Raw genomic sequence first — 72089 nt, 5'->3', positions numbered from 1 at the left:
GAAAAAAAAAAAAGAAAAACTGTGTGTGAGCAACTAAAAAATAACACACACTGTTTGCAATAGATGTCCGAAAATAATTGACATGATCATTATTTTGATGTCTGCGCAGACAACGTTCACTATTCAATACATTGTGTGAATTGGACGTCTGTCATTCTATAGACTTCAATGCATTGCATTAAAATCTATGAAATTGCAGCAAAGACAGATGTCTTTTTAAATTGAAAAGCAGGTGCCTTTTCTCTTTTTCTGAAGTTGTGTGAACATAGCCATATAGTAATTATAGAGGTTATCCAATTTAGGCTATGTTCACACTGCGTATGAGTCCAGCCGTAGTTCGTACGCCGCCGTACATGTGCGGCTGAAACTAAGGGCGTGGGAAAAATCAACATGCGGCCGGATGCGTACGAACCGCGAACATACGCCCGTAGTACAGTTATGCTTCCCTAGCTTGTTTCGAAGTGATCTTACTTCGTACGGGACCGCACTGAAATCCACGGCCGTGAGTTTCAACATTTCCGTCCTCAAACAATGGTCTTGTTCATTTTTCACGGCGCCGTATATGATCCGGCCGTAAGCTCATACGTAGTGTGCATTGTGTGGCCATATATCGTATACTTTCAAGCGAACGCATCAACCTCAAAACTACGTGTGTATATTTGCGGTTCGCACTACGGCCGGAAACATACACAGTGTGAACATAGCCTAAAAGTGTATCAGATATGCTGTATTTTTTTGTTTGAATACAAAGCGATCACTTAATGGGGTTGACTTCTGCTTGCCTTTTGTGACCCATTTTCATATGTAATGTTGAGCCCACTGAAGGATTCTTAGGTGTTCTGCTGAGACAATCTAATATTGCTTACATTTTTCATGTTGACTAATACACAGCATGCATAACTTTTTTTTAAAGCTGTACATCTGAAATATCTAAATGTTAAAAAAAAAAAAATAATAATAATAATAGTAATGTAAAATTGGTGTTTAATTTACAGAAAGTTAAACATTTTAATGTGTGACACATTTTATTGGCTTGTGGGGCTCAGTTTTCTTTCCCTAAACCTGTGCTCTACATACAGTATTGTCCTCTCTCTCTCTCTCTCTCTCTCTCTCACAACAAGCAAAGGTGAACATGCTGACAAAGATAAAGTGAGCATTTTACAGTTCCAGCAGTGCCTGCTGTTTGATTGTCCACACTACTAGAATAGACTGGAGTCTTATATTTTCTTCCAGTAGCCAAACATTAGGACAAAGGCTGCTGACACCTTGTCACTTAATTTGTAACTCTAGCACTGCCTATTAAAGGCTTCTCCTTCAGCTTGTCTCACGCCTTGTCACATGCTTAAAAGTATGTAAAGACACAAGAAGCAGCTGTCTTGAACTGATTTTTCTTTTTACCTCTAGCTGTGATTTGTATTTCTTGTCTTACAGTGATGGCTGCAAACTAGAGAAGCCACTGACATGCTTTTGATTGTGTCAGCAAGTGATAGAGCTTCTAATTTATTTAGAGCAGCCTACACATGAACCTATATACTTTATTCTAGCAAATAACTTTAAAATCACTATTAACAGTGTGGTGTGGTCCCACCACTAGTGTATTTGTCTCCCCTGTGCACCTCTCAAACAGCTCCTTTCTTTAGGTTAAGTAGTGATGAAGGGAACTTTAAAGTTACACCACTAGGAGTTAGTATTTCTAATATGTCTATGTATTCCTATGTATTGCACAGCTGAAGTCAGTATTGGGTTAAGGTTTTATGTGTGCCATGTGCTGTTGTTGACCAATAGGCGGGGCTCTCTACTTCTAACCGATCTCTTTTCTTCTTTCTTACGCACACACTCATCCTCACCACACACAGGAAAGTTCTCTTTAGGCCTCTGTAGGAGGAGACACTGGTGGAGGAAGTGCAGAGTGAGTTCTTACCAGATACTCAAAAAGAAAGGAAGCAAAAACTTAATGTTCCTGCTGTAGTTAAACCAGGGCCTGGCTGCTGCCAGTCCCCTGACAGGGACAAAGTGCAGTCTAGTCTGAGACACAGTTGTGTACAGATGCAGATAAAGACAACCAGTTTTCCTAGTATTCCTACTATATATTCCATACTATGCAGTGCTAAGCACTTGAAGGGAGAAGAGTCCAGAAATACCCTAACCTATGCTGTGAACAGTATTGAGATAACACTTGGACTGTATGGGATTTTCCAACTTTGGCCATAGCACACTAGTATTAAATTCACTATTATTGTATGTCTAACCGAATCATGCATGGGTCCATATATTGCTTAATTATCTTTGGTTGTTCATGTGCAGGAGAATATAATATTTTTTTCAAGATTTCTTTTACTTATTTTAATGTTACATCACTTTATCTTACTATTTTGCTTTTCTTCACATATTATACTTTAGTTTTCTTTACTCCATGATTTGTACGTACATTTATCTCATGGTTTCTAAGATATGAGTCAGGGTCGCATCGAACTCCACTCTTATAAGCACAAAATTTTTGGGTGGTGCTATTAGTAACTTGAAGGAATGGTTGTCTTTAGACATATGCATATCCAGAGCCCTCCCTGCTCTGTTTTTGCATATTCATTCTTTCATGTTTCTACCATGTTTGTAATCACTTGTTTCTATATGTTGGACTAGTGATAGTGATAAGATCCCACTGTCCACTGATCCCACTGTCCAGGACTACATACATAACTGCTTGCTATCATGCTGCAGTGCATGTTACGTCATGTATCCAGGGCTAGATGCCATACCTCCAATTAGTATGTGTATGGGGGTTTCACACTATAGCGATAGGTCACACTTTACCATGTTGGTGCGATACTACAGTTATATAGTACACTTAATTATTTCATATGTGATGCTGTAGTGATGTGCTCAATCAAACTGTAATATGTTTGACACTGTGGCGATATGGCGCATTTAATTATTCTATGTGTGACACGATATTGATACAATGCATTCAATTAGGCTATGTGAGTGTGCATTCGATTGTGTGATACTACAGGTTACGCTGCACCTAATTATGCCATATACTATGGTAATACATCGCATGTAATTTATGCTAGATGGGATGCTACAGCAGTGTGCTGTACCTGATTGTGCTATGCGTGACACTACAGTGACACGCCGCACGTTAGTATGCCATTTTAGCAGTTATGCTACATATGACACTATAGTAATATGCTATATCCAATTACGCCATGTATGATATTATAATATCACAGTAATACGCCGTACCTATGTATGACACAGTAATAGTTGTTACTTTGTAGCCCACATAGTCTGATATACGATCTAGGGTCTTTACATAATGTTATATTGAATAAGATTAGCAGTCATTGTACTGTGGTCTGGGCGAGATCTTCCCATATGCATGTGTATCAATCGCCATGTTCTAGTAGCGCAATCACTTTTACCTCTAGTCACAATCTCCTCTAGTGCTTTGCGCATGCGCGGCCACTCTGAGATGGTGCCGCTATTTCAGATGCATACATCACCGCCATGTTGTTGTAGTCTAGCATATTTTTGCCTCCAGTGTTAGCCTCCTGACATTACTGCGCACGCTCAGCCTTCCTAAGATGGCGCCGGTTATTCTGAGACGCCGGATTCTCCTGCACATGGTATGATATTTCATCAAATTTGTAAATTGCTCCCACATGTGGTACAGATATATAAAGTATGCCCCTTACCTTACTGCCCACATCCCTGAGGAAGCCGCTAGACGTGACGTGGGGTGACTTCTTATCCCATCTGACCTCTATTTCACACCTTGTTGGACTGTATATGGTGACTTTTCTCCATTTTTTCTTTTTTGCATGTATATTATTTTTTGTAGTTGTATTCTGCTTTACTGGGTCTCTGTTTAGGTAGAGATGTTGGATTTTTGTATTGTACGTACAGTCCAGAGTCAGAGTGGTAGAGTAATCCCGGCAGGAACGCCAGCAGGACTTATGGTGACATTTTTAAGTGTAGAGCAGTATCTGGGGTTTTGTCTCTCTCATTGTACTACTCCTGTATATTCATATTTATACAATTTCTGTATCTATGTTAGTGTTATAATAAAGATTTTTTGTGATGTGCTACCACTTTTTGTGCATGTGCTTTTTTTCTTTGTGAGGATGATGCTGTGAACCAGTCTAAAAAGTGCAGGGCAGTATCCTAAGAACCAGAGGAACTAGCCTAGTGAGAAAAAGCTATCCAAAGAGGTCTACATATCCTATCTCTCAGTGCAGGTAACCGGGAAGGCTTGGAAGCTTAGCCACACCCAGATAACCAAGACTGGGGCTTGTATCACCCTATTAGGACGGGTCACTCGACACTGTAGGGCAGAAGGTGGTCAGGCATAGTCTAAACACAGGTACAAGTCAATGTCTCACCACAAGGTATTCTCTAAAGTTCCGGCAGAGTACATTGCTACACTTTGTTAGGGCTCCTCAACAAAATCTTCTCCTCTACTCAACTCTTCAAGCACTACTACAATTACCTCTCTTCTACTTTACTTCTCTCAGCATCTCCTTAAGCACAAACGAGTTTAAGCACTAAAGTCTGTATCAAAGATTAACTATTCTACAAACGTGTATTGTACTATTGAAGAACTTTATAGTAAAAGCTGGGACTCTGACATATTTTGTACGCACCAGCACCCACACACACCAACTATACACCTTGGGTTATTTATTCCCTTTCTGTGGGTGGCGGTACCGATAGTCCGCATGGGTCAGTTGCCACTCAGCACTACTGTGACAAGAGCCCAAGGGACCCACTACAACCCGGCAGGTCATCGACCATTTGGGGAACACTACAGATCGGCCACACTAAAAAGCAGATCACACCTGTGTGCCGGACAAGCACTGGCATCACGACAGGTACCATCACTGGCTGAGTAGTGCACAGCCGACCACCACAGGAGTGGCTTGATTAGTACCACAACAGAGGCAAACGGTCAATGTTGTCCGTGCTGTACGCTGCCTAGCCTCTCCTTATTTGGTGATATTTTTATTGTTTGTCTCGTCTTAGCACTCATCACTTAATTTAGCTATTTATTTGTGTTTGTATTGACACTTGCTTTGCAGTTATACATATATTTATTCACTAGGGTATTTGCACATTACTTGAGACATTACATTACATTATTACATTACATTTCCTCATGACAGAGCTGAGATGGTTAAGTGATGCATGGGAGTGTCCAGCGACATGTGAAAACCTTTGCTTAACCATTTTTGTACAACTTCAATTAGGAGGTTAATCTTGAACAAATTTCAAATATTATTCACTTAGATTTTTGCTTTTGACTTTTTTTTTCTAATTCATCATTCAGCAATATAATAATAACAAAGACATTAAGCCTCATAAAAGACATTTTGATAAAATGATGTACAACAGTTCTATTTCACTGCTTTGTGTTCTCTTGAGTGAAAATTATATTCTAATTTAAAATTCTAATTAGCAATTTCTGTTAAAAAAACACCACACTCCTTCACTTACTGTACATTACTGAATTATTAACTCTTCTGGAAAATCACACATGAGTATTTTTCCTAATTGATATTCCATTCAGTATAATGAATAATGGGCAAAGATAAATTAATCAAAACATTCTCATAATTAATAATAATGTGAAATATTAATGCGAATAGAATACATTTCCCTGCTACGGTTATGTATAGGAATGTGAGTGTATCGTGCAGCTTTTTGTCTATTATTATGTACATACCTTATGGGTTGTTTTTTATCTTTGTTTGTTTTTACATTTCTTGTTCATGTTTCTGTATTTTCACTGTGTTTCTACTTGTATTTGCATCAGTTCGAAGGATTGGAACAATTACTTGTCTCTTAATTTCCTGCAGATTATAACCATGTATGTAAACTTTAAATTTCTATATGGGGGCTCACTAGTCGGACAGAAACCAAGGTTTGTCCTTCTGGCCTCCCTAATTTTGAATACTTTCCTCTAATACCTGTGGGGTCAAAATGCTTACCACACCCCAAAATGAATTCTTTGAGGGGTGCACTTTCCAAAATGGGGTGACTTATGGCGAGATTTTACTCTGATGGCACTACAGGGGCACTGCAAACGCACCTGGCGCTCGGAATTTTCTGCAGCGAAATCTGCATTGAAAAAGCTAATTGGCACTCCTTCCCTTCTGAGCCCTCCTGTGTGCCCATACAGTGGTTTACGCCCACATATGGGGTACCATTGTACTCAGGAGAACCTGCGTTACAAATTTTGGGGTACTTTTTTCCTCTTGTTCCTCGTGAAATTGAGAAATTTCAAACTAAACGAACATATTATTGGAAGAATTCGAGTTTTTTATTTTTACTGTGTTCCTTTGAATACTTTCCTGTAATACCTGTGGGGTCAAAATGGTCACCACAAACCAAGATGAATTCTTTGACGGGTGCACTTTCCAAAATGGGGGAACTTATGGGGGGGGTTCTCTCTGCTGACACTACAGGGGCACTGCAAACGCACCTGGCGCTCAGAAACTTCTTTAGCAAAATCTGCATTGGAAAAGCTAATTGGCGCTCCCTTCCTTCTGAGCCCGGCTGTGTGCCCATACAGTGGTTTACGCCCATATATGGGGTACCGTTGTACTCAAGAGAACGTATATATTATTGGAAAATTTTAATTTTCCACTTTTTTACTGCCTAATTTTGAATACTTTCCTCCAGCCCCTGTAGGGTTAAAATGCTCATTATACCCCTAGATTAATTCTTTAAGGTGTGTAGTTTCCAAAATGGGGTCACTTTTGGGGGTTTTCAGGATACCAGACTTCTAAATCCATTAAAAAAAAGAACTGGTCCCTAAAAAAATCAGTTTTGGAAGCTTTTACGAAAATGTGATAATTTGCTGATAAATTTCTAAGCCCCATAACACCCTAAAAAAGTAAAATATGTTTACCAAATTATGCCAGAATAAAGAAGACATATTGGTAATGTGACTTAGTAACTAATTTATGTGCTACGACGTTCTTTTTTAGAAGCAGTTTAGAAGCAGTTCATAAAATGCAATTTTTTAAAATTTTTCATGATATTTTGATGTTTTTCACAAAAAACACACAAAGTAGTGACCAAATTTTGCCACTTACATAAAGTGCCATATGTGATGAAAAAATCTCAGAATCGCTAGCATATGTTAAAGCATCACTGAGCTATAAGAGCATAAAGTGAGACAGGTCAGATTTTGAAAAATTAGCCTGGTCATTAAGGCCGAAACTAGCTGCAGCACTAAGGGGTTAAAAGGCCATAGCACTTGCATTTTTTCACCTAGAAACCCACATGAGCCCTTATTTTTTGCGCTACTAACTGTACTTTGCAATCACAGGCTGAACTTTTTCATAAAGTACACTGCGAAACCAGAAAAAAATTCAAAGTGTGGTGAAATCGAAAAAAAAATGCATTTCTTTTATTAGTTTTTTTTTTCCCCCCGTTTTTACGCCGTTCGCTTTGGGGTAAAACTGATGTGTTCTTTCTATCGGTTCCTTGATTGCACATATGCAACTTTTTGATAGCTTTTTATTACAATTTTTCTGGATTTGATGCGACCAAAAATGCGCAATTTTGTACTTTGGAGTTTTTTGCGCTTGCGCCATTTACCGTGCGACATCAGGAATGTGCTTTATTAATAGTTTGGATGATTACGCAGGCAACGATACCAAACATGTTTATTTATTTATTTTAATTTATAACATGGGTAAAGGGGGTTAATTCAGACTTTTATTAGGGGAGGGGGCTTTTTATTAATAACAACACTTTTATTTTTACTTTTACACTTATACTAGAAGCCCCCCCTGGGGGACTTCTAGTATAAGTACTCTGATCTTTCATACAGATCTATGCTGCATAGATATGCAGCATAGATCGATGACATTGATTGCTTCCGTCTGCTGCAGCCGGAAGCAATCGAGTGGCGAGCCGGGATCAGCGCCTTTACGGCGCTGACCCTGGACAGGGTAAGATGTGTGGATCGTTCCTTTGGGACGCCGCGCGGCCCCGCTCTGAACACATGGAGGCGGCTAGGGGTTAAGCCTTTCCAGGATGGCCTTTAGGTCTACCATGCAAAAGGTGGTATACTAAAAAATTTTCACCAGGGGTTCTCTTTCCTCCAAAGGCATCATGTTTGCCATGAAAGATTTCCATCTATTTAGAAAGATTTGGTAGGCTTTTCTTTTATGCACAGCACATCGAGAGGTTCCCAGTGGAAAGGGTCTCCAAGAACTTTAGTAATTTCAGAAATTGTTGGTTTGGTGTTCTGAAGCCAGTGATTAAGGAGGCATTTAAGAGCTATTACTAAAGTTAGATGGACACCCTTGGAGTGAACAAGAGCCCCAGATGTTTCTGCAGCAATTTTCGGTATATAGTGAAGTAGACAACTGAGTGGCTCTAATGAGATATAATGCCCTCCTGTCAAGTGTATGAAAGTATGTATTTACTCCCACATTATTTGGACCTGAGGGCAAGACCAGGCACAATGGAATAGGTCTGCTCATGCTAAGTAACATTTTGGGCAGTATAAGATAATGGGCCAGGGGGCCCCGATAGGAGAGAGGTTGAATGCATAAATTGCCTTGTGTATTAGGCTGAAGTTGTATATTTGGAAAAACCACCTGGACCTGTCATAGACATGTTAATATTTTGTGGGGTAGATAACCTAGGGGTAAATAATCTTTTTTGAAGAAAGTTCTGTTATGAGCCCCGAAGAGAGATCATACTGAGCTCCCAGAGGATACCTGAAAGGGAAACTTGCTGGAGGGGAGGGCTATTAAAGTTTGTGATTTTTTTCAGCTTCTGGCTTCCCACCCTGCCAATCTCCCGTGACCAGAGACAGCATTGCACCTCCAGCCACAAGAGGCCAGCTCCCTGATGCACGAGTGACGTCAGACATGTGCGTTTCAGAGTTGGGAAAAAGGAACGCTAGGGGCCATGGAACAAAAAACTGTACAAACCCCTATGACTCATAGCTGCATCTCTGCCATAAGACAATGTCTTTATGGTCTGTAGGGTAATTGGAGTACAGTATAGTTCCTTCTCTTTAGCCAATCAATATATTTGGCTTGGCCAGAAATTTAGTTCTCTGGCTATCTCATAAATTATAAAATATTTGCAGCTTTTAGCAGCTTTCAGTCTCAGATGTCAAGCTTTGGAAAATATGTACCGTACATCTTAGAGGTGCCATCTGGCCATGTGGCTAGATACTGCCTGTCTGCTATCTTCTTGAATAATAGCTATGAATAATGCCACGAGCTAGATCATTGTGATAGATAGACACAGCTTTAGTGTTCTCTGTGATTTGTTAAGCTACGAAAACATTACTGGATTCTGGAGCATACTGGATGGGAAATACGGTTTTTGTATTAAAGCTAGCACCTTATCTGCAAGCTAAGGTCTCAGTATATTTCTTCTCTAGCTATGTCAGTGTAGAGATATATGTGCTGCTGTGGGAATATGATAATACATACATATATGCATATTTTTAGTTATATATGGAACCTAATATACTATTCCTATTTTGAATCTGAAATAATGTTGTGTAAGTTCTGCCTAAACTAATATATAACATCATAACATCGTTTTTTTATGTATAAAGAAATAAATAAGAAATATGCTGAGGTGAGACCATTATACTGGCATTAAATGTATTTTTATTTCTTCAAACTGCTTGAATCTTAAAAAAATGATATATATTTTTCTCTTTTTTTATGTAGAAAAAGGTTTGGTTGAATTTTTTTTTTTTTTTTTTATTCTTTACAGAAAAAAACAGAAGCTATTTAGCCTTACTTAGACACCAGTGTGTGAATATATCACCTAAAATCTAGATGGCAGTGTAGAGTCCTAGGGCCTTTTTACACGGCGCTCACCTGTCCGATAAACTGGCTCATGTAAAAGTGTCAGAGATCAGCCGAGGAGATGGAAAATGCTGGCTCGTCAGCTGATCGCATCTGTTCTGCAGCTCTAACATTTATCGTTGTCAGCCGCACATCTCTCTGTGTAAATTGAAAATGAATATTAATGGGTGCATTAACAATAAAGTGATCTCTCTCTCTTGATTTTGCCACATGTAAAGGCACTACAAATAAGCGCCAAACTCTCTGATCCCACTCATTTGCATCCACACATGGCCCCTTATTGGCCTGTGTAAAAGGACTCTTAAGGAGGTCAAAAACCTTCAATAACTGCTGGCCGAACAATCCCAGTCAGGGCAGAGCATAGGTAAGAACCTTGCATTGTTTTTAAAGTTTTTTTTTTTTCTAAAAAGGCTGCCCTGAGTTCCCCTTTAAGAGATTTTGTGAATCTTCACTCTTAAAGGGTTTTGCCCATTTTGTATTAATGAGAGATGATAGTAGTAATAGTAGTGATGATAATATGTGACTTACATGTACCTCACTATACAGAATTATTCATCTCCACCCACTCAATTCCCCATCCTTGCTTGCCATGCGTACGGCACCTTTGCTCATGGCTGCCTAAAGGGGGGGGCAAATTACCATACATCAGGCCATTGGCGGATTATAATGTGGGCGTTTGGGCGGCCGCCCGAGGCTCCGGGGGGCCCATGCCACGCTGCCCACATTATAATCCGCCACTACATTCTCTTGTGACCGCAAGCATTGTTTTGCTTGCGGTCACAAGAGTCCGGATGTCCCTGGCTGATGCGCGGCTGCCAGGGGTGTCCCGTCCTATCCCCGGCACCGTGCACATCAGAGAGCTTTCCGTGCGCCTGTGGCTGTGACTTCCGGCGCACGAGGAGCTCTCTGATGCGTGCGCTGCAGGGGATAGGACGGGACACCCCCGGCAGCCGCACATCAGCCGGGGACAGACCAGGAGGTGAGAGGCTCGACGGGGGAACGGATGGCAGGTGAGTTGTGTTGTGCTTTTTTTTTTTTTTGTGTGTGTGTGTGTTATCTGCTGTGCACAGGGGGGGGGGGGAGAGGGGGACCATCTATAAGGGGGGGGAGAGGGAAGAGGGGGACTATCTATAAAGGGGGGAGAGGGAAGAGGGGGACTATCTATGAGGGGGGAAGAAGGGGACCATCTATAAGGGGGGAGAGGGAAGAGAGGTAAGAGGGGGACTATCTATGAGGGGGCCAGCTATGAGGGGGGAAGAGGGGGACCATCTATAAGGGGGCGAGAGGGAAGAGGGGGAACATCTATGAGGGGGGAAGATGGAAGAGGGGGGCCAGCTATGAGGGGGGAAGAGGGGGACCATCTATAAGGGGGGAGAGGGGGACCATCTATAAGAGGGGCCATCTATAAGGGGAGAAGAGGGGGACCATTTATAAGGGGAGAAGAGGGGGACCATCTATAAGAGGGGGCCATCTATAAGGGGGGAAGAGGGGGCCAGCTATAGAGGGGGGCAGCTGACATCCTCTGTGCTGCTGTGACCTCCCATATAGATCAGCACCCTCCTCTCCTGACATCCTGTGTGCTGCTGGGACCCTGCAACCTCCCCTATAAGATCAGCACCCTCCTCTCCTGACATCCTCTGTGCTGCTGGGACCCTGCGACTTCCCCTATAAGATCAGCACCCTCCTCTCCTGACATCCTCTGTGCTGCTGTGACCCTGAAATTTCCCCTATAAGATCAGCACCCTCCTCTCCTGACATCCTCTTTTCTGCTGTGACCCTGTGACCTCCCTTATAAGATCAGCGCCCTCCTCTCCTGGCATCCTCTTTGCTGCTCGGACCTCTCCTATAGATTAGCACCCTCCTCTCCTGACATCCTCTGTGCTGCTGTGACCTCCCCTATAGATCAGCACCCTCCTTTCCTGACATCCTCTGTGCTGCTGTGACCTCCCCTATAAGATCAGCACCCTCCTCTCCTGACATCCTCTGTGTTGCTGGAACCTCTCCTATAGGATTAGCACCCTCCTCTCCTGAGATTCTCTGTGCCGCTGTGACCTCCCCTTTAAACTCAGCACCCTCCTCTCCTGACATCCTCTGTGCTGCTGGGACCCTGTGACCTCCCCTATAAGATCAGCACCCTCCTCTCCTGACATCCTCTGTGCTGCTCGGACCTCTCCTATAAATCAGTACCCTCCTCTCCTGACATCCTCTATGCTGCTGTGACCTCCCCTATAGATCAACGACCTCCTCTCCTGACATCCTCTGTGCTGCTCGGACCTCTCCTATAGATCAGTACCCTCCTCTCCTGACATCCTCTATGCTGCTGTGACCTCCCCTATAGAACAGCACCCTCCTCTCCTGACATCCTCTGTGCTGCTGGGACCTCTCCTATAGGATTAGCACCCTCCTCTCCTGACATCCTCTGTGCTGCTGGGACCTCTCCTATAGGATTAGCACCCTCCTCTCCTGAGATCCTCTGTGCTGCCGTGACCTCCCCTATAAGATCAGCACCCTCCTCTCCTGACATCCTTTGTGCTGCTGGAACCTCTCCTATAGGATTAGCACCCTCCTCTCCTGACATCCTCTGTGCTGCTGTGACCTCCCTTATATGATCAGCACCCTCCTCTCCTGACATCCTTTGTGCTGCTGGGACCTCTCCTATAGGATTAGCACCCTCCTTTCCTGACATCCTCTGTGCTGCTGTGACCTCCCCTATAGATCAGCACCCTCCTTTCCTGACATCCTTTGTGCCGCTGTGACCTCCCCTTTAAGCTCAGCACCCTCCTCTCCTGACATCCTCTGTGCTGCTGGGACCCTGTGACCTCCCCTATAAGATCAGCACCCTCCTCTCCTGACATCCTCTGTGCTGCTCGGACCTCTCCTATAGATCAGTACCCTCCTCTCCTGACATCCTCTATGCTGCTGTGACCTCCCCTATAGATCAATGACCTCCTCTCCTGACATCCTCTGTGCTGCTCGGACCTCTCCTATAGATCAGTACCCTCCTCTCCTGACATCCTCTATGCTGCTGTGACCTCCCCTATAGAACAGCACCCTCCTCTCCTGACATCCTCTGTTCTGCTGGGACCTCTCCTATAGGATTAGCACCCTCCTCTCCTGAGATCCTCTGTGCTGCCGTGACCTCCCCTATAAGATCAGCACCCTCCTCTCCTGACATCCTTTGTGCTGCTGGAACCTCTCCTATAGGATTAGCACCCTCCTCTCCTGACATCCTCTGTGCTGCTGTGACCTCCCCTATATGATCAGCACCCTCCTCTCCTGACATCCTTTGTGCTGCTGGGACCTCTCCTATAGGATTAGCACCCTCCTCTCTTGACATCCTCTGTGCTGCTGTGACCCTGTGACCTCCCGTATAAGATCAGCCCCCTCCTCTCCTGACAACCTCTGTGCAGCTGTGACCTGAGGGGGGGCAACAGCAGGAAACCAGGTGACAATATGTTTATTGGGGGCAACAGCGGGTGAACAAGTGGCAATATGTTTACTGGGGACAGCGTGGGGGGGGGCAGTAGCGGGTTATAATGTGGGCGGTTAGGGCGGATTCCTGACATCCTCTGTGCCGCTGTGACCTCCCCTTTAAGCTCAGCACCCTCCTCTCCTGACATCCTCTGTGCTGCTGGGACCCTGTGACCTCCCCTATAAGATCAGCACCCTCCTCTCCTGACATCCTCTGTGCTGCTCGGACCTCTCCTATAGATCAGTACCCTCCTCTCCTGACATCCTCTATGCTGCTGTGACCTCCCCTATAGATCAACGACCTCCTCTCCTGACATCCTCTGTGCTGCTCGGACCTCTCCTATAGATCAGTACCCTCCTCTCCTGACATCCTCTATGCTGCTGTGACCTCCACTATAGAACAGCACCCTCCTCTCCTGACATCCTCTGTGCTGCTGGGACCTCTCCTATAGGATTAGCACCCTCCTCTCCTGACATCCTCTGTGCTGCTGGGACCTCTCCTATAGGATTAGCACCCTCCTCTCCTGAGATCCTCTGTGCTGCCGTGACCTCCCCTATAAGATCAGCACCCTCCTCTCCTGACATCCTTTGTGCTGCTGGAACCTCTCCTATAGGATTAGCACCCTCCTCTCCTGACATCCTCTGTGCTGCTGTGACCTCCCCTATATGATCAGCACCCTCCTCTCCTGACATCCTTTGTGCTGCTGGGACCTCTCCTATAGGATTAGCACCCTCCTCTCTTGACATCCTCTGTGCTGCTGTGACCCCGTGACCTCCCGTATAAGATCAGCCCCCTCCTCTCCTGACAACCTCTGTGCAGCTGTGACCTGAGGGGGGGCAACAGCAGGAAACCAGGTGACAATATGTTTATTGGGGGCAACAGCGGGTGAACAAGTGGCAATATGTTTACTGGGGACAGCGTGGGGGGGGGGCAGTAGCGGGTTATAATGTGGGCGGTTAGGTCGGATTGACCGGGGGGGCCAGGTTGGGTGGAGCCCAGGGTCCAGGGTACATTTAATCCGCCACTACATCAGGCTACAGATGGACATAGACTGTTTGAACATTCTATTGATAGACAATATGTTTGGTAACGATGAAGTCATTTTTTAGGAAGATAATGCATCTTGTCATAGAGAAAAGAAAATTTAATTTTTGTGAAAATTATACTTTCCAGAAAGGCATATCTACTGGATGACAAACAGTGTGGATCTGAATCCAATTGTAACCAAGTTATAACCTGCGTGATATTTAATATTTTTTATCGTTAGAGATGCCGATGCCTCGAAGAACTCAAGCATCATAAAAGCCATAGGAGGTTGAACCAAATACTATTTAACCCTTTGAGGACCAGGCCCAAAATGACCCAGTGGACCGCGCAAATTTTGATCTTAGTGTTTCCGTTTTTCCCTCCTCCCCTTCTAAGAGCTCTAGCACTCTCAGTTTTCTATCTACAAGCCATGTAAGTGCTTGTTTGTTACAGGAATAGTTGTACTTTGTAATGGCGTCATTCATTTTACCATAACATGTACGATGGAATTCCAAATATATTATTTATGAAGATATAAATTGGTGAAATCGCAAAAAAGAATGCAATATGGTAACGTTTGGGGGGTTCCTGTGTCTACGTAATGCACTATATGGTAAAAGCGACATGATACCATTACTCTATAGGTCAGTCCGAACACAACCATATGCAGGTTTACGCAGATTCTCTAATGTTATATATATTTTTTAAATGAAATCCTTTTTTTTGGCAATTAATTATAAATAAAATGGGACTATTGTGACGCTTATAACGGTTTTATTTTTTCACCTACGGGGCTGTATGGGGTGTCATTTTTTCCGCCATGGTCTCTAGTTTTTATTCATACCATATTTGTGAAGATCGGACGTTTTGATCACTTTTTATAAATTTTTTTATATATATAATGTAACATAAAATCGGTAATCCGCGCACTTTTTTCCCTCTTTTCGTGTACGCCGTTTACCGTTCGCAATGACGCTTGTTATATTTTAATAGATCGGACAATTACGCACGCTACGGTATATTATATGTTTATTTGTTTATTTATTTTTATATGTTTTATTTATATAATGGGAAAGGGGGGTGATTTCAACTTTTATTGGGGGAGGGGTTTTGGGGTAGTGTGTTAGTGTTTTTAACTTTTTTTTTTTTACACATTTGAAGTCCCTTTGGGGTACTTTTACATTCACTACTTGGATTTTTACACTGATCATTGCTATGCCATAGGCATAGCATTGATCAGTGTTATCGGCGCTCTGCTCATTGAGCCTGCCTGTGCAGGCTCAGTGTAGCAGATCGCCGATCGGACCGCACGGAGGCAGGTGAGAGAGCTCCGGCGGCCCGTTTTACCGATCGGGACCCCCACAGTCACACTGCGGGGGTCCCGATCGGTAGGTGACAGGGGACTCCCCCTGTCACTTACACTTAAACGCCGCGGTCGCGCCGCGATCGCGGCGTTTAAGGAGTTGATGACACGCGGCAGCGCGATCGCTGCAGCGTGTCATTACCGGTGGGGTCCCGGCTGCTGATTGCGGCCAGCCCCCACCTGCAATGAAGCGCGCTCCGCTGCGGAGCGCGCTTCATAGCGGGAGAAACACCCAGGGCGTACAGTTACGCCCTAGGTCGTCTGGGGACAGACTTCCATGGCGTAACTATACGCCCTGGGTCGTCTAAGGGTTAAGATTTATTTTGTTGATGACTCCATAATTTGTTTCTCCACATTGATTCCATGCTTGTTTTTTTAATTGATCTGGAAAACATACATGACTGATTTAAATAATTTACTTTCATATGTGGCATGTTTCCCAAAAGCAGAATGTTCTGCCAGAGGTTAAAGGGGTTCTCTGGCAAAGCTACGGCACAGCACTGTGTCTGAAGATAAGGGCTGTAAAGCCTGGAACAAGGAACATCCTCTGCAACTGACGTCATGACACAGAATGGGGTTGCTGGAATACAGCCATCCTGTGATGTCACACTTCCAGTGGCAGAGATGCATTCAAAATAAGCTTGTTTGTTTGTTTGTTTGTTACACTATATACCGACATCAAATATGGCAAACTTTTGTCCGATGATAGTTGCTAAAGGAATCCATATCACACTGCTAGCATTTAAAAATTCTTGTTGCGGCACTGACTTACACATTCTATCCCAACACAATCTGAAATCAGATCAATTAAAGGATTTACTTTATATTGATAGATTGGATACCCTGCGTACTCCGGACAGATACAAAACTCATTTTTTCAAAGTATGGCGTAAGTTTATTAAAAAACAGCTGTCGCAACCAGAGAGAGATAATTTAATGACACAATTTCAAAACTGATTGGTATATTGGAGAGAATCTTAGAGAAACACTGGGGATTCTGGAAATTTCTTAGTGGGAGGAGGCGAATGGCTGGTACAATTGGGCTATCAGGCCTGATTTCATATGATACTTAGTTATTAGTTGTTTTTTAGGTTGTTAGATTTATTCAATATTTATTAAAAGACATGCCAAATCTTTGGCATCAATACATGTCAGGTACTTTTATTTTTAATTTTTCAGCCATGTATATCTTGGAACTTATTACATATTGTAAAATTTACCTGCTTTAGGAACCTTCCTTAGTTGATAGTTATTACTTTACTAAATTTGCAAGCGAATAGACATATATTTTTTTTAATCTTTACTTAACCCTTAGGGGACACAGACAGTTTTGGTGTTTATGACACGGCCACATTTTTCAAATATGACATGTGTCACTTTATATATTGATAACTCTGGAATGCTTTTACCGATCCTTGTGGTTCCAAGATTGTTTTTTCGTGACATGTTCCACTTTATGTTAGTGGTACATTTGGGCCGATACCTTTAACGTTTTTTGTGAGAAACTCAAAAATGTTGTGAAAATTGAAAAAAATTGCATTTCTCTAAATTTGAAAGTCTCTGCCAATAAGGAAGATAGTTCTACCACATAAATTATTGATTAACTCATATCTATAACATGTCTACATTATGTCGGCAGCATTTGGTAAACATGCTTTAATTTTTTTAGGATTTTAGAGGCCGTAATTTTTGAGTAGCAATTTTCTAAATTTTTGTGAAAATTTAAACTCGGAATTTTCTAGGGACCAGTTCAGTTTTGGAGCATACCCTAGAGGCCTGTATACTACAAACCTCCATAATTCACGCCATTTTGAACTCTTCTCCCTTTGAAGTATTCAAATTAACATTTAAAACTGTTTTTAACCCTTTAGGCATTTCACAGGAATAACTGCAAAGTAAGTGTGAAAAGTAAACATTTCCATTTTCTTTGCCGACATTCCAATTCAATTCTATTTCTTTCATACCGCACAGCTATAAAATGTGAAATGCAATAAAACATTTATTTCTCTGAATCTGCAGTTTTTACAAATACCCCATTTGTGGGCGTAAACTGTTGTGCGGTCGCACAACACGGCTCAGAAGAGTGGGAGCACCCTTTAAATTTTGGAGTGTGGATTTAGCTGGAATAAATGTAGGAGACCATGTTACAGTTACAGAGCCCCCCTAGTGCCGAGACAGACCCCCCCCCCACCCACACATTTTGAAAACTACACCCCTTAAGGAATGTAACAAGGGGTACAGTGGGCATTTGGACCCTGCAGGTTTTTCACAGTTGTTTGCAAAAGTGGGCCGTGAAAATGAAAAATCAAATTTTTCACACTTATACATTGGTGAAACCCCAAATTTTAAAAATTTCCAAAAGCTTGGAGGAGAAAGAGCCCCCCAATATTTGTAAAGCAATTTCTCCCGAGCATAGAAATACCCCATTAGTGGACGTGAAGTATTGTACGGGCGCACAACAGGGCTCAGAAGAGAAGGAGCACCTATGTCTGTGGGTGCACAGACGTTTACTGACACTAACGGACACTGACTGACACTGACGCTTACTAACGGACGCTGACACTGACGCTTACTAACGGACGCTGACACTGACGCTTACTAACGGACGCTGACACTGACTCTTACTAACGGACGCTGACACTGACACTTACTAACGGACGCTGACACTGACGCTTACTAACGGACGCTGACTGACGGACACTAAGACCTGCCTTATTACTGGGAGATCACGGGGAGGGGGTACTTTTTATTATATGTGTGTGTGTTTTACAGTATATGGATGCAGGCTCTGATCTGAGGGATCAGAGCCTGCATCCATGATCAGATACTGTGATTGACAGCTCTGATCACAGAGCTGTCAATCTCAGTATATAGCAGCATGTACCAGCGTCATTACACAGACGCTGGTACATGCTGCTGCAGCCAAGTGGGGTGGGGGGGTCACAGCAGAGATCGCTCCTTCCCTCTCCTCCGGGCAGCACTGGCTCCCCGGTCCCGCAACTCACTTTGAGCTCAGGGATCTGGGAAGCCAGTGCCGCCAGGAGGAGGGGGAAGGAGCGATCTCAGCTGTGACCCCCTCCGGTGAGTACCGGAACGGCGGCGATTGGGGGGGGTATCCTGGAGGCAGAGAGAGACCGGCATCAGGGGGGAGAGGATCATGCTGCAGCAGGAGGCGGTCACAGCAGGGATCGCTCATTCCCCCTCCTCCTCGCAGCACTGGCTCCCCGGTCCCGGAACTCATTCTGAGCTCTGCGATCCGGGGAGGAGGGGGAAGGAGCGATCTCTGCTGTGTGCTGTAGTGAGTACAGGCACAGCAGGAGCGACGGCAGCGGTGGCCTGGCAGCAGGGGGGGAACGAAAATCAAGAGGACACGGCGGCTGGGAAGGGGAAAGGAGGCACACGGCAGCTGGGGGAATGAAGATCGGGGAACAGTGGGGGGCAGGGACGGTGCGGCAGCAGCTTCCCCCGGATCCCGGAACTCGGCAGAGACCGGGACCGGAGGTTTACTGCTTGCTTCACCGGGATCAGTGGATCTTTACCGATCCACTGATGCCGGTGATTGGCTGTGCTGGACCCCTTCAGGGGGTTCAGCACCAGCTACACTAAACTGTCAGCTATCAGCTGACAGTTTAGTTTCGGCTCCCGGTCACTGTTTGTATAAACAGTGAGCACCGGGAGTCGGGAAGTTATTGTACGTCCTGGTGCAGAAAGTAACCTCCTGCCAGGACGTACAATAACGCCCTGGTGCGGCTAGGGGTTAAGCCCTAGACGACTTAGGACGTACCGGTACATCCTGGAAGTCTGTGCCCAGCCGGCACCTCACCGTTAATGACACGCTGCAGCGATCGCGCTGCAGCGCGCCAATAACTCCTTAAACGCTGCGAGTGTGGCACGGCTACGGCGTTTAGTGTAAGTGACAGGGGGAGTCCCCTGTCACTTACCGATCAGGACCCCCACAGTGTGACTGTGGGGGTCCCGATAGTTAAAACAGACCGCCGGAGGTCTCTCACCTGCCTCCATGCGGTCCGATCGGCGCTCTGGTCACTGAGCCTGCACAGGCAGGCTCAATCAGCAGAGCGCCGATAACACTGATCAATGCTATGCCTATGGCATAGCAATGATCAGTGTAAAAATCAAAGTAATGTATGTACAAGTCCCCCAAAGGGACTTAAAATGTGTAAAAAAAAAAAAAGTTAAAATCACTAACACACTACCCCAAAGCCCCTCCCCCAATAAAAGTTGAAATCACCCCCCTTTCCCATTATATAAATAAAACATATAAAAATAAATAAATAAACATATAATATACCGTAGCGTTACTAAAATATAACAAGCGTCATTGCGAACGGTGTACACGAAAAAAAGGAAAAATATGCGTGGATTACCGATTTTATGTTACATTATATATAAAAAAAATCTATAAAAAGTGATCAAAATGTCCAATCTTCACAAATACGGTATTAATAAAAACTAGAGATCATGGCCCCATAGGTGTAAAAATAAAAGCGCTATAAGCATCACAATAGGCCCATATTATTAATAATTAAAAAAGGATTTCATAAAAAAATATATATAACATTAGAAAATCTGTGTAAACCTGCATATGATTGTGTTCGGGCTGACCTATTGAATAATGGTATCATGTCATTTTTACCATATAGTGCATTACGTAGACACAGGAACCCCCCAAACATTACTATATTGCATTCTTTTTTACGATTTCACAAATTTATATCTTCATAAATAATAATTTTGGGGTTCCATCATACATGTTATGCCAGAATGAAAGACGCCATTACAAAGTACAACTATTCCTGTAAAAAACAAGCCCTTACATGGCCCTGTAGATAGAAAACTGAGAGTGCTAGAGCTCTTAGAAGGGGAGAAGGGAAAAATGAAAGCGCAAAGAACAAAATTTTGGACCTGGTCCTCAAAGGGTTAAGTAATGCCTGATAAATTATATTTATTTGATTATATATGGTGTATGCATGTAGTCACCAAATCCTGTCTATAAGATAGATTTCTTTCAATGTATATGTCTAGTAGGTCTTTGTTTTTTGTTTTCAGAGAATTTAGATGTCACATCTTCTTTGTGGACCAGCTAGATTTTGACAATGATTTACTACTAATGTTTTATTATTATATAGATAAAAATTCACATGCAAGAGTCAAATAAAAATGTATGTACAGGTTGTATAGAATTTATTTGTAACTTATTTTTCTGATGTACATGTGATGTTAACTAAAATTGTGCCTAATAAAATATTGTTAAAAAAAAAAAAAAAGCTTGGCCGGAGAACCTTTTAAAGGAAATAGTATTATTCAATCGAGAAAACACATTAAGGTTACAAACCCACTTGCCGGATCTGCAGCGAGTCTCCTTGCTGCGTTTTTGCAGGGAGACTCGCTGCAGATCCTGGCCCTATACTTTCAATAGCAGAGAAACTAGCAGCAGGGATGTACATCCCTGCTGCGATTTTGTCTGCAGCCCGCCCCATTAACCCCCCGGCCGCCGGACATTATACATTACCCGGTCCCCGTTCCTGCTTGCTTCGGGGCTCCCGGTGTCTTCACGGTCCGCCCGGCCAATCAGTGCGCTGCGGCGGGGCAGCGCACTGATTGGCCGGGCGGAACGTGCCGGGAGCCGCTGAAGCAAGCAGGAGCCGGGATCAGGTAATGTATATCCTGCCCGCCCCCCTGCAGCCCCGATCGCCCCCAGCCCCCGGCCGCACGATCACCCCCAGCCCCCCGATCGCCCCCCAGCCCCCGGCCGCACGATCGCCCCCCGATCGCCCCGCAGCCCCCGGCCGCACGATCGCCCCCAGCCCCGCAGCCCCCGGCCGCACGATCGCCCCCAGCCCCGCAGCCCCCGGCCGCACGATCGCCCCCAGCCCCGCAGCCCCCGGCCGCACGATCGCCCCCAGCCCCGCAGCCCCCGGCCGCACGATCGCCCCCAGCCCCGCAGCCCCCGGCCGCACGATCGCCCCCAGCCCCGCAGCCCCCGGCCGCACGCTCGCCTGCAGCCCCGCAGCCCCCGGCCGCACGATCGCCCGCAGCCCCGCAGCCCCCGGCCGCATGATCGCCCGCAGCCCCCAGCCCCGCAGCCCCCGGCTGCACGATCGCCCGCTGGGGGCGATCGTTCGGTCGGGGGCTGCAGGGCTGCAGGCGATCATGCGGCCGGGGGCTGCGGGGCTGGGGGCGATCATGCGGCCGGGGGCTGCGGGGCTGGGGGCGATCATGCGGCCGGGGGCTGGGGGCGATATACATTACCTGATCCCGGCTCCTGCTTGCTTCAGCGGCTCCCGGCACGTTCCGCCCGGCCAATCAGTGCGCTGCCCCGCCGGGAGCCCCGAAGCAAGCAGGAACGGGGACCGGGTAATGTATAATGTCCGGCGGCCGGGGGGTTAATGGGGCGGGCTGCAGACAATAGCAGTTTCTCTGCTATTGAAAGTATAGGGCCGGGATCTGCAGCGAGTCTCCCTGCAAAAACGCAGCAAGGAGACTCGCTGCAGATCCGGCAAGTGGGTTTGTAACCTTAATCAAGAATACACATGAACTTACATGAATAGACCGGCGCTAAGGGATGCCAGTTGAGCAGTCCTTTTTTTAACCGCAGCCCAGTTCCCAAGCCGTGGCTACATTTGTGACGTGGCTACATTGATTCTAATGGAGCCGCATCACAGAGGGGAGGGCAGATAGTCACACTGGACCTGCCTCCAATGCTTCATGCCCGGCCAGTGCTCGGTAATAGACCAGCACCGTGTGCGGGAACAAAGTAGTGGTCCAAAAAAAAAGGACCACGGCACCGGCATCCCCGTATGGGAACCGGTCTGTTCATGTAAAAGAAAGAAATCTATTGTCTATTTACACATTTTACAAATGTCACTGTAGATGTAGAATTTGAGTAAAGATAATTTTAACATGATTTCTTTCACTTGACCCATTCCAGGAGAGATGTTGCACTATTGTTAGTTTTTTTATATATTTATTGGCTGCTAAAACCTTCTTCTAAACCCAGTGAACAGAACAGAGCTAACCTTTAGCTTGTGGTATGAAAGCAAGTTATTATTATTATGGGAAAGGTTACAATGCAGCACGACTCCAACCTAAACAAATATACAATATAAAGCTTCTGTTCTGCTCTATTGAATAGGCCTAGAGGGATTGACTCCAGCTGCGAAGTAAGCTGCATTTCTTTATGTGCCACACAGGAGTTTAGATATTGAGAGAAGTTTAATTTCTGCCATTTTGCCATGAAATAGTAAGTTATCACTAATTTGCAATGTACTGTTTGTCTCCCAGTTAAAAGTTAATATCTGATTCCAGTAGAAATCTATTGGATGATTTTACATCTATTATAGCTTATTATGTATCGTCGTGTCAATTGCTTTATGTAATTTATCATTTTTTGATAAAGTCAATATTCTCATTCCTGAATGCATTGCCCATTTCAGCTTTCCTAGCTGGGGCTATTCAAAGACTCAGGGGTGTAAAAGCTTAAGATACTCCGGCTTGAGTATGTGAATATTTAAATCAATAAACTCATTTTGCATTCTAGCTACTAGAGACTAATCATTCTCTGTTTGGCAGATGTTATTTCATAATGGTTTACAACTAGACACTGGCAGTCAGCCATTCACTACAATAAACAATTTTAGGCATAAATAAAGAGACATAAATAAAATACACCTGCGGCATAGCTGGCACAAAATGGACCGTGATAAAATGCAATAATAGCTATGAATTAACGGTGGAATCCAGATGCTTAGCTAGTTTACTTTATGGACATAAATTATTTGTTCTCAATATTTTAGGGCAATTTATTGTTAGTTTAGCAATGTTAACACACCATAAACTCAGCATTGCCGAATACTTCTAATTATTCCACCAGCATGAATTTACATACAAATCCGACCATTATCACTGCAAGACTTAATAGCAACCCCTCATTAACCCCACATGGCAGTGGTAGGTAACCACTACAGGGGTTACCCCACTTACTAAAGTTGTTCTGATGTTTTAGTGATTACATAGTTATTTTTTACGTATACATTTTTTTGTTATTAAAATACTTATGCTTTCTTTGTCCCTATATTACTTATGAGCTGTGTGCTCTCCCTCAAATCACACCTTACCAAAACCAGAAAATACTGGTCCTTTATATACTAGGCCCAAAGCTATGCAGGGAGAAAACAAAAAATCTTATTAGCTAACAGTAAATTTTTTGTGTTCTTAGGGTTCTTTTACACAATATGTCACGCTTGCAGTGACCCAACAAGGCATGATCAATTGCACAGCTAGGCCACGTATTGTTTGTGCGGCCATTAACATGTATTGTAGACTTTCATTATATATTTGGGATTGTATGGTATATTGCAGATACCCAGATTTTAGAGTTAAATACTAAAACTTGCTTTTTTTTATGTTTCTATTTTTTTACTGTAATTTTTTTTCCACTTTTTGTATATTGTAATGTTGCCTAAGCTGTTTTTAACAGCATTTAGTGACACGCTTTATGGCAAGCCTCTCAGACATAGACATCAATTGACAGAATCTGTCCCCTTGAGATGAATGTGAAAAATAACAGCATACTCTGTAACTTTTGAGGAGTCATTCCACAAGGAGCTGCTATTGTCTCCTCTACTGATGTCACATGTTGCTGCAATGCTGTACACATCACTTTACAGCAGCCTCCTCTTTACACCACAGACAAAACCGGACATCTCAGCTTAGTATTAGACCCTGAAGTGAGAATGAAAACTGCAAGATTTCAGGATTATTTTATAACATAGATAGAAAAATAGAAAATGAGAAAAAAACACCAAGTATTCTTTAAAAATATATTTACCATGAAAACTTGATTTAAACAAATCATTTTCTGATGACACATCCTTTCAAAGTAACACGTTCACCCCCTAACGGCCTACTAAGCTAGTAGCACCACTGGATAAAGCCCAGGGAATGCTAGGCTCTATCTCCTTGACACTATTCATGGCCCCTATAAAGGCCTTTTTCTATGAAAATACAAAAAGCAAAAAAAAAAAAAAAAACCAGACACAAGCAACAAAGGTATGGACCCATTTGGAGCTTTTTAATCTTGCCTCTATTAGTGAATGGGAATTCTGCCTGAGGATGGGCAAGCAGTAACAACCGTGGGATATTCTACAGAACTCATTTTGCCTGTTATTTTTGCATACGGTCTCTTTACATGCATTATGGACCAGCTGTATACATAGTCTGGACATTAGGATGGAATAGAATCCCCTTTCTCTCCATAGACATTAAAAGGGAAAGTGTGTTTTTCCTGTGGACTATTTGGTTATAAAAGCTGAAAATGTCTTCCATTTACCATAGTAGTGCGGATAATGGATACTTCATGTTACCGTCTTATTCTCAAAAGGTCAATATATTTAGCTTTACCAATCTATATTACTAGACTACAGTATTGCAGGATTGACATGTGTTATTGGAGTAACTAATCTGACTATGTGTCAACTACTTCACTAGCTATACTTCCAACTATTATTATAACAGCTCTTAGCTATAAAGGGTTTCGTATGCAGTGCACATCTACCTATGTATCTTATCAGAGGTGACAAATATACAGTATGCAGTACAGTGCACATTGTAATTCTTGGTATTTTACATTTATATGTTTTGCGGACTAGGAGAGATATTTTATATGTAGTTTTATATGTAGTTTTCTTCAGTTAATATTTTATTTAGTGAATAACATCTGTCAGCCCTACACTTAGTGAATGGTACAGTGACAAGCTCATACTACTTGAATAGCATCATTAATCCAGTCATTGTGCCTCTGCATGAACAACACAGGCCTAATGTCATCTTAATCGACGGCAATGCTCCAGCTCATTGAGGTTTCATCATCATCATAAAACAGCTGTTGGAGACTGGCTACCTCAAATAGAGTGGCCCCATCCAGACCTGAATCACAAAAAAAAGCTCTAGGAACAGCTGAGTCACCATGTAAATGCTTGTAACTCTGTACCCCAGAATCTTTAAAGACCAGCGGGCTGCTCCTCGAATAAGAGCGATGCCATACCCTGCCGCCGCACTGGATTTAGGATGTTCCTGCAATCGATACCTCTGCCTCACTTTACATTAAGTGAACAACTATTATTTCCGAACGCTGTTCACTGAACAGCGTCTGGAATTAATTGGCAGGTACATTATTTTAACGTCCGTTCTAAAGAACGGGGGTTAACATAATATGTGAACAAAGAAGGCAGCATTGCATTGACTTCAATGAAATTCCACCCTGTAGTAAAGAACAATCAGCGTTCTGTTCTTTACTGCAAAATTACATTGTGTGAACATAGCCTTAGGTTGGAAAACCCTTTTTTAAATGCCCTACTTTCATGATATAATATCACTGTAGTATGAACTCTTATGACTTTCATAAGTTTCACCTGCAAACTAAATATCCCTACCGGCTATTGCTATAGGTATATACAAAGGTATCTGCATGGTTAATAACGTCCAAGTGATATTGGTTATTCATTTTATAGGCAGAAAGAAGTTCAGGGATCAAAGTTATCCCATGTGTGCATAGTACCAATCGATAGCAGGATGGTTGTGGTTTGTATATCCGGCACAATACTGTTAGGACTGTATTATGCGCATCACTATTACACGTAGCAATGTGCGGTCAGCAGTTGATGATTTTAGGTCGGGACCAAAAGACATAATCAGCAGATGATTGTTGTCTTTATTAAACGGCACAATCAGTTGCGTAATTTGGTGGGGACATAGGCAGGGGCCCCCCTGAAGATTTGGCCAGTTAATGCAGTCCGCAAAAGCTATTGCTTTTGCAGACAGACTTAAAGGGGAACTCCGGATAAGAAAAACTTGTTTTCTAGTACATATAAGTACATTAAAAGTTAAATATATTGTGGGTCTATACAATGTATTACCGTATCTGTGTGTTTCTGCCACACTGGTAGCTGATAGAAGTACAGGAAGTGAAAAAAATGGCCCCTATGCAAATCCTCCTGCTCCTTCAGGAGACCTTAGGAGACAAATCTTCCATGCCTCTGTCTCACATTGTGTGTGTTTGCTGAGATCAGACTGATGATGCAGACAGGGCATGATGTGCCAGGAGGCTTGGCTGGAGCCCCATTAACCATCTCTGACCAGCCAGAAGCAGGTGTTGCACTGATTTCTCTAATTGTGCAGAAATGTGCTGTGAAATTAGGGCTGTGTTCACACATGTTGGAGTGTCATTGCAGTACTGCAGCGTATTCACAAAAATGATGCAGTAACACAAGTAAATGATGCTAAATGGCAGAGAGGATCAGAGCCCTATTGTGGGGCTCAACTTCAAAGATAATAGATGCTTGATCATAATATGTGCATGGAAATGAAAAGAAAAAAAATTCTAAAAGTTCTTTATTCCAATATCAGTGTTACAGGGTGAGAATACAGCCTTCTGTGTGGTGTTACAGGTAGAGAATACAGTGTGCTCTTTCAGGTAGAGATTACAGCGTGCTGTGTGGTGTTACAGGTAGAAAATAGAGCGTGCTGTGTGGTGTTACAGGTAGAGAATACAGTGTGCTGTGTGGTGTTACAGGTAGAGAATACAGCGTGCTGTGTGTCTTACAGGTAGAGAATACAGTGTGCTGTGTGGTGTTACAGGTAGAGAATACTGCTTGCTGTGTGGTGTTACAGGTAGAGAATAGAGCGTGCTGTGTGTTACAGGTAGAGAATACAGTGTGCTGTGTGGTGTTACAGGTAGAGAATACAGCGTGCTGTGTGGTGTTACAGGTAGAGAATAGAGCGTGCTGTGTGGTGTTACAGGTAGAGAATACAGTGTGCTGTGTGGTGTTACAAGTAGAGAATACAGCATGCTGTGTGGCGTTACAGGTAGAGAATACAGCGTGCTGTGTGGTGTTACAGGTAGAGAATACAGTGTGCTGTGTGGTGTTACAGGTAGAGAATACAGCGTGCTGTGTGTCTTACAGGTAGAGAATACAGTGTGCTGTGTGGTCTTACAGGTAGAGAATACAGTGTGCTGTGTGGTCTTACAGGTAGAGAATACAGTGTGCTGTGTGGTGTTACAGGTAGAGAATACAGCGTGCTGTGTGGAGTTACAGGTAGAGAACACAGCGTGCTGTGTGGTGTTACAGGTAGAGAATACAGCGTGCTGTGTGGTGTTACAGGTAGAGAATACAGCGTGCTGTGTACAGGTAGAGAATACAGCGTGCTGTGTGGGTGGGACCACAATGAAATCATAAATTACTGCAATTAATTCAGTAACACAATGAAACTGCAGTGTGTGAACACAGCCTAGATGTTCTGCAACAGATTTGGCCGGGGAATGGGCAGGGTAGAGGACTGTGACGAACATCTGAGGGAAAGCATGGCATTCTGGAACCTGTAGTACTGTGTACAACTGATAAACCAGGAAGTGCAGAAACACAAAACAGAACCCCCCCCCCCCCCCAAAAAAAAAAAAAAAAAATGGATTAGATAGGTGAGTAATGCTTTGTGCTTAATTTTTTTAACCTCTACCTGGAGTTCCCCTATTGTCTATTGGCTGTAAGTGGCCCCTGGCCAGCAACCAGTGCTCCTGGGGGGCCCACACGGCTACCGAATGTTGTGTCTGATGCTGCATGGGCTTGTATGTGAGAACATACAGTTGAATGCAGCAGGGTGATTGAAAAAGCAAGGAGAGCATTGGCTCTTCACCCTGCCAATCACTGTTGTGGCTGTCGTTCCCTCCTTTAGAGCTGTGGAACATGAGTAACGTCACTTGTGCGCTCACAGAGCAGGGAGAGAGTTGACATGAAAAGAGTACAGTACTGCAACTGCACAGCAGGTATGTTTTTCCCTTAGTTATAGAGGAGGAGACCTATGTAGGTGGGTGGGGCTAACTCCTGGAAAGGATGTTATCTATGAGGGTTGGGATATGGGATGTGCTGGTTAACAAAGAAGGGGTACCTAATCTGGAGGTACAGTCTACTCACAGTGGTGGCGATGGAGGTGTCTAACCACCAGGAGGATTACCAGGGAGAATACTGCTAGGGAAGGGGATAGCCGCATGGGGAATACCTACTAGGGGCATTACCTACATGAGAAGGTGCTGGAGGGGATGCCTACATGAAGGATACTACATTTTGGGGGGGGGGGGGGGGGGGTTTGCCTGCACAGAGACATCTATAACAGAAAGATGCACAGAGGGGAGTCTACCTTCTGTATAAGGGCACAGAGGGCCCTAACTACTACATAGAAACAGAGGGAAATAACTATATTGGGGCATAGAAGGCCTAACTACTATATGGATGCACAGAGAATCTGAATTTCAACATGAAGGTACAAAGGGGCCCGACTACTATATGGGGGAATGCACAGGGAGGATCTATCTTCTATATGGAGAAACAAGGGGGGATAATCTACTATAGATGGTGGCCTTTTTACTATATGAGAGCATAGAGGGACTCTGAACTATATGAGGGCTAACATTGGGTCTAAATACTACATGGGGGCATAAATTGTCTGCTCTCATATACCCTGTACACCAGGATTATCAGGGCTGCTCTCATATACCCTGTACATTATGATTATTGGTTCTGATTTCTCCTACATTTTTAATGCATTGTCATGTAATTATTCCATTTAGTCATGTTGTAGTAGTCTGGCTTTTATAGGTTATTTAGTATAGTTGCCTTGAACTGCATGGGGATAATATTACCCAGCATTCGCACTATACATTTACATTTATTGGTACTGCAGGTATCCCCTTCGGGTGTAGCCTATTTGGTCATTGACCATCAGCTATCGTGTAATGCTGCCCAATAGATATAGAAGAATGGATGGATGACTAGATAGGCACGGTTTCTGGAAAAAGGCAGCTATGTTTTTGCAATGCTGGATAACCCCTTTAACCCCTTCCCGCATTAGGACGTACCGGCACGTCCAAATCTGCAGCCCGTTCCCGCAGATGGACGTGCCGGCACGTCCTCTGAATGACAGGGGCGCAGGAGCTGCGCTCCTGTCATTCCCGGCGGGGCCCGGCTGTCAGTGATAGCCGGGCACCCGCCGCAACTGCCGAGATCCGGGCCGAGCCCGGATCTCGGCAGTTAACCCTATAGGTGCTGCGATCTGTGCGATCGCAGTACCTGTAGTGCTACAGGAAGGGAGAATCCTCCCTTCCTCCTCCATCGGGGCTGTGCGGTGAGATCGCACAGTCCCGATGGAGCTGTGACGTCAGGAGGCTTCCCCGAAGCCTCCTGGTGTCACAGCTACGGAAGCTGGTCAGGCTCAGCCTAAGGCTGAGGCTGATCAGCTTTGCCTTTTACAGGCATAGTGCATTGCAGTGCTGATGAGCTCTGCAATGCACTGTGCCTGTAATCAGGCAATTTTACAGTAAAGTCCCTATGGTGGGACTAAAAACAGTGTTAAAAAAAACACACACACACACACACACAAAATACATTTATAATAAAATAAAATTTACACATAATCCCCATAGCCCCCAATACAATAATAAATGTAAAAAAAAAAAAAGTACACATATTTTGTATCACCGTGTGCGTAATGACGCAGGCAATACAAATATTACATGAACCCCTTAGTGACCGCCAATACGTATTTTTACGGCGGTCACTAATGGGCTTTATTCCGATACGTACGCCTTTTAGTGGCGGACGTATCGGAATGCTCTGCCGTCCCCTTGCGGCGGCAGAGCGGGGGATTAGCTGTCAGTGTGACACCTGATCTCCCCCTGACACTACCCCGAGCGGAAGTTCCTCCGCTCCAGGTAGTTTAACCCATTGAATGCCGCTGTCGGCACCCCGGAATACCTGTAACCACCCCGCATTACCTGTAACCACCCCAGATTACCTGTAACCACCCCGCATTACCTGTAACCACCCCGATTACCTGTAACCACCTCACATTACCTGTAACCACCCCAGATTACCTGTAACCACCCCGCATTACCTGTAACCACCCCACATTACCTGTAACCACCCCACACTACCTGTAACCACCCCACATTACCTGTAACCACCCCAGATTACCTGTAACCACCCCGCATTACCTGTAACCTCCCCAGATTACCTGTAACCACCCCACATTACCTTTACCCACCCCACATTACCTGTAACCACCCCGCATTACCTGTATCCACTCCGGGCTACCTGTAACCACTTGGCATTACTTGGAACCACCCCAGGCTACCTGTAACCACCCTGGGCTACCTGTAACCACCCCGCATTACCTGTAACCACCACAGATTACCTGTAACCACCCCACATTACCTGTAACCACCCCACATTACCTGTAACCACTCCAGATTACCCGTAACCACCCCACATTACCTGTAACCACTCCAGATTACCCGTAACCACCCCAGATTGCCACACCCTCTCGATTGTCGATCACCACCCCAGATAGCCAGTAAACACCCCCTGATTGCCCATAACCACCCCCAGATAGCCAGTAAACACCCCCAGATTGCCCATAACTACCCCCAGATAGCCAGTAAACACCCCCAGATTGCCTGTAATCACCCCAGATTGCCACAGATTGCCTATCACTACCCCAGATAGCCAGTAACCAACCCAGATAGCCAGTAACCACCCCAGATTGCCCATAACCACCCCAGATGGGCAGTAAACACTCCCTGGCTGCCCGTAAACACCTCGAGATTACCTGTAATCTCAATTTTTTAAATTTTTTTTAGCAACTTTGCTATTCTAATAACCGATACTAGCTGCGGTTTTGCTCCAGCAAAATGACACTCCTTCCCTTCTGAGCCCCGCTGTGTGCCCATACAGTGGTTTATGTCCACATATGGGGTACCGTTCTACTCAGGAGAACCTGCGTTACAGATTTTGGGGTGCATCTTCTCCTCTGTTCCTCGTGAAATTGAGAAATTTTAAACTAAACAAACATAATATTGGAAAAAGTCTATTTTTTCATTTTTACTGAATTCTTTTGAATACTTTCCTCCAATACCTGTGGGGTCAAAATGCTCATCACACCTTAAGATGAATTCTTTGAGGGGTGTACTTTCCAAAATGGGATGACTTTTGGGGGGGTTCTATTCTGCTGACACTACAGGGGCGCTGCAAACGCACATGGCGCTCAGAAACGTCTTCAGTAAAATCTGAACTGGAAATGCTAATTGGCGCTCCCTTCCTTCTGAGCCCCGCTGTGTGCCCATACAGTGGTGTATGCCCACATATGGTGTACCGTTCTACTCAGGAGAACCTGCTTTACAGATATTGGGGGGTGTTTTCTCTCATGTTGCTTGTGAAAATGAGATAATTTAATGTAAACAAATATATTATTGGAAAATTTCTATTTTCCATTTTTTACGGCCTAATTGTGAATACTTTCCTCCAGCCCCTGTAGGGTTAAAATACTTATGATACCCCTAGATTAATCCTTTAGGGTGTGTAGTTTCTAAAATGGGGTCACTTATGGGGGTTTCCAGTATACAAGCCTTTTAAATCCACTTAAAAAAGAACTGGTCCCTAAATAAATCAGTTTTGGAAATTTCATGAAAATTTGATAATTTGCTGATACATTTCTAACCCCCGTAACACCCTAAAAAAGTGAAATATGTTTATGAAATGAAGTCAGAATAAAGAAGACATATTGAAAATGTGACTTAGTAATTAATTAATGTCATGTGACTTTCTGTTTTTAGAAGCAAAGAATTTCAAAGTTTGTAAAGTGCAAATTTTTCAAATTTTTCATGATATTTTGATGTTTTTCACAAAAAAACACACAAGACAGTGACCAAATTTTGCCCCTAATATAAAGTACAATATGTTACAAAAAAACATTCTCAGAATCGCTAGCATACGTTAAAGCATCACTGAGCTATAAGCGCATAAAGTAAGACAGGTCAGATTTTGAAAAATGAGCCTGGTCATTAAGGCCCAAATAGGCTTAGTCTTGAAGGGGTTAATTTTTACATGGATATATATGTGAAATGTAGAAAGTCTTTTCCACTGTTCTCAGTTCCTGTTCACTATGAATAATATTCAGAAAGCATTGTCATGTACTGGGGTTCTTTTTGGGTAACATAATTGGTTGGGGGCCTACTGAGACTCACTCGCTCCCCCTAGGCTGGACCGATAGCTACGCCCCCGGGCACGATAATCTGCTGAATCAGCCTGATTTGGCAGCTTATCACTCAGTGTTAAAAGGCCCTTAGTAACAGAAATGATTTGGTGAGATTAGTTTGTGCTGGTGGGAATGTATCCCTGGTTAAATCTAATCACTTTTTACATGGTTCTGGCTTTGTAGGGGGTTTATAGCCAGAAAAGTGCTGAGATGCTTTCTGGGGACTTTGAAACATTTACCAATCTGATGCTGCCATGGCTTGTTTAGCTTTCAAAAAAAAAAAAAAAAATTATAATAGGCATTTTTTTTTAGTTAGAATTGCCAGCCGTAGTCCTTTAAGACAGAAAACACACAAACCCTATAAGGAATAATCTTTTATTTTCACTCATATTACATGAGCTAAGACAAGTGGCATTTGTTAATATCCCTAGGATTAATAATCATACGGAATATGCCAAAGAAGGGACAGTAATATTAAAACACAAAAATAGAACATCTGATAACACTTTGCACACACACACACACACACACAAAATTAAACTACAAATATTAGGAACATAAAAATATTGCACATTTTAAGAGTGTTCCACATCTGCATGTGGCCAAGCCAATGATCTATTGCTTGTATACTCATGGAAGCAAAGTTACACTCCACTAGTAAGAAGATGGAGGATTCCTTTTGTAAGGAAAAATAAAGAAGGGGGAAAAATAAAAAGGAGTTGCTTTAAAAACCAGAAAATGAGCTAGTCTCAGGAAGACAGTGCTAACAGTTCAAAAGTTACATTGGCACACAATTGCTAAGGAAAGTTGGAAATTACATCTGAATGGAATTAAAGCTGCTCGCACAGGTAGCGCAAGACTGGGTTTCCACATTTGCATCACAAACCACACCCTCATTTCTCCATTGATAGCCACGATGTGTTGCAAACCTGGCAACATTGTGCACCTATTGGGGTGGTTGCCAAAGGGCGTTCTGAATGCATATGGGGAAACCCAGTCTTAGAAGCCCCTTATTGCTGGACTTGCCATTGTTTCAAGTCAAAGAGCAGTGTGATAATGCGTGGTAGATGGAGAGTGCTACTTGTGGCTGCTAATACCAAGTACAAGTAGCCTTATTCATTTCTAATAATTACTCTGTTATTTGTGAACACAGCAGAAAGAACTTGCAGCAACTTTTGGTAGCTGCTCTGTCGGGACATCAGATAAAATCTCAACAGAAACGCAAAGAGCCATCAAATTATTACGGTGCTGACCCACCTAAATAAATCAGAAGTAATGTAAAAAGAAATGATGTTGTTTGCAATGCTTTGTAAGCCAAGGAAAACAGGAAAAAGTGCAAGGATTAGGAACATGAAAACAATTACTTTTGATTATTCATTTTAAGCCCAAACCAGAGCGTTGTAGCCCAGATTATTCAGTGTATACTATAGCCAAGGAAAATTACTCAAGCATGCCATGCATAGTGCATTGTTACCCTTCTAAAGGAAGAATATAAGTGTTATATACCTGGTTAGCAGATTTAAATAGAAAACCTAGAATAAGTTAATGGTATAAGAATGTAATTCAATAGCACCCCACTAGATTATATCACACAAAGGTCAGACACTATGCATGCAGCAGCTTTTTTTCCTGCTAGTAGCTGTATGCTCTGTTTAGCTGCTCACTGTAGCACTTTTAGATTCTAGAGTAAAGCATTAACTGGCCAGTTCATATGCTGTCAGCTTTTTATTGGCTGGGTTGTCACTGTCCAGAACAATCAGTATAGGTTGTAACCATGTTTCCTCTTCGCTGAGTGACAGTTCTGCAGTGCTTGCTTGATCCGTGGAATCTGCTCTCTGTACGAATATTGTGCCTTTGTGAGTTTCCCACGCTACCAAATGTAAACATCTTTTCCATATCTTCAAACATGTCATTAAATAAACTCCCCCCAAACCCAAAGTCATCAAAATGGCGTCTATGCCGATTAGAAGGATCATGTTGACTCCTAAAATGGGAATTGTCAAAGTGTCTTTTTGATCTACTGTTTTGGCTCTCCCCGAAAAAGTCAAAGTCTTTAAAAAGGTCATCAAAATTAAAGTTGAAATGTTGGTGGAAATGCTTGTCATTGCCTCCTCTTCCTCCAGTGGTAAATGCATCATGACCAGACTGGTCATATTCCTTTCGTTTGTTTTCATCAGAAAGGATCTCATATGCTGTAATACATAAGAATAAAATAGAAAAATAAGAAGTTAGTTCCATGTCAAGTGACACCATTTACAAAACGCACAGTATATTTATGGCTTATTATAATAAAAACCTAGATATTCACAGAAAATGCATGTATCTAGCAATACAGGATTACTAAGCAAATGTTAATCACTAAAGTCCACATCACATTTTGACTTTTGTTTCAGGAAAGACAAAAAAGTTTCCCAAACAGTCAAGCTCAGTTAACTCTATTAGGGTAGCTTCACACTTACCTTTCCGCAGCGGATTTCACGCTTCGGATCCTGTTCGTGTGAAGCTGAATGGGTCGCATACATGTAGCACAATTTTCAATACGCTGCCTGTATGTGACCCGCCCCTTTAACCCCGTGCATCCCCGGCCCGAAGCATACATTACCTGCTCGCCACCGTGGCTGTGTGAAGCTTCCGGCTGCCCTCGCTCCTAATCAATCAGTGCACAGCAGCACTGATTGGCTGATGGGGACCAATGGGAACCGGAAGCCTCACACAGCCATGGTGCCGAGCAGGTAATATATGCTGCGGGCCGTCAGGGGCAGCCCTGGAGCATCCATCACCAGCTCCAGGCTCCTGCTTGCTTCAGAGCCTCACGGCATCTCCCGGTTGTCAGCCAAACTGTACACTGCAGTGGGGCAGCGCACTGATTGGCTGACCACCGGGAGATGCTGGGAGGCCTTAAAGCATTAAAGCAAGCAGGAGGCTGGAGCAGGTGATGTATGTTCTGGGCCGGGGCTGCGGGCGTTAAAGGGGCTGGGTTGCATATCAGCAGCGGAATGAAAATTTCACTGCGGATATGTAACCCCATAGACCTTCACAGTACCAGGATCCGCAAACCCGCAGCGTGAAATCCGCTGCGGACCCGGTACGTGTGAAGGCACCCTTAAAGGGCATAACATTTTTGTTAAAGGGGTTATCCGGTGAAAATCTCTTTAGAATCGACAGGTTTCAGTAAGTTATATAGATTTGTAACCTACTTCTATTTAAAAATCTCAAGTCTTCCCATATTTATCAGCTGCTGTATGTCTTGCTAGAAATGTTTTCTTTTCAACCTTACATAACACTCTCAATGTCTAGAGCAGGAAAGGTTTTCTATCGGAATTTGCTTCTGCTCTGGACAGTTCCTGTCTGGGACAGATGTGGCAGCAGAGAGCACTATGTGAGACTGAAAAGAAAATCATTTTCAGCAAGACACACAGCAGCTAATAAGTATGGGAAGACTTGAGATTTAAGTAGAAGTAAATTACAAATCTATGTAACTTTCTGAAACCTGTTTATCTGAAAGAAAAATATTTTTGCTGGATAACCCCCTTAAGTGTCAGCATACAGCCAGAAAGGCATGCCGACACATATGTCCTATCCACTCCAGGGAGTTTACTGTAAATGTAGCTTACATTTTCTACTAGTGACCAAGATCCATCCCTTGCTGAACAGAAATTTAAGGCCTTATTACACGGGACAATTATCATGCGAAAAATCGTTATATTGTTCAAATTTAAACGATAATCGTTCTGTGTAATTGCAGGCAACAATTGAAAAGATGTTCGTATGTCGTTGATTTAGATCTGAACCTAAAATCATCGTTAATCGTTCGCTGTAATTCCACATTTATTCGCTCAAGTTCCGAATTTGTTCACTAATCGTTCAGTGTGATTGCACATTGTTTTGCTGGGATCACAAGAAGTAAAAAGATCGTAGTAACCTTCGCAACAACGATTGTAACCAACGACCATCGTTCTGTATAATTGTGAACGATTTCAGGTTGACGATAAACAATCTCGTTTGTCATCCTTATTGTTAGTCGTTAAAAACTGCTCCGTGTAGTAGGACCCTTAGGTTTACCACGAAAGAATTTTTTGAGTCCCACAAAATAATAAACTTTAGGTTGATGGGGGTCTCAAAATGGATGAAATGAGGTTATTTTTGGTTACTTAAAGGGGGTAGTGCGGCGCTATGAAATTATTCACAAAACAACACACATTACAAAGTTACACAACTTTGTAATGTATGTTATGTATGTGAATGACCCCTTTCCCTGTGTTCCCCACCCCCGCCCGTGTAGTGCACTATACATACCTGATCCAGGTCGACCGACCCAGTCTGTAATCTTGTCAAAGACGTCATCTTCAGGAGGCCGGCCGGCCCGCTCCTGCCGTCCCTCATGCCGGCCCCCCTCTGCTGCATCATAACTGTGCTCAGCCGCGATTGGCTGAGCACAGTTATGCTCAGCCAATCGCGGCTAAGCAGCTGATGACGCGACAGAGGGGGGGGCGGCATGAGGGACAGCAGGAGCGGGTCAGCCGGCTTCCCGAAGATGACGTCTTTGACAAGATTACAGACGGGGTCGGTCGACACAGATCAGGTATGTTTAGTGCACTACACGGGCGGGGGGTGGGGAACACAGGGAAGAGGGCCATTCACATACATAACATACATTAAAAAGTTGTATAACTTTGTTATAAGTGTTATTTTGTGAATAATTTCTTAGCGACGCATTACCCCTTTAAAGCTACAGCTTAGGTGATCTGGATGTTCAGGCTTAAAAACAGACCGCTGAATGCAATAGCAATAAAAAGCTCATGCAATGGAAACTGTAGTAGAGTTATGCCAGGAAAGTATTCATACCGAAAAAGTCCACATGATTAACAGTATCTGAAGTCAAAACTATACAGAACTTTATTAAAATGTTCTCACCTTCAGCTATTTCTCTAAACTTTGCTTCAGCATCAGGACTTTTATTTTTATCAGGATGATACTTCATGGCCAGTTTGTGGAAAGCTTTTTTGATCTGTCGCTCTGAGGCATTTTTTGGAACCCCCAAGATGTCATAATAAGTCTTTTTTGCCAGTATAACTTCAGATATTAATAATATACACACAGCAAATGTGAGCACCGACTGAGCTGAAGCCATCGCTGAAGTTCCTGTAAGGCAAACACATAACATGTTTTAGGTGTCAATAGATTGCATCAGATCTATTGCGGGCCCTTAGGCAGTACAATGTCTAGTATGAACACGTTGTTGTTACAATGTTTATATATGCAGCTACTGTATGTTATTAACAGGGTTATAAAGTTCTATTTGAAGTAACTTAGGTCCGTGCTTGTAAGTGATGCAAGTCCAACATGAACAAGGAAAAACATGACAAAACAAGGGGCGAGAAGGATCGGGCACGCTAAAAAAGCATATTTATCTCCCTCCTGTCACCATTCTGAACTCATGAATGCTGATCTGAATATACAAGTATATGGAAGGATTGTGAGAAATGGCTGTCTGCTGAATAAATGTTGTGTATAGGTGCTGGTAACTACATAAAGGTGCTGAACGGAGCTGCAAACATAACCTCCTCAACACAGCCCCAAATGAGAAGTTCATGTGCTGCGACAAGTCTATTTTTGTATTTTTAATTCTTCAAAAGAAGAAAATCTTTATATTAAAGGGAAACGTCAATATCCCATTGTGCTATATAAGAGGCTGTCATTAAAAAAAAAAAAAAAAAAAAAAAAAAAACACTGATCACTAAAAGGAACAGGCAGAAGTGCTCCACCAACTGATGTGCCACTGTTTCTGACAAGTAGCTATGACATGTCAGATAATGGCTCCCCATTAATGAGTTTCATGCGTCAGCCTCTTATCTGTTCCCTTTCCTTCCTCCTATGACCAGACAGAACGCCTATCATTTATTGACAGTTCTTACTCAGCTCCTGTCATACACATATAATAAAGAGGAACATTCTTCCTCCATGACTGTATGCCTATATCCTGGTGGAAAAATTTTTTAATGCAAGCTTCATTTTGCGCAAAATGTGTGTCTTTTCTGTATTTTGCACAAAAATGTGACTTATGCCACTTTTTTTGGCTTGTACCTTAGTAAATCTTTACCATTTTAATATCTTTATTGTGTATACAGAATATCTAAACTATTGCAGGTCGCAGATCTCATCTATCCATCTTACAAAGAATTTAAAAAATCCTACTGCTTGCATATTAAGTGTGAGAATGAACATCATCCATAGAACAAGGAGCCCTATCCCTACAGGAAAGCATGGCGATATAGCTTACAGTGTGAGCCAGGCTTTAGAACACGTCATCACACTACACCTGACAGCATATCTATCTAGTCACCTCATCTACAAGCTTCAGTGTACTTGTCACAAGAGCTGCATTATAAACAGGGACCTGAATAAAACATCTATAATTTAACCCTGTAGTCACCACAGTCATGAGGCTAGGAACCATAACCAACACTGCTCAGGCCATGGTCCAGAATTCCTGGGCAGCCTGTCAGTCACTCCGCACTGCCCCATGACTTATGGGACACTGACCATACTGACAAGTAACCAGCCTGGAGAGTGACAACTATACAATGGTGCTGTAAATACCAGAGCCGCCCTATGTAATCACTACTTCACACCTCAAGTTTTATTATTATAATGAACATGTATTTTTCCCCATATAAAGGTAATGCTGCCACTGACAGCTACTATACTGAAAATAGGGGGGGCTGCTGCCCACTGACAGCCACTATACTGAAACTAGGAGGGCTGCTGCCCACTGACAGCCACTATACTGAAACTAGGAGGGCTGCTGCCCACTGACAGCCACTATACTGAAACTAGGAGGGCTGCTGCCCACTGACAGCCACTATACTGAAACTAGGAGGGCTGCTGCCCACTGACAGCCACTATACTGAAACAAGGAGGGCTGCTGGCCACTGACAGTTACTATACTGAAACTAGGAGGGCTGCTGGCTTCTTACAGACAGTGGGCACAAGATCACTGCACGGGAATGGTCACCAGGGTGGGACAGCTAAGTGGCACAGAGCACCCCCTTATGGAGACAAGTGAGTACACAGAAGATTTCTGTTACATAACCAGCCATCCAAAAAGGGGCACTGTAAGATCTTCTGAGAGCCCAGTACTTCCTATAGGAGGGAGGCCCCAGCTTCCCAGCCATATATATGTGCAGTACACTACAGGAGAGCCCAGTACTTCCTATAGGAGGGAGGCCCCGGCTTCCCAGCCATATATATGTGCAGTACACTACAGGAGAGCCCAGTACTTCTTATAGGAGGGAGGCCCCGGCTTCCCAGCCATATATATGTGCAGTACACTACAGGAGAGCCCAGTACTTCCTATAGGAGGGAGGCCCCAGCTTCCCAGCCATATATATGTGCAGTACACTACAGGAGAGCCCAGTACTTCCTATAGGAGGGAGGCCCCGGCTTCCCAGCCATATATATGTGCAGTACACTACAGGAGAGCCCAGTACTTCTTATAGGAGGGAGGCCCCGGCTTCCCAGCCATATATATGTGCAGTACACTACAGGAGAGCCCAGTTCTTCCTATAGGAGGGAGGCCCCGGCTTCCCAGCCATATATATGTGCAGTACACTACAGGAGAGCCCAGTTCTTCCTATAGGAGGGAGGCCCCGGCTTCCCAGCCATATATATGTGCAGTACACTACAGGAGAGCCCAGTACTTCTTATAGGAGGGAGGCCCCGGCTTCCCAGCCATATATATGTGCAGTACACTACAGGAGAGCCCAGTACTTCCTATAGGAGGGAGGCCCCGGCTTCCCAGCCATATATATGTGCAGTACACTACAGGAGAGCCCAGTACTTCCTATAGGAGGGAGGCCCCGGCTTCCCAGCCATATATATGTGCAGTACACTACAGGAGAGCCCAGTACTTCTTATAGGAGGGAGGCCCCGGCTTCCCAGCCATATATATGTGCAGTACACTACAGGAGAGCCCAGTACTTCCTATAGGAGGGAGGCCCCAGCTTCCCAGCCATATATATGTGCAGTACACTACAGGAGAGCCCAGTACTTCCTATAGGAGGGAGGCCCCGGCTTCCCAGCCATATATATGTGCAGTACACTACAGGAGAGCCCAGTACTTCTTATAGGAGGGAGGCCCCAGCTTCCCAGCCATATATATGTGCAGTACACTACAGGAGAGCCCAGTACTTCTTATAGGAGGGAGGCCCCGGCTTCCCAGCCATATATATGTGCAGTACACTACAGGAGAGCCCAGTACTTCCTATAGGAGGGAGGCCCCAGCTTCCCAGCCATATATATGTGCAGTACACTACAGGAGAGCCCAGTACTTCCTATAGGAGGGAGGCCCCGGCTTCCCAGCCATATATATGTGCAGTACACTACAGGAGAGCCCAGTACTTCCTATAGGAGGGAGGCCCCGGCTTCCCAGCCATATATATGTGCAGTACACTACAGGAGAGCCCAGTACTTCTTATAGGAGGGAGGCCCCGGCTTCCCAGCCATATATATGTGCAGTACACTACAGGAGAGCCCAGTACTTCCTATAGGAGGGAGGCCCCGGCTTCCCAGCCATATATATGTGCAGTACACTACAGGAGAGCCCAGTACTTCTTATAGGAGGGAGGCCCCAGCTTCCCAGCCATATATATGTGCAGTACACTACAGGAGAGCCCAGTACTTCTTATAGGAGGGAGGCCCCGGCTTCCCAGCCATATATATGTGCAGTACACTACAGGAGAGCCCAGTACTTCCTATAGGAGGGAGGCCCCAGCTTCCCAGCCATATATATGTGCAGTACACTACAGGAGAGCCCAGTTCTTCCTATAGGAGGGAGGCCCCGGCTTCCCAGCCATATATATGTGCAGTACACTACAGGAGAGCCCAGTACTTCCTATAGGAGGGAGGCCCCGGCTTCCCAGCCATATATATGTGCAGTACACTACAGGAGAGCCCAGTACTTCCTATAGGAGGGAGGCCCCAGCTTCCCAGCCATATATATGTGCAGTACACTACAGGAGAGCCCAGTACTTCCTATAGGAGGGAGGCCCCAGCTTCCCAGCCATATATATGTGCAGTACACTACAGGAGAGCCCAGTACTTCCTATAGGAGGGAGGCCCCGGCTTCCCAGCCATATATATGTGCAGTACACTACAGGAGAGCCCAGTACTTCCTATAGGAGGGAGGCCCCGGCTTCCCAGCCATATATATGTGCAGTACACTACAGGAGAGCCCAGTACTTCCTATAGGAGGGAGGCCCCGGCTTCCCAGCCATATATATGTGCAGTACACAACAGGAGAGCCCAGTACTTCCTATAGGAGGGAGGCCCCGGCTTCCCAGCCATATATATGTGCAGTACACTACAGGAGAGCCCAGTACTTCCTATAGGAGGGAGGCCCCGGCTTCCCAGCCATATATATGTGCAGTACACTACAGGAGAGCCCAGTACTTCTTATAGGAGGGAGGCCCCGGCTTCCCAGCCATATATATGTGCAGTACACTACAGGAGAGCCCAGTACTTCCTATAGGAGGGAGGCCCCGGCTTCCCAGCCATATATATGTGCAGTACACCACAGGAGAGCCCAGTACTTCCTATAGGAGGGAGGCCCCGGCTTCCCAGCCCTGTGGTCACTAGTCTCCATGCCAGTGGCCATTATACCGGTATGGAAGCACAGGTAGTAGTATATGGAAGGCCAGCTCTCTCCCCTGAGCCCGTACATACACGTCACTAGTACACTCCATAAACTGCAGGTGACACAGCCCGAACTATAAGGCTGCAGGACAACTTCCCTGCCAGTACCAGCCTGTGGTCAGTAAACAAGCGGCCGGGCACACACTACACGTCTACCCACCCAGTACCGCGCCCCCTCCCAGCGTGTACCCTCCACTCGGGCAGTCACTCACCAGCCTTCCGCCGACAACCAGCAGCCCGCAGCTCTCACTTAACTGCACTGACACCCGGGCCCGCCTCCTCAGCTGCCAGCAGCTCTGCTACACGACACGTTTTACTATTGGCTGCCAAAGCTCACGTGACTTTAGGCGCACGTGGAAAGCTGTTGTTTTACAGAAAATGTGGGCGTCACTTCCGCTGAGTGTGTGCGGGCTCGGTCAGCGCGTCATTAACGCGGGAACAGTCCAGGGTGGGCGGAGCCGCCGGGGGCCCTGGAGCGCTGTATTCTGTAGTCAGTGCTCCGCTACCTGGGTGTAATAGCAGTGTTCAGTATTGTAATGTGCAGCTGCCGCCTCCGGTTCTCTGTATGTGAACTGCTAAACGGTTAAGGTGTGTTACTACATGAGGCTGTGACCGGAGAGCACGAGCACGCTAGCGCTGTGTTACATAGCAATCCCGTGCCCTCATCCAATATGGCAGCTTAGTGCCTGCTCGTGCTGAGCTCCTGCTGTTGTCAGGTGCCCGGATGCGGAAGGACAGGCGCACTGCCCGGTGGGTACCCTGCACCTAGGCGCTCCTCGTGTCACCCGCATTGTATGTCCATGCCCAGGAGAGCCGCAAGGTGTGTATGGGAATCTGCGCTTTATTACTTGCTGTGATAGGGGTAGCAGAGTGATCAGGGACGGGAACTTTCCTTGTGTTACTCCTGTACCTAATGGTCATGTGATCTGATGATCCTATAGTGGCTCCAGAATGTTAGATCACTGTGATTTGTGGGAAATCATCCGTAATTACATTCTTTTCCGTAAAATGTGAATTGTACTAGTTTGCATAGATAGGATCCGTGTTTTTTTTTTTTTTTTTTTGACGTCACAGATTTGATGTCTGTAAAAAATACAGATCCCATAGACTTCTGTTGGTAATCTGTACCGCAATCACAATCTGCACTTTATTTAAGGGAGAAGTCCAGCAAAATTTTTAATAAAGTACTGAATTGCCCCCCAAAAGTTATACAAATCACCGATATGCACTTATTACGGGAAATGCTGATAAAGTGCTTTTTTCCCTGCACTTACTACTGCATCAAGGCTTCACTTCCTGGATAAAATGGTGATGTCACGACCTGACTCCCAGAGCTGTGGGGGCTGTGGCTGCTGGAGAGGATGATGGCAGGGTTGAGGGACACAGGGCACTGGAGGGACACTAAGCATCCCTCTGCCATCATCCTCTCCAGCAGCCACAGCCCGCACAGCTCTGGGAGTCGGGTCGCGACATCACCATTTTATCCAGGAAGTGACATCACCATGTTATCCAGGAAGTGACATCCCCATTTTATCCAGGACGTCACATCACTATTTTATCCAGGAAGTGAAGCCTTGATGCAGTAGTAAGTGCAGGGAAAAAGCACTTTATAAGCATTTCCTGTAATAAGTGTGTATTAGGGATTTGCATAACTTTTGGGGGGGCAATAAAATACTTTAATAACAATTTTCGCCGTACTTCTCCTTTAACAGAACAGATTACGGATCAAAATTGATACAGATTGTGTGAATACCCCAGTATAAATCGGTGTGCCCTAAGTTGAACCGTGATTACGGATCCACAATTATGGACAACTTTACGGGACGTGTGAATAAGGCCAAGGCTGCGTTCACATTGCATCAGAGGCCAGAGCAATTGCAGTTCCTTTTGAGATGTGAGCTGCTGAACAATGGGGCAGCATGATGTTAGCCCCAGAGCTGGAGCCAGGGAGGTAAGTAGACATCACTGTCTTCATCCATCCTCTCCCTGGTAATACTCAGAAACAGCCTCCTGCCTTGAGTACCCCTTAAAGGGGTTATCCAGCGTTACAAAAACATGGCCACTTTTCCCCCTCTCTTGTCTCCAGTCCAGTTTGCAATTAAGCTCCATTTACTTCATTGGAACTGAGTTTGAAACCCCACCCAAACTGGAGACAATAGAGAGAGAAAATTGTCCATGTTTTTGTAGCGCTGGATAACCCCTTTGGGGTCCAGATTGTGCAGCTTCTCTTAACACTTGGCATTTAACCTACCATGTCTAGAAAAGTTGGGTGCTGCCCTAGGGCTGCCAGGAGACCATGGATAAAGCCTATGGCTGTATCCATGTTTTCCTCGACTCCCTAGGGCTGTATGTACCTTCTTCAAACACTGGTATCCAAATGTCCACCATCATACTTGCACTCATCTCTGCTAAAGACTAAAGAAAACTTTCCTATTGCTACATACGCTGTGCTTATTGGGAGAGTGAACAATTGGCCAATTTTTACACAGTGTAAACGTAAATGGGCACTGTCTAGTTTTTTTTTTTTCTTTAATGCATCATTAAAGGAAAAAAATCACGGATGGCTGAAAGTAACTGCTGTAATCTGACCCAGTGATGGTGGGCATCAGTGTAGGAGCCTACATCACCAGAGAGGGGCAGTACCCTGAGCGCCAACGTCATTGCTGGGCCTGATTACAGCATCAATGACTCTTAAGGACTGCCCATATGTCTAAATTTATATATGGCGCAAAAGTTTTACAAAGTCCTGTTTCAGCGGTTAGCAATAACGCTGCTAGCGCTTACTTATATTTCTGAGACTAGTATTACAGGCTTTATTACACTATATTTACAGTTTAAGTGACAGTTTTATGGTGATTTTTCAAATGGAAATATATCAGTATCTCCAGTAGGATAAAATGTTGTTGTTTTTTTTTATCCGAGACAGTACAGAGCTAAGATAAGAACACGGGTGCTTATCTTAGCTTGGGCTTTCTGTGCATCACAGGAAAGATGCTGACCTTGCTGTTTTTTTGGACTACATTTTTATGGTATATGGTTCACTCTATATATTAGCACTTTTGTAATATATACAGTAATACCTCTGTTCTCGAACTTAATCGGCTCTGGACAGCTGTCCCAGAACCAAACAGTTTGAGAACAGAGCTGTGTGTTTCTATAGGGAACAATGTAAATGGGTTTAATCGGTTTTAACACTTCTGGGGTAGGCGCAGAGAGATTAGCAATGCATCATAATTATGGGAATACCTGCTCTAAACCGTGCTCCTGGACAGTGATGTCCTCCCTCTCCAGGTGGTCGCCCGCTCACCTGCATAGGAGACACGGTGGTCGTCTGGGGAAGGAGGATGTCACTGTGCAGGAGCTTGGGTCACCCCCAAGCATCACCAGCAGCCCCGGAGCTCCTGCACGGTGGCGTCCTCCCTCTCCAGGCGGTTGGTACACTCAGCTGCATAGGAGACATGCCATCTGCCTTGAGAGGGAGAACGTTATCGTCAAGGAGCTCTGTGGCTGCTTTTCTCCTCCTGGACTGCTGGTAGTATTGGGGGGTGCACATGTGGGATTCCAGTATATAGGGGGTGCCCCGAGGTCCTTCACAGTTACATCCTCCCCAGGCGGCTGGCATGTCTCCTATGCAGCTGAGTCTATAAAGAGAAGTTTAATGCATCTGTATGTTTTGTATTGCGTCAGTATGTCATCAGTATTTCATCTGTATTGCATCCGTATTTTGAGTATAGTTCAATTGCCCTTTTAAAAGAAATGTGAATGCAATGCTGATGAAATTTCATCATTTATATGTCCATGTACCAATAAACTCACCTGAAACACACATAATACAAAGATTCTCACCCCTTCCATATATAGACGTGTTTTTTTTGCTTACAAATGATGATAGAAACAGTGACCAAAATACTGCAGTATCAAGTGGCCTTAGAGGTTTTCCAGGATAAAACAATTTAATAGGCTATCAATCGTTAAATAGCACGGTGCTGACAACGAGTTTCCCTGCCAATCAGCAGTTTGGCACCTGCCCTATACCGAAGTTACCATTCACTTCAATAACAGCAGAGGTGGCAGGAATGCGGTGTTGCCCTTAGATGGCCTATGGAGCCGTCATTCTCTGTGGGCATCAGACTCACTTATGCAGCGCGCGCTTCGGGTGCGAGGATATCTCCATCCCGGGACCGACTCCAGGAGCAGGACTTGGCGAGATGGGGGTAAGTATCCGGGGCTCTAGCGGGGGGTCGGGCAGCCTTCACCCCGGCACGGGGGGTGACAGGTTCCCTTTAAAGGGGTACTTCGGGCCGGGGGGTATTTCTAAGGATCGCCGGAGAGGGGGTGGAGATTGAAGCCGGAGATCACTTACCTCCCCCGTTCCGGTGCCCAGATTGCGCCGCCCGGAACTCCCGTCCCACAGCCGCTTTCTAGTCAGAGCTGCTGCACGAGACGTCACGTCTCAAGGCAGCTCTGCCATTCAGCTGCCGAGGCGGGACTCCGGCACTGGAACGGGGAAGGTAAGTGACCTCCGGCTTCAATTCCCCCCCCCCCCCCCCCCCCTCTTTTTTTTTATAATGGAAGTCAATGGAAAAACATCAAAAACGGATGCACACAAATGCATCCGTTTTTTGCAATCCGTTTTTTGTGAACCTAGCCTAAGCGGCCACGCACACATCAGTGTCCCCGGAGCCAAGCATAATAACAGGCAGCTGCGAAGCCCTGGATAAGAACATTTCACTGACTGATCGGGACCCCACGCAGCCATGCTGCATCGGTCCCAATTAGAGATGAGCGAACCTCGAGCATGCTCGACTCCATCCGAACCCGAACTTTCGGCATTTGATTAGCAGTGGCTGCTGAAGTTGGATAAAGCCCTAAGGCTATGTGGAAATCATGGATATAGTTATTGGCTGTATCCATGTTTTCCAGACAACCTTAGAGCTTTATCCAAGTTCAGCAGCCCCCGCTAATCAAATGCCGAAAGTTCGGGTTCTGATCGACTCGAACCCGGTTCGCTCATCTCTAGTTTCAATCCTTTGTACTGACATGCGGGGTACGACACTTACCTCGGTCCTGTTGGATTGGCGATCTGTAGATATAGGCTGCTCTCGGGCAGACTATGTACAGATCGCCCCATTATGCACCTTTTTCTGTTTGGTGTTATGAACTCCTGTTTACACTGATTTGTTGTGCATTTTCTATTTTAGAGCATATTGCTCTGCGCTTTCTATCCTATTACTATGACATCTACCTCAGTGTGCACCACATTTTTGCTTATACTTGCACTAAATACTTAAGGGGTTATCCTGCAAAAATCTTTTTCTTTCAAATCAACTGGTGTGAGAAAGTTATATAGATTTATAATTTACTTCTATTAAAAAAATCTTAAAGCGACTGTACCCACAATCTGACCCCTTCAAACCACTTCGGATAGCTGCTTTTAATCCAAGATCTGTCCTGCGGTCCGTTCGGCAGGTGATGCAGTTATTGTGCTAAAAAAACAACTTTTAAACTGGCAGCCCCGTGCCCTACGGGAGTATCTGTGCCCTAACTTTGCACCACCCCTCTGTCCCTCCTCCCCACCCTCTTCATCATTAGGAATGCCACTGCAACATTTTCTCCATGCTGAACATTTGCACAGGTTTCTTAACGATCCAGCCATGTGCCGGGCTAACACAGGTGACGAATAGGAGGCAATCTGCCTGGAGCATTCCTAATGATGAGGAGGGCGGGGAGGAGCGACAGAGAGGTTGTGCCAGCCTTATACATACACAATGTAGGCCACGGGACTGCCAGTTTAAGGGTGCGTTCACACCTACAGGATCTCAGCAGATCTGCAGCAGATTTGATGCTGTGTTCAGTTATTTAAATGAAATCTGCTGCAGAAAATCAGTTGCAGATCCTGTAGGTGTGAACGCACTATAAAAGTTGTTTTTTAGCACAATAATTTTATCACCTGCCAAACGGACGCCAGGACAGATCTTGGATTAAAAGCAGCTACCCGAAGGTACAAGCAGTTTGGGGGGGTCAGATTGTGGGTACATAGTCACTTTAAGTCTTCCCTTCTTAGCTGCTGGATGTCCTGCAGGAAATGTTTTCTTTTCAGCCTGACACAGTGCTCTCTGCTGCTATCTCTGTCCGAGACAGTCTCAGTTTTCTGTGAATCCCCATAGAAAACCTCTTCTGTTCTGGACAGTTCTCGGCCAGAGATGTCAGCAGAGAGCGCTGTGTCAATCTGAAAATAAAACATTTCCTGCATGACCTATACCTGATAAGTATGGGAAGACTTGAGATTTTTTAATAGAAGTAAGTTACAAATCTATATAACTTTCTGACACCAGTTTTTCGCTGGACAACCCCTTTAACACCGCTGATGGGTAACAACCAACATCTGTTTGTTGCCCTATTCTGTGTTAGGGTCCTCTTAAATACAGAGATTTCTTAGCCGTAAGGGCCACAAACATGTGCCAATCAGCAAGATTGGCAGCTTTTTTTTTTTTTTACAAACTACAGCATGCTCTGGGTGTAGCTTTTTCTGGGGGCTTTTACGATAAGCTTCTAATGTGACTTGAAAACATTTTTAAAAAAATCATACAAACGAAATATTCACACGCTGTAAAATAAAAAAAAAATCTGTAATTTTGAGGTTAAAATATAGCCATATTTTCAATACATGTAAACCATATATAGCATGCACTTAGCAACTCTAGCACAACCTCCACACTACCCAATTCCAAGAGATTGAGTCACAGTCACTTTTAGTACAATAGGTGTGGATAGAGGTAATTCAATCTCTCACTATTCTGGTGACATCTCAATATAGAAGCATAGACTTTCTGTGCTTTCAATCCACTCCTGGTTTTTGTTGAAAAATACTAAGCAAAAATACTGTGTAAACTTACACTGTAGCCTAAAACACAAATTACCAGTATACACAGGCAATTAATACCGTTACAGCATGACCACTACCGCAATCACCATACAGTGACTGGAGTGACTGTACTGTTATTTCCCCTAAGCTTTGGCCACAAAAGTGACTGGAAGGGCTCTGTCATTACACTGTTTTTAGCTAGGAGGGCTCATTAGGTGCTCTTATAGCTGAAGGCATAGTCACAGCACCTATGCCTTCACCAAAGGTTTGATTTAGGTTGGGAAAATCAAAGGCAGTTCCATCTTTATTACACCTGGTGCAATAAACTGTGTGTCCTCAGGAACTGGTTAATGCGAAAATAGTGGAGGACATCGGAAAAAGCTTAGACAAATCCTCAGAACTAAATAAAATAAATGACTGTTGAAGTACAGAATTTATCCAGGCATCCATTCCCCTTGCTTGGTTGAACTTGATGGACATGTCTTTTTAATCTTACTATGTCTCAGATTTATCAAAGAAATAGAAAATTTTAAAATAGAAACTAGCAACCAATTACAGCTCAGCTTGCAGCTCTGGTAAAATGAGAGTTAAGCTGTGTTTCCCAAAAAAGCTGTTTTTTCCACATAGTTAGTGGTTGTGTGAAGTCATTTATTGTCAGACTACTATGTTTTCTCTTTTTAAATCATAATGACAACCAAAAACATCCAAATGACCAAAAGCTCGACTACCTCAGTTCTTAATACCGTGTATTGCCCACTCTTATATCAATGACAGCTTGAAGTCTTTTGTGATAGATGTGGATGAGGCTCTTTAGTGTCTCAGATGGTAAAGCTGCCCATTCTTCTCAGCAAAAAGCCTCCAGTTTCTGTAAATTCCAGGGCTGTCTTCCATGAACTGCACGCTTGAGATCTCCCCAGAGTGGCTCAATGATATCGAGGTCAGAAGAGGGTCTCTCCAGAACCTTCACTTTGTTCTGTTGTAGCCAATGACAGGTTGTCTTAACAACTGAAAAAAAATCCAGATGGCCCTCATCAAAAGTTCACATACCCTGGTGATTGTGTTCTGAAAAGATGCACAGAAGTTAACACAAATTAACAAATTTCTACCACAACTGTCAGGAAAATTGTTTGGGATGCAAAAAAAAAACAAAAACATACAAACTACGCTACAGTACAGAGACAAGCCTCAAAACTTCTAGAACAAGGTCATTTTGAGTGATGAAACGATCCAAAACACAAGGCCAAATTGACCTGTCATTGGCTACAACAAAACAAAGTGAAGTTTCTGGAGTGGCTATCTGAGTATCCTATATCATATCATTGAGCCACTCTGGGGAAACCTCAAACACACATTTCATGCAAGACAGCCCAGGAATTTACAGGAACTGGAAGCGTTTTTCTAAGAAGAATGGGCAGCTTTACCATCTGGGAAACTAAAGAGCCTCATCCACAACTACCACAAAATACTTCAAGCTGTCATTGGTGGTAGAGAGGACAAGACAGGGTATAAAGAGCTGGGGTATGTAAACTTTTGATCAGGGTCATTTGGATGCTTTTGGTTGTCATTATCATTAAAAAAGAGAAAACACAGTAGTATGACAATAAATGGCTTTACCCAACCACTAACCATGAGTGGGAAAAAAGGTTTTGTTATCCTTCATATTGTCTGAAAAAAGGGGTTCATAAACTTTTGAGCACAATTGTATGCAGAGTTTTTCCATATAAAATAAATGCAGAAACCGTAGTTTATTTAACAGGAAATGTATGGCATCATAAAAAATTATATTTAAATGTTTTACGCCTAAGTTGTATATAGACTAGTATTCTTAATTGTAGATGCCCTCAACCCATCAAAATCCCTGCCGTTCCTGACCGTGACAACATACTCTTAACACTGTATGGCATTACCATTTTAGGAAACAAAGCATCACTTTGTACACAGAAAAGCAGACGATAAAATGCCAACCTGCCAGACAGTGACTTATGAGTTGCATCATGCTTCCCTGGAAAATATACTTAACACATCATCAGTCCCCAAGATGTCTTTTGAAGCTCCATTAGTAGAGCAGAGTGACATTGTCTTAGAAAATATGCATACATTTCATGCAGATCATTCCAGCAACAAACTGCAAACCTCTGACAAATCCCTGATTTTCACTGCAATTACACAAACAATAGAGCAACCTGGCTTGGCTGAAGAATCCATTCTATCCATCATTGTCCCAGAAGACATTTCAAAAAAACAAACTATTTTGACAAGTCAGCCCATTGTACAGGATCATCAATTCACTGAAGAGGAAAATGTTGATGCAGAACACATTTCTTCCAATGAATCAGACAGAGGTGATGAGATTTTAGAAATGGAGCATTCATACTGCAGGATTGATCTTGACAGAAACCGTCTCTGTGAAACCATTGCTAAACTCCAGTCCAAAGTAGCCCTGCTAGAAGTGCAGGAAAATGTCACTCTTGCCCGCTTGAGATCATTGGAAGAGCTTATTGGATATTTAAGACAAGAAAATTTGTTATCGGATGAAAAGTTAAAAGTCATTGATAATTGTCGCAAAAGCTTTGATTTTGCTGTTGTACAATAAATGTATTTGAGGAGTAGCATCGCCTACTTGTTTGTTATCTTGGTTTATAGCAGTGAATAATAATTGCATTTCAGTATACAAGTAAGCAACAATTAATCATCCTGAGACAGTTCCCAGTAGTGTTTATTTTAACTGCACTCTGGTCCAGATAAATGTTTATGCAGTTTTTACACTAGTATTTTACAGAACAGATCCTATTTTACATTATAATAGGAATTCCAGGTAGAATCCCTATTATAATAATATAAAAGCTTGACAGTAATGCTTTACAGAGCGCCTGCCATTATAAGAAAAAGTATTAACGTGTCAGAAAGACATATCTAACCAATCAGTAGAATTAGTGGGGAGACACATACTCTGTTGCGAGTATTGCGACCTGACCGGTCAGGTTCTGCACACTGGGATAAAAACTTATGCTATGTATCTCTGGCATATCAAAAGTTTTTATTTTTATGTTAATGCCCATTTGAATCTATTCTGATAGGGTTTTTGCTTCAGACTGTCCAACATTTTTGTACCCGTAAAATCACCTGTGTGGGATGAACAAACAACTATTTCCAGATAGGAATATAATATAAGGGCAGACTAGATTGACCAGGTCTTTTCTGCCAGCAATCTTTTATGTTTCTTTGTATTACATCTGAACTTTATAAGTGGTCAGCTGCATAGTGAAGACTAACTTTTCCCAGTTTCTAAATATAAGAATGGAAACTCTAAGGGTACCTTCACACCTACCGAATCCACAGCGGATCTCACTTCTGCGGATTCGAAGCGAGAACCGCTGCGGATTCAGTATCAATTCACCCCTATGATAGCACATATTCGTAGCGGGATTAACATCCCGCTGTGAATATGTGCTTTAACTCCCTGGTGCCCGCAGCCCCGTCGTCGCATCCCCGCCAAGAGCATACAGTACCTGCTCGGCGGCACGGCTGCAGTGAGGCTGCCGGCTCTGGTCCCGCTCAGATCAGCTGAGCAGGAACGGAGCCTGGAGCCTCACTGCAGCCGAGCAGGTAACATATGCTCGCGGTGGCGGGCCGGAGATGGGCTGATGGGGGGATGTGGCCGGGATGCGGGATGCGACGGTGGGGCTGCGGGCACCAGGGAGTTAAAGCACATATTCACAGCGGGATATTAATCCTGCTGCGAATATGTGCTATCATAGGGGTGAATTGATACCGGATCCGCAGCGGTTCTCGCTTCGAATCCGCAGAAGTGAGACCGCTGTGGATCCGGTAGGTGTGAAGGCACCCTAAAAGTAAACACAATTGGTATTGTAGCTTGCACAAATGTCTAACCTGTTAAAATCTAACATTTACCCTGCATAGTGAATGTGGAAAACTCTATGCCACTATTGCTGCATCTTGAGAAAACATGAAATAAAAAGCAATTAAAAAGTCCCTTCCCACCCCCTAAAAAAAACCCCTACAGATCACAGTACAAAAATACCTAAACACAGCCCCATAGATAGAAAAATAAAGTTAAGCTGCATTCACACATCCATAAACTTTGCTGACCTTTTTGACGGTGAATGCCTGTCCTGGATGGTTTCCCTGCCCAGCATCATGTATCGGCATCAAGCCGACAGTGGGAAAAATGTTTGTATCTCCACAGCACTATAATGACAAAGCCGCAGAGATTCAAAAGATTCTCCCGCTGCCGGCCTGATGTTCATACATCATGCCAGGCGGGGACACAATCCATGACATTCACCGCACATAAGGTCCAAAGAATTGTGGACGTCTGAATGCAGCCTAAGGTGTCAGAATGTAGGGATGTGTGAGTGAATTAATTATGCACCATCTCTGACCAGCTCCTATAACCTATTAACCCCTAGACGACCCAGGACGTAGAGTTACGTCATGGAAGTCTGTCACCAGACGACCCTGGACCTAACTCGACGTCCTGGGTGTTTCTCCGGCTATGAAGCGCGCTCCGGAGCGGAGCACGCTTCACAGCAGGTGGGGGCCTGCTGATTGCTGCCGGGACCTCACCAGTAATGACACGCTGCTGCGATCGCGCTGCGGGTCCCGATTGTTAAAACGGACCGCCGGAGGTCTCTCACCTGCCTCTGTGCGGTCCGATCGGCGATCTGCTACACTGAGCCTGCACAGGCAGGCTCAATGAGCAGATCGCCGATAACACTGATCAATGCTATGCCTATGGCATAGCAATCATCAGTGTAGAAATCCAAGTAGTGAATGTAAAAGTCCCCCAAAGGGACTTCAAATGTGTAAAAAAAAAAAGTTAAAAACACCAATACACTACCCCAAAACCCCTCCCCCAATAAAAGTTGAAATCACCCCCCCTTTCCCATTATATAAATAAAACATATAAAAATAAATAAGCATATAATATACCGTAGCGTGCGTAATTGTCCGATCTATTAAAGTATAACAAGCGCCATTGCGAACGGAGAATGGCGTAGACGAAAAGAGGGAAAAAAGTGCGCGGATTACCCATTTTATGTTACATTATATATATATATATATATATATATATATATATATAAAAAATTCATAAAAAGGGATCAAAACATCCGATCTTCACAAATATGGTATTAATAAAAACTAGAGATCATGGCGGAAAAAATGACGCCCCATAGGTGAAAAAAATAAAACCGTTATAAGCATCAAAATAGGCCCATTATATTATTAACTTATTGCCAAAAAAAAAAAGGATTTCATAAAAAAAATATATAGCATTAGAGAATCTGTGTACCCTGCATGTGGTTGTGTTCGGACTGACCTATAGAGTAATAGTATCATGTCGCTTTTATTGTATAGTGCATTACGTAGACACAGGAACCCCCCCAAACGTTACCATATTGCATTCTTTTTTACGATTTTACCTATTTATAATTTCATAAATAATATATTTGGAATTCCATCATACATGTTATGGTAAAATGAAAGACGCCATTACAAAGTACAACTATTCCTGTAAAAAACAAGCACTTACATGGCCTGTAGATAGAAAACTGAAAGTGCTAGAGCTCTTAGAAGGGGAGGAGGGAAAAATGAAAGCGCAATGATCAAAATTTGCGCGGTCCACTGGGTCATTTTGGGCCTGGTCCTCAAAGGGTTAATGATGTCACAATACCAGAATTTTGAGTTCGATACCACTACTAATTTTTTTATTTATTTTGATACTCAATACCAGTTCGATACTTAGTAAAGTATACAAAATTTAAAAAAAAATCACAATGGAAGAAATATAATAACCCCTAGACAGTGAATTATAATAAATTGGAAATGTTATCTATATTCTTCAGGCCAGCTCTGTTACAGTGATACTAATTAATGGCCTTTTTTTTATTTTATTGACTTAAAAATAAAGTTTATATTTTCTAAATAATTGTGGTTAAAATTGCCCTATTCTATTTCAACAATCGGGCTCTCCTGAAGGGTTGTAGTTTTGTAATATTTCAGCTATCAGGATATGCTGGGGGTTGTAGTTTTGTAATTTAGCTATGAGGATATGCTGGGGGTTGTAGTTTTGTAATATTTCAGCTATCGGTATGCTGGGGGTTGTAGTTCACCGGCAGCCACAGGCTGGGAACACTATGAAATACAATGGAATCTAACAGTCCGTTCTTGTGATTATCACCACTATCCAGAGTCTGATACAATGGCTGCAGCTGTCACCTGTCACCATCACCAGGGACTGTGCCCAGATTCTATTGTACGCACTTTAATACAATTCTGCTATTCCAAATAACCTGATCACTATAACAGCTCTGCTATACCCAGTAAAGTGATAACTAAAACAGCTCTGAAATACGAAGTAAAGTAATCACTAAAACAGTACTGCTACACCAAATGATCAGACAGCTCTGCTATACCAAGTGATCAGACACCTCTGCTATATTAAGTGATCACTTAGGGTCCATTTACTCAGAAATTATCTGCCAAAGATTTGAAGACAAAGCCAGGAATGGATTTGAAAAGAGGGGAAATCTCAGGCTTTCCTTTATGACCTGTTTTGTTTATAGGCTGTATCAGGCTTTGGCTTCAAATCTTTGGCAGATAATCTTTCTTTGTAAATGGACCCTAGCTCTGCTGCACCAGATATCACTAAGGGTACTATTACACGGAACGATAATCGGCCCGATTCGGCCGATTATAGCTCCATGTAATAAATACAATGATCAGCCAATGACAACGATCATCGGCTGATCGTTGATATAGGTTCTGACCTATATTCGTCGGGCGTCGACCATGCATCGCTACGTGTAATAGCGGTGCGCAGCCGGCGACTGACGATATACGTTACCTGTCCAGGCTCCAGGGCTGCTCCTGCGGTCCACTTCTCCCCGGGTCCCGCACGCTCTAGCTTTAGAGCGGCCTGTCAGCTGACAGGCCACCCGGCCAATCACAGGCCGCGGCGGTCCCGGCCTGTGATTGACTGAGTGGCCTGTCAGCTGACAGACCACTTTGAAGCTAGAACGCGCAGGACCCGTGGAAAAGTGGACCGCAGGAGCAGCCCTGGAGCGTGGATAGGTAAAGTATATAGTTTAAGCAAGGGCTTCAAGGACATTGGTAACGATGTCCCTGCAGCCCTTGTTAAACAATTATCGGGCCGTGTAATAGGCCCAGTAAACGAGCGACGATCTAGCAGATCGGCGCTCGTTTACAGGTATTATCGGGCCCCCATCGGCCCCTGTAATACCACCCTCACACAGCTCTGCTGCACGAGATACCGTGACTGCCCACACAGCTTTGCTACAACAGCTGCTGTCCACACCAGTTACCATGATTGCGGAGGAAGAGAAGAGGAGGTTACACAGGATCCCACACACACACACTATAGCCAGAGCAAGGCCAATTCCCCCCGTCACCCCTGCGTCACTGATGTCTGCTCCTCACAGCCCCAGCCCACCTCCCCCACCTGCTGGCTGGATCCTCACATGTGCTGCACATCCACCCACCACCTCTCCGGGACCTTCCACTCTCCCTCTTCTCTCCCCAGCCGCCGATACCTCTGTGCACCTCCGGCTCCATTGCATAAATCATTTCTCTGATAACAGAGAGACACCAGCAGTGGGGTCTGCTACATTTAGTAGCCGACCCCTGCTGCCAATGGCGCAGTTCAGGAGGGGTTAGATGCCGCTGTCAGTTGTGACAGCAGCATCTACACAGTTTAACAGCCGGCACAAGCGATAGCTAAGTGCCGGCTATTTGAAATTGTTGCTGATGGGAGCGGAGGGAGCTGACCACAGGGGGCAGGGGCGGCGCTCAGCTAGCCGCCGGCCGTGTTCCCTGCACTGCACTTTATGTTAAGCTGCGCTATTATGCAGCGTAGCAAGGTATTGACACCAGGAAATCCAGGTACCGAACCATTTTTTTTGACTGAATAATCGATTGTAGTATCGATATTTCGGTGCATCGTGCATCCCTAACCCATCACCATATTGGAACATTTAGAGAGTGTGTGGTGCATTAACAGCATGCTGCATTGTGATGCTGAAATAGCAGAGAGTTAATGCAGCAGCCGTGAGTGTGTATGTAAATTTATGACTTCAACTGTATAAAATATAGCTGCAGAATACTGACTCAATACATGGTTGAATACCAATACAGCTTCAATATAAATATATGGACGAATGCTATCCGTAATAGTATGGTATATAGATCAATTTTTTATCTGCATTTCAATAATTCAGGTATAAGAAGCCTTTAAAAATATTAAATGTAGATGGACTGAATGGATAACGTTTTTTTACCCTCTTCAATCCTCAGACAACTTTAATTTCTTAACTCTTATATGCTTCCATTTACAAAGCCAAATGATTTTATTTTTATTATGTGGGACCAATTGACACCTTTTATTTTACCATAAAGGAACTGGAAAAAAAACAATTGTGGGATGAAACTGAAAAAAACAAACACAATTGTACATATTTTTTTATTTTATGCCCCCCTTATGCAAGTTATGCTGACATGCCTGTGTTTTATGGATCAATAGGATTACAGTTGTACCCAACTTCATATAGCTTTTGTTTTAGGCTGGGTTCACACTGCATTTTTGCAATGCATCTGTTGTATTTTTTTTTTTTTTTAACAGACTGCAAAAACGAAATGTGAACCCAACCTTACCTTACCTTTTTTTAAAAAAAATCTAAACTTTTCCTTAAAACTAATATACTTTAAATTGCTCTAATCTGACCCCTTCAACTCTTATTTTTCTGTCTTTGGAGCTATATGAAAACCCATTCGTTACGCTGATTTTTGTGGATACAATTTTGGTTATGATCGGACTTTTCAAGCTCTTTTTATTAGTCTTATAATATATCATTTGACCATAAATAAAATATATTTATTGTTTCTTACGTTTCTTTTTTATTGCCTGATGCTAACTCGATACCCAGAGCCACAATGGCCAAAACAGAGGACTAGTATAGACCTCTCCCTGGAGCTGCCTCTGCTCCTAGTCCAGTTCCAGTCTCCCTTCCATGTTTACTGATGTTATACTGATCAGTGACATGAAAGGGCCAACATGTAGTTGTAGCTGGTGAAAAAGTAATAGAAGTAAGAAACAGGGTAGTAATTGTTTTTGTGAGTCTCCTATCAGAGTTGTCATATGCAATTCTTGCCTCAGATTCTGACACACAGCTGCCTCTCCAGGGAGTGGAGCTTGGAAAACAGAATGACTGCTGTCTGATAAACACATGCTACTCCACATAAATGCACATAACTGGGCCGGCTTTTTTACTCTTATTTTTTATTTCATCATGTTACTATAATTGATCATCAAGAACATGTCGTGTGGTCATCTGCTGTGCCATAGACACTGGAAATTGACCTTAAAGGGATTGTCCAACATTGTTTTAGCCTTATACTTTCAGAAATAGCACCACTTTTTTTCTCAATTTAAAAGTGATTTTGCAGCCACACACAACCTAAGAACTGGGGTAATACAGTTTTTGCAAGAAAGCTATTTTTTTTTTCCTTCTTCCTGGATAACCCCTCTAAGGGCCCTATTCCACGGGATGATTATCGTTCGCATAATTGTTAACGATAAACGATATCAAACGACTGCTATTGCGAATGACCTGAAATCGTCCACCCATTTATTTTATTTTATTTTTTTTATTTAAACTTTTTATTAATTTTCAAACTTTACAGAAATTTACATTAATAAGGCATATACCTTATACTCATGATACGAAGCAAACACATAAACAGTTATAAGCAATACACTAAGTCCCTCCCCCCCCCCCCCCCTCCCCGACATCTGATTCTCTATATTAGCCTATTATTTTATATATCACTAATTCTTAGTATATTTTACCTTAATTTTTATGTCTCTTATCCTAGCTTCTATTAGGGTAAAGCTGCAAATAGTACATGCACCATTTTTGCCAATGTTTATGGGATCTTATAATCCCATCCATTCCTACAGCTATTGCAGTTTCCATCTTATAATTGTGTTGTACCTTAGCTATAACCTCTAGTGTAGATGGAATTTCACTAGATTTCCATCTTCTAGCTATGCTGCTTCGTGCTGACATTAATACATGCAGCAGTATTACCCTGTCTTGGGGTGGAATGTTCTCAGTTTTCATTGAAATCAATGCCAGACCTGGACCCCAATTTGGTTGGTAACCAAGTATACTTCGTATGAGGTCCTCTATTTGGGACCAGAACATCTTAATTAAATGGCATTCCCACCATATATGAAGCAGAGTGCCATTACTCTCATGGCACCTCCAACATACCGGGGACATATTTGGAAAAATTTTTGCTAACTTATATGGTGTCCTATACCATCGGTATAATAATTTGCGGGATGCTTCTAGGTGTCCAATACAGTGTGATACTCTAGATGGAATACTATATACCGTGTCCCATTCATCCTGTGTAAATATCGTCCACCCATTTACACGCAACGATTATCGTTACTTATGATCGTTCTTGCAGCCATCATGTCATACGCTACTGCGAGCGGCCAAATGATGTCTTATTCCATGCGAATGAGCAACGATAAAATTAGGTCCAGGTCTTATTAAGCATCAACGACTTCTCGTTTGTCATTTAATCGTTAACTGCTATTCAACCGAATGATTATCGCTTCAATACGAATGATTTAACGATTATCCAAAGGATAATCGTCCTGTGGAATAGGGTCCTAAGAAAATCCCAGTTTAATCCCAGCCCCACCTACACAGCAGTCCTGTCTACTGCCTTTGTTTTGCCTAAAGGCGAAGTCCGGCCACATGACAAAAAAAAAACTTGCTTATGTATCTGGGATACTACTTTCCACACCCATGTGAAGCTATTCCACCAGAACTGGCCTTTTTGTCCACACAGAGAAGTCATTTTCACAAGCTTGGTGCTCCTCTTCACTTCCGGTTTAGTCAGAACACAGACTCTACTACAATTCCCAGAAGCCCCCTCGGCACTACTGCCTTCCCCCTGTAACGCCCCCTCTGTTTTCCCCTCCCCTCCAGCGTGCATACAGTCTATAAGCTGTATACAGGGGAGAAAGACAGGCTGGGGAGCAGAGCGCCTGGCTGAAACTTGTAGTGCAGGGCATACTTCGGCTGATTTCTGATTCCCAGCACTACAAGCTCCTGCCAGCCATTCTGCTCCAGATACAGCAGCCTGTGTTACATCTACTGTACAATCCAGCGATCTGTGCTGCTACAGGGAGAGGGGAGGGAGGGGGTGGATAGGAGCGGGTACTCGCCTGCAGCCGCTGTCTCCTTCATCTCCGGACGCAGTGGATTATGCAGGGACGCCTCCAGAACGCCCCTGTCCTGACATTATTGGCTGGGAGGCGTGCCAGAGAAGGAGGGGAGTTACCGGCCCACAGGGAGGAACACCCTGGATCGTGACGTTGCCGGCTCCACGTCACGACCCAGGAAAGCACTCAGGTACCACAGATCGTCGTGACATCAGTAATGAAGCAGAAACTACACAACTTCCAGCAGCGAAAGTAAAGGAAAAAAGTGGGGTAAGGCCATGGAATCAGCAATCAGTGTACATTCAAAAGTTATATAACTTTACATGTGGGGAGGAACTATATAAGAAAAAATTTCACCGGACTTCTCCTTTAACGTATGCATAACCCCTGAGGTTCCTTAACATGGGGAAACCCTGGCAAGTGACCCTATTTTGTAAACTACACCCCTCAAGAGATTGATTTAAGGGTGTAATGAGACTTTTGACCCCACATCCACCATTCGAGAACTTAAAGCGTAACTGTCATGTTTTTTTTTTATTGCAGAAATCAGTAGTATAAGCGATTTTAAGAAACTCTGTAATAGGTTTCATCAGCCAAAAAAGCCTCCTTCTGTACTCAAGAAGCAATCTCCCAGCCTCCCCCCCTGACTTCTTATCTGTGCATTATCAGGCAAACACGTCTTCATCACAGAGAAGCCAGTGAAGACGGGCTCTGCTCTCTCCATTGTAAGCCTATGAAGGGGGGAGGGGCTGAGGGAGATGAGGGAGCAGGAAGAGGTGACAGGAAGGTCAGCTGTTTGTAGACTGTCTGGGCACCTAAACCGCAGGATTCAGGTGTCAGAAAGGTCAGTGCTTATCTATGAACTTACTGAGAGAAGATTGCAGGGTGTTGTGCTTTGCAGAAATCCTCCGTGCTCAGTCACTCCTAACAGCCCCTCCCCTCTCCATAGCCACATAATGGAGACAGAAATCCTGCTTCATTTGATGTGAGGGGGGAGGCTGGGAGATTGCTTTTTCACTACAGAAGGAAACTCTTTTAATACATAAAACCTATTACAGAGTTTCTTAAAATCGCTTGTACTGTTGATATTTAATGTTTTCAGAAAAATGGCCCTGAAATGACAGTTACGCTTTAAAGGGGTTGTCAGTGATAATTTGATGCTTGCAGATCCTGCCAGGGCTGCATATCAGTAATCTATATTTACCTGTCCTGCTCCCCGGCAGCTGCAGTATGTTGGGCCACCTGTTCTCCACCGCAGTCAGTGTTTTGGAAACAACCTCCCTCCGCAATCCGCAAATGGATGGTCAGCATCCTATGCTGTCTATGGTGACTGTCCATTTCCGGAAGGAGCGGTATGCCACTGGATGTTTTCAAACCACTGACAGTGGCAGCAAACGGGTGGCTCGAGATTCGACAACTGTCAGAGGAGCAGAAACCAGTGACACCTAGTGGCCAATGTTACAATGTTCAGTTACACAGAGAAAACGATATTTTTTTAAATTAAGTGATTTACAAATATGTTGGATATTGATGCTTCTGTCAAGATATGCATAGGTAAATGAGTTTATTGATGGTGCAACTCTAAGTTTCTTTATAACGTTATACAGATTAATTAATATATAACTTATTCTACCTTTCTTTTTTTAGGTTATCTTCAAATGATACATATTTGCTTCTCCAAAGTTCTAATTAGAGAAGAGCTAATCTCTCATCTAAACAAAACAGAGTGTTTACTTTGATCATTGCCCTGCTCATCAAGCCATCGTTTTGCTTGATCGATTCGCCCATCTCTAGTTGTAATGTATGATTTCTTCCACATAAACTTATTAAGTTTGGTAAGTTGTGGATGAAATGTGTTCCACTGTGTGTTTTATGAAATCCCCCAAGATAATCTAATAAATCAATTTCTTTGTATTTATTTTTTACAGGTACTAAAACGACATAGTTATAATGGCACACTGCATTTCGGTCATCGCACTTCTACCCTTGCGTAGTGTAATTGTCTTCTGGCATCTTCTCACCTGTGCTGAGCAGGCATCCTAGGGGATTGGGCTCCCTCTAGTGGCAGGCATATGCCTGTTTACTAGAGATGAGCGAACCTCGAGCATGCTCGAGTTGATCCGAACTTTCGGCATTTGATTAGCGGTGGCTGCTGAAGTTGGATAAAGCCCTAAGGCTATGTGGAAATCATGGATATAGTCATTGGCTGTATGCATGTTTTCCAGACAACCTTAAGAGCTTTATCCAAGTTCAACAGCCCCAGCTAATCAAATACCGAACGTTCGGGTTCGGATCAACTCGAACCCGAATCCGGTTCGCTCATCTCTAGTGTTCACCTGTATTTAAAGGCTCAGCACTTAAGTTCTAGTAAATTCTAGGCTGATCCTTTGAGGGTATTTATAGGCATCACCTCTAGAAGTCTGTGCCCAGTTGTTGGTGTGATTCAGTCCGCAAACCACATCTGTGCTCCCGGCTTATCCGCTACTCCCTAGGGGTAGGGTACCTTGGCTCTTCAGCTGTTGCAAAACTACAGCTCCCGTCATGCCTGGACAGCCAAAGCTTTAGCTTTTAGACTCTTTTATGGGACTATCCAATCCCATAAACGTATTTAAAAAATTTTACTGCACCTGTTAACATACAAACACTGGCCCTTATTCCACGCTGTACTATGCTTAAAGGGGTTATCCAGGATTAGAAAGAGCTGAACTACTTTTTTGCAAATCAGCACCACCCCTGTCCCCAGGTTGTGTGGTATTACAATTCAGCTCCACTTGCTTCAATGTAATTAAGCTAAAAAATCATAGCCAAACTGGAAACGAGTGGAATAAAACAGCCATGTTTTTGATAACCCCTTTAATGTATTATAACTATGGAATACATTTTGCACACATGACAACTGTAGACAGTGAGTGGAAAGTTTTTATTCAAAAAAATTTATGAAAAACCCTAGAAATTGACTGTAAGTTTAATGTCCAGCAAGTAAATGGTTAGTGGATGTAAATCCACAATAACTGAATTTAAAAATTCCTGTGATAAACATATATCTATCCTAAGATCATAAGAAAGAAAATCATGCTAGGGCAGACTAGATAGAAAAGGTCGTATTTTACTGCCGACAGTCTTCTTTGTTTCTATGTTAGGTTTCACCAGTAAGAATATAGTTTTTCTGACAAACCTGACTCTTATACAAAAGGGGACATGTCTTTATGCATGAAAACTTTCTCTGGGGCATAAAGACAGTTCTGTTTTTTTTGCTGTACATTTCATGGAAATTGATATTCTTAATTCACTTTGTGAATAAATGAGTTTTCAATAAAGATATCCCTTATTTTTCAGTGTAGAGTTTTATTTTTTATGAAAGTACATTTCATACTGTTATTTTATTCATGGATGTAGTGGTGGTGTGTTAATGGTATATAGGTCACATGTAATTTTCAGGTAAGTTCTGGCGATCTGTATGGGCCACCATTTATGTTTACCATCTTTGCTTCCAGTAGCTGCTGGGCTTTAATGTAAAATCTGTAATGGTGGGCCCCCTAGGTATAGTGCTTCATTTATAGTACTGGTCTCCTCATATAAAGAAGAACGACCTTGTAAGTTCCCTCTTGTTCCTGAACTCTGTGCACCCCAGTAGTTACACCCCTACTGATAACCCACTATTCTGGGTCAACCACTACGTTATAAGAACCATATATTCATAAAAATGTAACCGGAAGGCATGTATGAAGTGTTTGATCAGTTTCTTTTTATGTTGAACGATTCTATTACAGTCATTGCAATATATTTTTTCATTTACTAACGCCTGTGTTACAACAGCCGTTATTAAATGAAAAAATTTTTGTGTGAATTTAGCCTAAGGGTACAAACTCACTGGGCGCATCCGCAGCGGGTTTCTCGCTGCGAATTCGCAGAGAGACCCGCTGCTGATCCCTGCCCTTTACAGTCTATGGGCAGACAAACTCGCAGCAGGATGCACATCCCACAGCGAGTTTATCCGCAGCCCGCCCCGTTAACCCCCAGCCACCGGAGCGCATGCATCACCTGGTCCCCATTCTGGCTTGCGTCGGGGCTCCCGGCACGTCCCGCTCAGCCAATCAGTGCACTGCCCCTCCGCAGTGCACTGATTGGCGGAGCGGGACGTGAAGACACCGGGAGCCCGGAAGAAAGCCGGAGGGGGGGCCAGGTGAAGTATAGGCTCCGGCGGCCGGGGGTTAACCGGGCAGGCTGCGGACAAACTCGCAGCGGGATGTGCATCGTGCTGCGAGTTTGCCCATAGACTGTACAGGGCAGGGATCAGCAGCGGGTCTCGCTGCGGATCTACCCAGTGAGTTTGTACCCTTAGGGTACAAACCCACACACCGTATACGCAGCAGATACGCAACAAATACGCAGCAGATTTGATGCTAGTTATTTGTTCAGTTAGATGTTCAGTTATTTAGATCTAATCTGCTGCGTATTTGCTGCGTATCGTAGCAGTACATATGCTGTGTATACGGTGTGTGGGTTTATACCCTAAAGGTGTTTAATTGGTTTTTAATCCATGTCAGGTGCATAACGCTTGGCCAACAGAATGTAAAGACTTTTAGTAAGTAGAGATGCATCTTGCGCCACCACTTACTATAAAGAAGCCATAATGCTCTAAATGGGTGTTCCCCATGGCAGAGAGGCAGGAGAGGGGCGGTTGTTTGAATTAGCTGCACGACTGCTGCTGTTAGAACTTGGTGCCAAATTCAAACTTGCCGGCACTGAGTTCTAACAGGAAAGAGCGGGGGAAGCTGCACCAACGGCAGTGACTACTCTAGGCTGCCGGCTGTGCTCCTGCTGAAGCATGTGTGCCAGACGCCCTCCCCACCGATCACGCAGCAGCCGCCACTGCTTCTCCTGCCTGCCCCGCCTAACAGCAGCTGGCTTATGGCAAGTTCAAACAGCTCCCCTGCTCCTGTCTCTCCCTCTCTGCCTGCCATGCGGGAAACATCAGTTTAGAGCAGGGACTCTTGTTATTGCAACAGGAATCCCCGCTTCCTGTAACCTAGGTGTCCGAACATCTTAATGACTGTCAGCTGAACAATAGTTCAGATGACAGTTATCTCTCTTGAATTTGTTCGGATACCAAACAAAACTTCAGCGGGAAATTTCTTTCCCCCTGATGTTTAAACAAAATACACAGCCATTTAGAATGAAAAAAAAATGTAATAGCTTACTGCAAAACACATGCATCAGGGAGTGCCGGGGATTGCCTGCAATCGCTGCCTCAGTTGTAATGTGTTTTGTAGTAAGCTATTAAATTTTTTCGCACTATTTTTTTCCGTAAATTTTACTCCGAATGATTTGTTTGTGCTGAGTTAAATTCCTTATCTTCACCATCACTCTCCGCTCTCAAGGAGCTTGCACCTGGTAAAATGCTTAAGTCTTCCAATGATTTCAACAGGGCCTGTTACTTGAGTCGAGCAATCAAGCATTAAAAAATGCTTGACTCGATTAACAAGGACATGTCAGTTTTGTGTGGCCACTATTCATTGAATATTGGCAGCACAAAACGGACAGTGCAGACAATGTAAAGTGTGGCTCCGGCCGCACTTTACATTGTCTGCTATGGGTAATCGGAATGTGAGCACACCCGAATGCGCCTGCATTACAATTAATAAGAAATGAAGTTCATTGGGTTGGCTGTACTGGCCGGAATGAACTTCATGGACAGTGGCTGTTTTGTGACACGGCACCGCTGTCATACACTGTGTAAACTCTGCCTAAAGGTGTATCCCACCTTTAGGTTTCAATAAGCCTTGAGTTTCAATAATAAGGAGCTGTAGGATTCTGGTGCCTGTCAGAGAGCTGGTGACACTGTGCTGCTGGAGCACACGACAGGTAAATATAGATTCTTTATTTTCTTCCCCACACCCCTTGGCTTCCTCTAACTTTTAGTTTCGGCTAGAAGTCTCTAATCTAGGAAAATAATTATTAAACCATTACACTTTTCTTCTGACCTTTTAAGGGACAAATACAAATGTGTATGAAATTCAAATATATTGTAATGAATTTGTAGGTAGATACAAAAAACAGAAGGTGCAACAGCAACCCACAGGTGCAAGGGCTTACCGTATATACTCCTCCCAGTTTACACACTATAAATACCTGCTCTGTAGATATTAACCCTTTGAGGACCAAGCCCAAAATGACCCAGTGGACCGTGCAAATTTTGATCTTTGCGTTTTCTTTTTGTACTCCTTCCCTTCTAAGAGCGCTAGCACTTTCAGTTTTCTATCTACAGGCCCAAGTAAGGGCTTGTTTTTTACAGGAATAGGTGTACTGTGTAATGGCGTCTTTCATTCTACAATAATATGTATGATGGAATTCCAAATATATTATTTATGAAGATATAAATAGGTGAAATCGTAAAAAAGAATGCAGTATGGTAACGTTTGGGGGGTTCCTGTGTCTACGTAAAGCACTATCTGGTAAAAGTGACATGATACAATTATTCTATAGGTCAGCCCGAACACAACCATATGCAGGTTACACAGATTCTCTAATGTTCTATTTATTTTTTTAATGAAATACTTTTTTTTAGGCAATTAATTATTAATAAAATGGGCCTATTGTGACACTTATAACAGTTTTATTTTTTCACCTACGGGGCTGTATGAGATGTCATTTTTTTCCGCCATGATCTCATGTTTTTATTAATATCATATTTGTGAAGATCGGACATTTTGATCACTTTTTATAAATTTTTTATATATATAACATAAAATCGGTAATCCGCGCAGTTTTTTCCCTCTTTACGTCTACGCCATTCACCGTTCGCAATGACACTTGTTATATTTTAATAGATCGAACAATTACGCACGCTACGGTATATTATATGTTTATTTATTTTTATATGTTTTATTTATATAAAAGTTAAGGGGGGTAATTTCAACTTTTATTGGGCGAGGGGCTTTGGGGTAGGGTCGGACCGCACGGAGGCAGGTGAGAGACCTCCGGAATGTGACTGCGGGGGTTCCGATCGGTAAGTGACAGGGGACTCCCCCTGTCACTTGCACACCACGGCCAAAGCGTTTAACCCCTTCAGGACCAGGCTAATTTTCGTTTTTTCGTTTTCGTTTTTTCCTCCTTGTGCCATAGCAGTTGCATTTTTACACCTACAGACCCAAATGAGCCCTTATTTTTTCCGTCACTAAGTGTACTTTGCAATGACAGGCTGATTTTTTGCATAAATTATGCTGCGAAATCAGAAAAAAATTATATGCGTGGTGAAATTGAAAAAAAAAACCAATTCTTTTTCTTTGGGGGGGCTTCGTTTTTACGCCGTGTGTCCTATGGAAAACTTACATGTTATGTATGTTCCTCAAGTTGTTACGATTACAACGATATGTAACATGTATAACTTTTATTGTATCTGATGGCCTTTAAAAAATTCAAACCATTGTAAACAAATATATGTTCCTTAAAATCGCTCCATTCCCAGGCTTTAGGCTGGGTTCACACTATGTATATTTGAGGCTGTATTTGTGAGGCTGTATAGCAACCAAAACCAGGAGTGGATTGAAAACACAGAAAGGCTCTGTTCACATAATGTTGTAATTGAGTGGATGGCCATCATTTAATGGCAAATATTTGCTGTTATTTTAAAACAACGGCTGTGGTATTGAAATAATGGCCGTTATTTACTGTTATATGGCGGCCATCCACTCAATTTCAACATTGTGTGAACAGATCCTTTCTGTGTTTTCAATCCACTCCTGGTTTTGGTTGCTATGAGGACCAAATACAGCCTCAAATATACATAGTGTGAACCCAGCCCCCTAGCGCTTTTATCCTTTGGTCTATGGGGCTGTGTAAGGTGTCATTTTTTGCGCCATGATGTGTTTTTTCTATTGGTACCTTGATTGCGCATATGCAACTTTTTGATCGCTTTTTATTACAATTTTTCTTGGTTTAATGAAACCAAAAATGTGCAATTTTGCACTTTGGTTTTTTTTGTGCTTACGCCATTTACCGTGCGAGCTCGGGAATGTGATTAATTAATATTTTAGGCGATTACGCACGAGTCGATACCAAACATGTTTGTTTGTTTGTTTATTTATTTTTATTTATAAAATGGGAAAAGAGAGGGTGATTCTGACTTTTATTAGGGGAGGGGGCTTTTTATTAATAATGAAACTTTATTTTTAACTTTTACACTTATACTAGAAGCCCCCATGGGGGACTTCTAGTATAAGTGCACTGATCTCTCATTCAGATCTATGCTGCATAGATATGCCGGAAGCAACCGAGTGCCAAGCCGGGATCAGCGCCATTACGACGCAGACCCCAGTCGGCGCCAGTAACGGAGATCGCTCCTCCGTGACAACATCACGGGGGAGCGATCTCCCCACTAGACACCAGGGAAGAGCTGTTCTGAAGTCTTCAGATGCAGCTGTCAACTTTGACAGCTGCATCTGAAGACTTAATTAGCGGGCACGGCGATCGGACAGTTCCCGCTAATAGCTGCGGCCCCAGGCTACATGTGGCATACGGGACCGCGGCGGTTCAGAACGGGGTCGCCGTGCGGCCCCGCTCCGAACGCACCCACCTGCGCGAAGACGTACAGTTACGTTCTCGTGCGGGAAAGGGTTAAGGAGTTAATGACACGCTGCAGCGTGATCACTGCAGCCTGTCATTAACCGTCTAGGCACAGACTTCCAGGGTGTACCGGTACGTCCTAGGTCGTCTAGGGGTTAAAAAGTGAGGATCTTGGCAAACTATTTGATCAAACAGAGTGTACCATGTCACCAACGTTAAGGTGTCCTCAGAGACATGGTCCCTACTCTAGCATTTTCACACTAGGAATGGCCTCTCCTGGGCTGAATAAGCCCAGATAGGGCAGATAGGAGCCAAATGATCTATTTTATAGCACCCTTATCGTGTGTACACTGGGAGGAGAATATATGGTAAGCCCTTGCACCTGTGGGTTGCTGTTGCACCTTCTGTTTTGTTGTATGTACTTAAGCCACAAGCAGCGTGCAACCTGCAGTGTGAACAGAGACATAGATGTGCTGCCAATTTTTTCCTTTTTTTCTGAATTTGTTGGCAGATCAGCATAGTGCACTGTTTCCAAGCATTCCTGAGCAATTTAGTCAGTGGTGGCAGGGCGCATTGTCCTGCTGAAATAGGCTACTGCCATTCTGCCATCTCGTTGCCATGGCATAAAAAATGTTTTAGTAGTTGTTACTTGATGGGATGCGCACAAACATACAGAGCAAGCAACCTTTTTGAAAAGTGAAAGCACTGTGGTGCATATATATGAGAAATGTCTACAGTAAAAATTGTTACAGCACATACTTTATTTTTCTAGAATACAAAGTTAAAGCTGTTATGTGATCAGGGCAACAAAAAAGCAGTTTATCTTTCTGACCGTTTCATTACTCACATCCTGGACGTCTTGGAAACTTTGCTGGCATAGCTGTCAGGGACTTGTTTTGAAGATTGTGCTACGGCAGTGTTTCTTTATGACTGGACAATATGGAGCCTTTGCCGCACACAATCATCACTGACCATTGTGCATTTGAGGTGCAGCACTACTACTTCTTAGGACAGCTCTTAGATTAAATTAAACAGTCTGTACCCATGAACACACAGCTGCTTTCAACAATATAAATATATATTGGACCTTTTTAGAATTCTTTTTATGACTAATCCTATGGACACAGCCAAAAGTATATGGAAAAGGTCACCGTAACCTGTTTTGGCTTGGGTTTTTATTTTCAGTATTGTCTGTATAACGTCTTTTTTGCTGTTTAGTTGGCTTAAAGGAGAAGTCTGGCAATTGTAAAGATTTTTCACTTGGCAGGGGTAAAGGGGAACATAATAAACAATGACAATACTTACCTTTCCCTGTGCCTTTGCATTGCTGGCTTGACTCCTGGGACTCCTGTCTGGCTGCTGGATCTCCTGCTGCTGGAATGTTGCAATCGGGTTGATGGACTGCCCACTGTCCACTGTTGTGACTACATTGGAACTCGGGGGGGGGGGGGGGAAATGCCTTCTGGCAGAGGTCCTGGAAGCTGTGACATGGCGCTTCGCGGGCACATGGAGAGGTTAGTAGTGATTGTTTATTATGTCCCTACCAGCTGGCAAATTTTTAACATCGCCAGACTCTTCCTTTAAAGTATACTTCTCATTTCATCATGGCAGGATAAGTTGAAGGTCTCTTGCAGGTAGTACATGCTCCTCTTCTGAAGCAGGTGGTTGATGGAACAATGTAGGCTATGGAGCTTCACCCAGTTACACAGACCACCCACTTCAGAACGGATCCGTGTACCTGACAGAGTTTTTTAACATTATCTCTTGCACTGGCAAAATGATAGGCATATTTTAAGGGTTTAAATCTGATGACTGGAAGCTCAACAACATAATGTTTTACCAACAACGGGGAAGATATACTTGACTCAATATTGGACTATCTGACACTACCTCTGATAGGGGCTGCTGAGGAAGTGAGGTGGATTTGTAAGAAACACTGTAACTTCACGGGGGGGGGGGGAGGGGAGGTCCAATAAGCAGGATCAGTGCAGAGATCAGTTCTTTAGGGCCATATGCTATCTAATAAACAACATTGTATTTTTCCCACACAGTTGTTAGTACACACTGAAGGCTGTGTTTCATGAGGAGTCTGCGGAAAGTAAGACAAAATGTGTTAGAAACACTATAGGGTATGGGGCAAAACACAACGTTAGACTCTGAAATGCAGCCTGCGAGTTCCTGTGCAAATAGGGGCAGTTTAGGGGGCAGTGGAGATGCATTCAAAATAGAGTACTCTGCATTTATTAACATCAAGGCGTCAGAGACATGATCCAGACTTATAAGCAGGATAGGTGTGCATGAGTTCTTACATGCTGAGAGCCATGCAGAAAAATAGACAGTCAATCAGCTCATCAATAGTTCATGTGAACATCTCCATCCACAAATGAAGCATGGATCAAAAAGCCAGGCCGACTCCTGGTGGACATATGCAAAGAAATGGAAGATGCGATCCAGCTCCAGTAAGATTAAAATCCTGTAACTTTATTAAGAACATTAAAAATAAAAACCTTGATGCAATGAATGCCGACGCGTTTCGGAGTATCCTTCCTAAGTCATGGCATATCACAAATGGTACATTCTCAAGATTAGATAGTTGTGCATAGTAATCCAAATGCTGAAAACAAATGTGCAAGGTACATCCCTTAGAACAAAAATCCACAAGACACGGAAACTGGATAACACAAACCAGTATAGGACATCATCAGGCTTACATGTATACAGAGATATACACAAGGTATATACTAGCAAGGATATAAAAGTATATTCATACTGCATGACAAGTGAACCACCAGTTTGTATGTCCGTTCAAACAAATTAGAAAGTAAGTACAAAATAAAAAAAATAGATAAATAATAAGAAAAAAATATATA

General features: G+C 43.7%; 2 protein-coding genes across 2 annotated transcripts; one reads left to right on the top strand and one right to left on the bottom strand.

The window, feature by feature from the left end:
• Positions 1-34525: 34525 nt before the first annotated feature.
• On the bottom strand, positions 34526-43088 carry DNAJB9 (DnaJ heat shock protein family (Hsp40) member B9). Its single transcript, XM_069976085.1, has 3 exons — positions 42721-43088; positions 37730-37957; positions 34526-35007 (listed from the first exon to the last, which is right to left on the bottom strand). Exons 2-3 carry the CDS (start codon positions 37944-37946, stop codon positions 34556-34558), a joined length of 669 nt encoding a protein of 222 aa, XP_069832186.1. The 5' UTR covers positions 37947-37957; positions 42721-43088; the 3' UTR covers positions 34526-34555.
• Positions 42939-51982, top strand: THAP5 (THAP domain containing 5). The gene is made up of 2 exons (XM_069976094.1): positions 42939-43328; positions 51289-51982. Exon 2 carries the CDS (start codon positions 51331-51333, stop codon positions 51964-51966), a length of 636 nt encoding a protein of 211 aa, XP_069832195.1. The 5' UTR covers positions 42939-43328; positions 51289-51330; the 3' UTR covers positions 51967-51982.
• Positions 51983-72089: the final 20107 nt, after the last annotated feature.

Source organism: Dendropsophus ebraccatus, chromosome 1 (assembly GCF_027789765.1).
Source record: "Dendropsophus ebraccatus isolate aDenEbr1 chromosome 1, aDenEbr1.pat, whole genome shotgun sequence".
NCBI lineage: Eukaryota > Metazoa > Chordata > Amphibia > Anura > Hylidae > Dendropsophus > Dendropsophus ebraccatus.
The sequence above is the reverse complement of the archived record's forward strand: the minus strand, read 5'-3'. Positions and strand labels throughout refer to the sequence as shown.

What these genes read in the sequence shown, in the direction of transcription:
- THAP5 (XM_069976094.1), top strand. Translation starts at nt 51,331, where the DNA reads ATGCCAACCTGCCAGACAGTGACTTATGAGTTGCATCATGCTTCCCTG.
- DNAJB9 (XM_069976085.1), bottom strand. Translation starts at nt 37,946, where the DNA reads ATGGCTTCAGCTCAGTCGGTGCTCACATTTGCTGTGTGTATATTATTA. An exon ending in GTTTAGAGAAATAGCTGAAG is followed by an intron (nt 35,008 to 37,729) that starts GTGAGAACATTT and finishes TATGTATTACAG; the next exon opens with CATATGAGATCCTTTCTGAT.